The sequence below is a fragment of the Equus przewalskii genome, chromosome 26 (genome assembly GCF_037783145.1).
Source record: "Equus przewalskii isolate Varuska chromosome 26, EquPr2, whole genome shotgun sequence".
NCBI lineage: Eukaryota > Metazoa > Chordata > Mammalia > Perissodactyla > Equidae > Equus > Equus przewalskii.
In genome coordinates, this window is record NC_091856.1 from 38181000 (window position 1) to 38238951 (window position 57952).

The window sequence follows — 57952 nt, forward strand, 5'->3', positions numbered from 1 at the left end:
AGCAGACCACCCGAGAGCTCTGATGACCAACAGTCACGTCAAGAGGTTTTCTTAGGCCACCACGGATGTCGCCTCCAGCCGGGACGTCCTGAGGGAACCCAGACGACAGGTCCGCGCCCCCTGGGTGCTTCTGCAGCCCAAACACCCTGCCCCTGGGGGACGGGCAGGCCGGTGCAGGTGGCAGGGCGAGCTCCAAGGGGCAGGTTGGAGCCGGCGGGGCAAGCTCTAAGGGGCGAGGCTACTCCTGCTCCCAGCCCATCTTCCCGCACCTGTGAGCAAAGGGCCCCGAGGTCCCCTTTCTGGGGGTGGGTCTGGTTGACCCAGAGTGGGGACAGCATCTCCCTCTGAACCTGCGATGGACCCCATGGTGGTTGTGATCCCGGAGTGTGAAATGTTCTTCTGATTCCCCCTCAGTGTCCCGCTCCAGCCACTCCCCAGCATGGAGCCTCCAGGCCAGACGTCCTCTTCTGCCCTGACCCCACCTCCTCCTTCCCTCGCCGGAGGAGGACACTGTGGCGGGAAGGGAGGCACACTTCCAGGCCGGCGTTCCTGGGTTCTCCACATGGACTGTGAGTCTCCTGGAGGGAGACTGAAGTGGGGTTCCAGGATGGGCCCTGGGTCTGTCCATGTCAGCGCTCCACCCACTGGGGAGCCTGCTCCCGAGGGTGCTGTCTGGAAGGCGGGCAGGAGAGCCCTCCGCTCAGTCGGAGGAGAGGATGCTGTGGGCACTAAGGGGGTCTCGCCTTCCACAGCACGCCCCCGTCTCGCAGGCTGAGGAGCCCGGCTGGGAGGACAGGTCCTCAGTGTCCTGAATTTGGTGTCAGAACCGGCTGAAGTTCTCAGAGAGGACTCCAGAGGGTCCAGAGGTGAGCTGAGGACCTGAGAACCGCGCTGTGGGGAGGGGCCAGCTCGCCCCCCCCAAGCCTCTTGCATCTCCAAAGTCCCCTCGACCACAGCAGGAGGGGCCGCGTGTGGGAACGTGTGGGAACGCGACCTGCGCGTGGGCGGGAGTTCCTCCTGTACTGAGGGGTCCCGCGGAGAATGGGGTCGGCTTGGCCTCGGAAGGTGACGCCCTGTCCCCTCAGGAGGCCACGTCCCTCTCTGAGGTCAACCGAGAAGAGGAGCTGCCGCCGCCTTGCTTCTGACTCCGCTCTGGGAAGTGGCCTTTGGACGGGACGGCGCATGGCAGTGGGGGTGAGGGAGAGACCCCCCCCCGGTCACACCCTGTCTCAGCTTCCTAGGGAAATTCATCCTGGACAGCGCACAGGTGAGTGTGACGTCCCACGTCCTCTCCCCTGCCCAGGCCCCTCCCCACATTCTCACCCTCCTGGCCTTCCAGCAAGCTCCATGTTCTGAGAAGCCTGACCCCTAGGAGGTCATAGCCTGGGGGGATCCGGGAGGGGCCGAGCTGTGACCAGGACCCCAAGCTCCCTCCCAGGGCCCCAAGCTGGAAGGTGGCGCACTCTCTGGAACCTTCCGGGACGGCGGGGGCTGCACCTCCCAGAGTGGCATCTTCTCCCTGTAGGTGCTCTGGGTGGGGGAGCGCATCGGCCGCAGCGTGAGCCTCAGCTCTGAGGTGTCGATGTGTCCGCTTCACGGAGCCAGTGAGGGAGGCAGGGCCTCGGGCAGCAGTGGCCCGGCGTGGGGGGCAGAGAGTGTGGTCACCTGGCCAGGATCCAGCTGGGCACTCATGTCGGAGCAGTGGAACCACCGACTGCCCCGGTCAGCCCCCGGGCAGGGCTCCCTCCAGAACGGGGCGGGAAACTCAGGTAACAGTCTGTCTCGTTTGTTTTTGTGGAGATGAAAGTTGCGTCCAGTGAAACGCACACGTCCTAAATGTGCATGTGGATAGGTTTTGGCACATGAGGCACCCGATATCCCATGCCTCAGTCAACATGGGGAACCTATCCTTCATTCTAGAAAGTTCTCTTGTGCCTTCTCCCAGGCAGGCACAGTTCTGATTCCTATCACCAGAGAACTTTGAGAAATTTCCAGAACTGTGAGGACTGAGGTGGCTTGTCTTAATCCTCAGGCCTGCCCAGAAAAACCAATGTCCAGGGCTCCACGGTCAATGGGGGGACCTGGGACTGGGGGCCAGGGACCTGGCTTCTGGTACTGTCTCTGCACCAGAGGGGGATTTTGTGCATCATTTGACCTCTTGCTATCTCAGGTCTCTCGTGGGCAAAGTGGAGTCATGACACCCAAGAGCCTGTGTCAGTGTCCTGGGGTCTCTGTAACGAAGGACCTCAAACGAGGGGCTCAAAACAACCGAAATTCATCCTCTTCCAGTGCTGGAGGCCAGAGGTCCAAAATCCACGTGTTGCAGGGCCGTGCTCCCTTCAGCGGCTCCGGAGGAGGACTCTTCTCTGGCAGCTCCAGGCTCCTCGGCTTGTGGCCACGTCTCTCCAGCCTCTGCTCTGTCCTCACGTGGCTTCTGTGCGTCCTCTTCTTCTAAGGGCATCAGTCTCTGGGTTTAGGGATCATCCTACGTCCAGGGTGATCTCATCTCAAGCTCTACCTTAACCACATCTGCAAAGACCCTTTTTCCCAATAAGGCCACATTCTGAGGTTCCAGATGGACGTGAGTTTTGGGGGTACCCTATTCAACCCACTCCAAGGCCCCAGGCAGGGTGCACAGGGCAGAGTTGCATTCGTGACCGAGTGGACCCAGAGGCAGGTGGGGAGCCGGGCCCCCAGGATCGGCAAGTCCATGAGCTATGAAAGCTGCAGACAGTGTCAGGCGCTCTCCTCGCACCTCTGGGTGCTGCCGTCCTGTGTCCAGAGCGCTCGAGGCAAGTGCAGAAAAGAGAATTCGGGTCTACCTCACTCAGGGACAGATTCAAACCTCCCAATAAAACATTGGCACACCGACTCTAGTTTTGTAGTAAAACATTACACCTCACACCCAGGCGTGGAGGAACAACTCCACCTTGGAAGATGTTGTAGTGTGATTCATCACTTTTTTTTTGGTGAGGAAGATTGGCTCTGAGCCAACATCTGTTGCCAATCTTCCTTTTTTTTTCTCTCCCCAAAGTCCCAGCACATAGTTGTATATCCTAGTTGTAGGTCATTCTAGTTCTTCTGTGTGGGACGCCGCCACAGCATGGCCTGATGAGTGGCGTATAGGTCTGCACCCAGGATCCGAGTGAACCCTGGGCTGCTGAACTGGAGCGCGATAACTTAACCACTCGGCTGTGGGGCCGGCCCACGATTCGTTACTTTATCAGTTGAAGGAAGAAAACTAAAATCATTTCCCAGATGCCAAGAAATTTTTATGAAATTCAGCCACCACACATGATCCAGCAGGCCACGATGCCACTCTTAGTTTGATAAAGGGCGTCCACGAGAGGAAGCCGCCATTCCTCATGTGGAACTCTGGAGGCGTTCTTCCAAAGACAGGAATGGGACAAAGGAGGACGGCTTATTACACACTTGAGGTGCTTCGCAATAAACGCAAGAAGAAAAACAAACGAGAAGGGCACATACTGCAGAAGCAGAGCCCCTGGTCTTCACGTGCCCGCAGGTCTCCGCCTGGGCACGGCGAGAGCATTGCTGGGTGGCGGGCTGTCCACAAAGCCATCACCTTCCTGTGTGCACGTGGTGGTCATGGGAAATGCGATAAACAAGGTCTTGTTCACGATGATGACAGAAATCATGTGAAAATGAGCAAGATCCACACGAATGAACGACGGTCTTTCCTGAAGAACCAACAGAAGCTTTGGAGACCAGGCAGATGTGGCCGTGTTCCTGGGTGGAAAGACTCCGTGGGATAAAAACATATTCTCCACAAACAACTCTGCGCCTTTGACACCCCCACAGCCACGATGCCACAGGGTAGTTACTGAGGCTGTGACAATCGCCCAGAGATGCGGGTGAACAATAAGTCATGAAAAAGTTTGAAAAGAGCCCGTGTGTTGTGGGTGCGTCGGTTTGCTTTGCCTTGCTGGGAAAAGAAAGACACTCAAGACTGGCAACCACACGGGATAAATCTCAAAATAATTTTGCTGAGCAAAAAAGGCACACACAGTAGGACATTTATGTAAAATTCCAGAGAAGACGCAAAATCCACGGCAGTAGAAGGCAGATCAGTGGCTCTCGGGCTGGGACTGGGGTGCAGTGAGGGAGGGAGGGACCGTAGAGGGGCAGGAGAAGGTTTTGGGGGGTGAAGGGGATGGTTTTACGTGTCTGCCATTGTGTATATGTCACAACTTGTCACATCTCGTGCTTTAAGTAGGTGCGGTTTATATTCAGTTATACTCAATTAAAGCATTAAGTACAGTATGAACGTACAGTAATTAAGACAGTGTAGTGTAGTTGCAGGAAGAGATAAAGAGATCAATGAGGCAGAGTCTAGGAATGGAAATTTATTTCACGAGAATGTTCATGTTTCAAATGGGCCGCTCTGGAGATGCTGCTGGGTGATGGGTTTCCGCGTAGAAAATGCGTGATCGCTCCGCCTCCAGCAGAGTCGTGTCTTAGCGGGACGGGAGCACCACAGTGAAACAGTTGCCAAAAGTAAACGCCCAACGATCCAAACAGGTAAAGAATTAGAAGAAAATACCGAAGATTATATTTTTGCCCTTAAAGTTGGAAAAGACTTTCTGAGCAGAACTCAGAAGCTGGAGAAGAAACATTGATAATTTTGGCAAAATAAATAAAGGTGCACATTCTGATCACAAATTAAGGCGGTTATCCCAGGATGGGGAGATTCCATTTCATTTCCTTGTGCTTTTTTGCATCTGACTGATCTCATAACATGAAAATGTGTTATTTCTATAATCAGAAAAAAATAAGTACTTAGAAGAACATTCTAAAAAGTGTAAGAAGGGACTTGCTCTCCTGGGGTGAATTGGCCCTGGCCCAGAGGATGAAGAGAGAAGGCTGTTTGCCCTTTTCTCCGTTGTATACATAAACACACATGCCATGCCAGGTATCTCCCCGTGAGCAAGGACTAGGCATTAGGAAGCAAGGAGGCACAGCAGAGGAAACGAAAGGCAACAGAGCATTTAAAAATATCCTTTAATTTTTCAAACAGGACAAAGTCCCGTCGTCTGGCAACCACGAGAAGCCGTGCTGGCAGATGCATCATTATGACTTTGACTTTCTGATGCTTGCATCATCAAAGGGTGTGCCTACGTCACCACCCACAGAAGGCTCTGGCCCATGAGAGCAGGGCATAGCATCAGGCTCATGACTGTACAGAGACCCAAGGACAGAACGCTTGGAAAACGTCCATCCTCATAGGACGTCCTTGGCTGGCTCACCAAGGTACCGGGACCATCACTGGGGAGATGGGAGAGTCCGATGATAGCAGGAGAAGTGTCACCTGCCTTGGGAGTGATGTCACCAGGGCACACTGCTAGAAAGACCCCTTTCCTATGTCATCCAGGTGGCATTTCTAATGCCCTGGAATTTAACAGATGGTCAGCGTCACAGTGTGGGGACATGAAACTGCCCAACGGAAGCCAGCCCAGTGTGGTGTTGTCTAAAGAAGAACTGTCCAGTAGAAATAGAATGTGAGCCACTTTTATAATGTCCACTTTTCTAGTAGCCACATTACCAAAGGTAAAAAGAAACGGGTGAATTAAATTTTATCATATATTTGTATTTAACTCCAATATTGTTCCAATATGTGATCAATATAAAATTATTCACAAGATATTTTAATTTCTTCCTTTCATCCTGTGTTTGTCTTCAAAACACAGTGTGTTTTGTACACTCACAGCACATCTCAAGTCAGACCTGTCACATTTCATGTGCTCATTGGCCACATGTGGCCAGTGGCTATTGGGTTGGCTGGTGCAGATCCAGAGCATCTTGCTCATTAAATGAATGTGGAGAAATGAAGAAATGAAGGACCAGAGACCTCTATTTATTCCAGGTTCAACACAGAATGCTACAGGCTTGTGAACAGAAATCCCATGTCAAACTTCCAAGATAAGCTCTGGGCATCGGCTGGAGCCAGAAGTTCCGTGTTATAACTGAATGCCTTGAAGTTAGACTTTAATGCCTGTTTACAAGCATCTGCCTCTGAGGGAGCTCATGTGTTCAGACAACCCTAGTCTTGGGACAAATGATCCATCTTACTACTTCTGTGAGGAAAAAGAATAAAAAGCCAACTCTGGGGCAGGTGACCTCCTCCTAGTCCAGGAACACTTCCCCGTCAAGAGCTCAGTTCAGTTCCACAGCCGTCTGCTGGAGAGATTGACTGCATTTCTCTTATGCCGTCAGGGTGGACACTGAAGGGAATCAGGAGTGTCCAAGGCTGCGGGCGCTCAGGCAGAGGAGGGGCAGCGCCCTGAGGAGATTCCAGCCGACAGCGGTTTCCCCACAGCGAGCAGACGTTTGCCCTGAGGCTGAGTGCTCCCAGCAGATCCTTAGGTGGCGTCCCCACGTCTATCAACGAGTCCATTAATCCATCGTTGGAAGGCAGCAAAGGTGTCACTTTTTACCATTTACAATCTACTTTTTTCTTCTTTTTCCTCTAGGAGACGATGAATTTTCAAAGAAAAAAAATGCTGCTAATGATTTCGTGTGTTTTATCACTCATGGTGGTTGAGCGTTATTCCAGGTAAATACAAAATATTGACGAATCATGACCTGTAATGACCGGCAGAGATGCTCTAAACTGATGAGTTTTGTCCAAAGATATTAGTAACACTCTCAAAACTGATCAGACATTACCTCGTCTCTGAACAAAGCAAAGGATACATCCTTTAATTCCTTCATTTTCAAACGTGCAACACTTATTACTGAGAGCTGTCCGGGGGCCAGGCTCTGTTCCAGGGGCTGAGGGAGGGGCAGGAACCCAAAGCGCCGGCCCGCATGGAGTTTTCCATTCCAGATGGCGAAGGCAGACAATAAACATAAAACAGAATGTCAGCAAGGTCGTATTTCACGTAATCAATGTCATGAGGAAAAACCAAAGCTAGGGAAGGCACAGCCCTGGGTCGCGATTTCAGACAAGCTGTCAACTGTCTCGAAGTCCCATCTGTGTCTGATGCGAACAAGACTAAAAGCCACCGGCTACGGCAGCGTGTGTGTAGGGGGAACGCATCTGTTGACCTGCTAAAATTCTCTTATATAGAAAAATTCCAATTCTTCCTTCCTCCGTGCCCACACCGCATGGTCTCCTTTATAAGCCACGCAGTCTTCCCAGATGCTATTTGAGAAGTAGTCCTACTGTGAGAGAGAATGTCTTTAAAAATTAAACCTTTACGAAAGACGTATCTGATCAAAGGCTTGTATTCAAAAGATGCAAAGAACTCTTAAAATTCAACAGTAAGGAAGCAACTTAACTTTAAAAATGGGCAAGAGCTTGGGCTGGCCCAGTGGCACAGCGGTTAAGTGCGCACATTCCGCTTCTCGGTGGCCTGGGGTTTGCCGGTTTGGATCCCGGGTGCGGACATGGCACCGCTTGGCAGCCATGCTGTGGTAGATGTCCCACATATAAAGTAGAGGAAGATGGGCATGGATGTCAGCTCAGGGCCAATCTTCCTCAGCAAAAAGAGGAGGATTGGCAGTAGTTAGGTCAGGGCTAATCTTCCTCAAAAAAAAAAGTAAATAAAGGGCAAGATCTGAATGGACGTTTCACGAGACAAGTTGTACAGATAGCAAGCAGGCATATGGAAAGACGCTTAACATCATATGCTGTTAGATAATTGCAAATTAAAACAATGAGATGCCATCGCACACCTATTAGAAGGACGTTAAGTCCCGAACACTCACAACACTAGATGCTGGCGAGGATGTGGAGACGCAGGAACTCTCTGTGCTGCTGGTGGGAATGCACAATGGTACCGTCACTTCGGAAGACAGCGTGGCAGTTTCTTAAAAAGCTAAATATAGTCTTTCCAATGACCCAGCAATCGGGCTCCTGAGTATTTATCCAAGTGATTTGAAAACTTACGTCCTCAAACAACCCACACGAGGTGTTTGTGGCAGCTTTATTCATAATTGCTAAAAACTGGAAGCAAACAAGATGTCTTTCAGCGGGTGGACAGATAAACCAACTGCGGTCCATCCAGACAGTGGAACCTTACTGGCACCAAAAAGAAATGAGCTATCGAGCCATGAAAAGAGATGGAGGAACCTTAATGCGTGTGACTGAGTGAAAGAAGCCAGTCTGAAAAGGCTGCACACTGTCTGATTCCAACTGTACAAGATTCTGGAAAAGCACAGCCATGGAGATGGTGAAAAAGTCAGTGGTTGCCAGAAGTTTCGGGAGGTGGGGAGTCGGGGAGGAGTGAAGAGGTGAGGCAGGAAGGATCTTTTGCGGGGGTGGAACTATGCTGTATGATCCTGTAATGATGGACACTGCGCTTTTCAAACGCACAGCATTCTGCAGCGCAAAGAGTGGACGTTACATATAAACCAAAAAGTCCTCTAGGAGGCGGAGAGGCTCTGGGAAGGAATGCTGAATGTGACAAAAGGATCTAAGGGTCTCGGAAATGCCTGAAGCCAGCTCCCTGAGATGCGGGGAAGGAGTGGAGCTGAGGGAGCTGCACACGGCGCCTCCCCAGCTGATCAGGTCGTTGCCTGAGGGGGTCCCGGCGGCGGCTCTGGATCCATGTGGAGACAGGTTAGCGCTGGAGACTTCGGCCTGCACTCTTGTTCAGCTTCATACAACACAGAGTCACACGTGGACATGTTTCTAGATCCCCGTCTCGCAAGGGTGGGTGCGCACACGTGCGTTCCCTCGCTCTCTCGGCTGAGAGCCCCCAGCAGCCGCGAGCACGCCCAGCCCCAAACCTTAGTTTCTAATAATATTCTAAAAAACAAACTGTAGAATGGCTGATTCTAGGATTGGGGCGGGAAATATACAAGATGGGCCTGGAGGCTCTAATAGTGCCAGAATATAAGGAAATTCTCAAAAAGAACAAATCCTCTGTGTTGAAGAGAGTATGTCAAAGGAATGCAGGAGCCAAGTGAAAGAGCTCCCAGTGGGTAAAGTCGGAAGAATTTGAGCAAGAAAATAAAGTAGTATTGGATTATAACCCACATTATAAAACAAATCCGTGAGTCCACACTGACTTAAATAAATGATTCAATAAACTAATAAATAAATGCGAGAGGGGCCAGCCCCATGGCTGAGTGGTTAAGTTCACCCACTCTGCTTCAGTGGCCCAGGATTTCGCCAGTTCGGATCCTGGGCGCAGACATGGCACCACTCATGAAGCCACGCTGAGGCATGTCCAACATGCCACAACTGGAAGGACCCACAACTAGAATATACAACTATGTGCTGGTGGGCTTTGGGGAGAAGAAGAAGGAAAAAGAAGATCGGCAACAGATTAGCTCGGGTGCCAATCTTAAAAAAAAATGAGAGAGAAGAGACAAATTTCCCATTCATAAGAATTCTAATTAATTGGTGGAGATGCCCTCCTCGCGGAGGTGGACATAACCCCTGCTCCTTCTGCGCGGCGGCCACAGCATTTCTCATAAAGATGACCATGTGGAAAGGGAGAGAAAGAGCAGCTTTACACTGGAGAATCCTGAAAACACGACCTCAGCCAGGTGGCAGGGTCAGCGTCAGCACAGATATGTCATGATACAGTCCGGAAACTCACAGCCAAGAGGAGCCGAAGCAGACGTGAGGATGGAGCATCATGTGGGTCCTGAATGGGGTCCCGGAGAAGAAAAACACATGAGGCAGAACGAAGGAAGTCTGACAGAAGCACGGACTCATGCCAATAATGGTGTGTCAATGTTGCTTCAGTAACTGCACAACGTACGGCACAAATGCAAATTTTTGATGGTGGGGGGCTGGGTGCCAGGGATTCCATCTTTACAATTTTTTTCTGTAAAATTCCTCTAAAAATAAAGTATTAAAAAAGAAGGAGAAATAAAGAAAAGCAAATGCAAAATCAGAGAAGAAAACATTAATCCTGCTTCTTGGGTATCATGTCTTTTGTGTTGTGTGTCTTCCTGTGCCTTTCACCTTAAGGAAAGGATTCCTGGCCAGTGGTCACGGTGTAAAGATCATCTCTTTGAAGGTGACAATGACAGGTTACCCTCAGCTGTGGCCTCACACCTGTGAATAGTGTCAGTATGATTTGGTTAAAAAGAGAGTGAATGCGTCTGAATTCTAGAATTTTTGTTATTCAGATTGCAATAGGTCTTTGTTCAAATTCAAAACTTTAAATGATTTCTTTTGTTTAAAGAATAAGTTTTACTGATAGGGCTGACAAATTTAGCAAATAAAATCCAATACGAATTTTCAGTAAACAACGAATCACTTTAGCCATGATTCCCCATGTGATATTTTGGGACATACGCTAAAACATTATTCATTGCTTATCTGAAACTCAAATCGAATGGGTGCCTGGATTCTGTCTGGCAAACCTCCCTACAGAAGAGGCATCTCATTGAGCAAGAATCTTTGTTAAATAAAGATTCTACAAACTGGAAAGCAAAGCTGGCAGGAACCGGGGGTGGGTTCCAATGGTGACGGAACCAAGAGGAACAGAAAACCAAAGGCTGACATCCTAGAGGCAACCTCTGTTGGCTTTCTTGCCTGTCAGTTCAGAAATAGTCTACACACCTGCACCTCTACGTGTGGATTAGTGCGTCCGTAGTGCGCGTGCATATGTGTGTGCATTTGGTGTTGATGGAGGAAGAGGCAGGACAGGACATGAGGGGGCAGCGTTGCACAACAGGCTTCACTGGGCAGCGGACCTAGAGACTGGGGCAGGACAGCCACCCAGAAGGGCAGCCCGGTCTGGGTTTCTCCCCGGTGAGCAGACATTGGGCGCAGTTTTGTGGGGTTTGTAGACCAAGCTGTAAACGGGCTTGTGCAGCCCACGTTGAAAGCGATGGGAGGTGTGAGACTGTGGTTTGGGCTGGTGGTCCTGGCCCGCTGTGAAGGAGTAAACGACACGGAGCCGGGGGCGTCCGTCTCTGAGCCTCGCTGGCTCGGCCCTGCCCCTGCTGGCCTGGACCAGGCTGACTCTGCTGCAGGTGCAGCATCTCCTCCGAGAGTGATGGTTTCTTGGCCTCGGGATCCCCTCTCCAGCCAGCCACGTTTTCTACTCGTTGATGGTTTCCTAGGACCCCAGGGATTCACAGACCAACTTTCTAAGGAAGGGCGACTTTTTAGTAAAGTCACTTCCCGTTCTCGTGATGGTCGGCACGGGCGATCCTGGGGAATCTAATACCGAAGTCTCTGAGGCAAAGTTCACCTCTGTCACTGTCAGGACAGGTGTCCTCTCAAAGTAATTTCTCTTTTTCACGAAATATCCCAAGGTTACAGAAGGAAGTTGCTTAATAAGCCCATTAATTGATTAATTAACTTAAAACCACCATAAAACTCTAGATGACTCATGTGTTTAAATGAAAATTGAAGTGGACTCCTGACTCCCACTCCAACCCTTTCCATCAACACTTGACAAAGCCACTCAGGGGTGACGGGTGGGTGAACTTCACCTGCATTTTGTCCGCATCCACATTCTCCAATCTGCTGTTAGTTTTGGTTTTTGAATCCTTCCTCCTGACAACACACTCCTTCTTGCCTTCCTCCCTCTGGCCGTCACGTCCTCACTCTACATCTGTTTCCTGACCACCTGTTTCCTTCCAGACCCAGGTGAGATCTCCTCTCCCAGTGGCTTCCCCTGGCCCCAAATTTGGGTGGAACGTGCCACTTAAGCTCCTATAGGGCCCCGCCACTCCCATCAGCACCTCCCACTGGGACTGTTGCATCTGCCTAGGGCCGCCTTCTCTGCTGAGGGCTCCCCAAGGGCAGGGGCTGGGCTGTGAGTTCCCAGGGGTAGAACCAGCACCCAGCAGCCCCTGCTGTGCCACGGGGGCTCAGGAAACGCGTGTTGAACAGATGGATTACTCAAAATAACTCGGTTTTCCCTTCACGCTCAGGAACCAAGGGGAAGAACTTCAGCTCTCAGACTGGTTTCGTCCCAGGTGAGAACGACAACATCTGCTCACTCACGGAGGATGCAACTCGGAGCCATGGGTTTGTTTTCCAACAACCGAGTTACAGCTGTCCTGGGAGGTGTCCAGTAGTTGGGGTTTTAATTTTTAAGGCTAATACTGACATGTTCTTCTGGGCTTAACCTTCCTGGTTTATTCAGTGAAAGAAAATCTCTGGTGGCAGCTTGAAAATGCCGCTCGGCAGCCGAGTGGGACCTGGTCTGTGCGCGGGTCGTGCGGTCTTCTACTTCCTGGTTATCACCACAGTTCACGTGACCCCTGTCCTACTGGCGTGAGATTGCTCACAGTTCGGGGCTCTTGGAAGTAAGTTTATCTGTAGGATAATTCCCCAAACGGAGTCATTAGGTCAAAGAAGGCAGATGTCTAAAATTTTGATGTAGGTTGCTAAATTTCCCTTTAATAATCAAAGTATCATAAAACCTTTTATTCTTGGCAAACTGTTAATTAAAATATTGCACTTCAATTTGCATTTCTGTAAATACTGTGTTTGAGCATATCACCAAAAATGATAGAGCAATAACTTCCAATTTTTCTCCTCCATAAAACCAATGAGAAAACTTGCAAAAATTGTTATAATCAACTCTTCAGAAGTCTGGAAATTAACCAAATGCTCGCAACAATCTAGGGAGCATTTGCTCAAGAAAAACAGCTGACTCTCAGTAAGAAAAGTGTGCTTTGTGGTGTTGTAGCTTGCCCAGCTCCACAGTGACCTTAAGTCAGATTCTCCCGCCCTCCCCAGGGTTTATTTGGCTGTTTGTTGTTGTGTTTGCTTGTTTAATGACTTTTCTGAACTAATTTTGTAAAGTGTATTCTTTGTTGGTTTTGGCCACTGAAATCTCTGCTCAGTTAGGGAGAACCTGATTTCCAGAGTTGGCACATTATATTATATAAATTATCTATTTTTCAACTAATAATTAACAAACAGGACAGGGTGGTTTGTACAGAAGGAAAAATCAATGAACAGAAACTAGCCCTGCAGAAGCCCAGGGACTGGACTTACTGGGCAAAGACTCCAAATCAGCATGCGGACATCAATAAAGGTCTAGAAATTATAAGAAAAGAACCAGATAGAAATTCTGGAGTTGAAAAGTGCCAGGTCTGAAATAAGAAGCCCACTGGAGGAGCTCGCCGTAGACCTGAGCAGGCGGAAGGAAGGATCAGAAACCGGAGGAGCTCAGCAGGCTCCAGAGGAGATAAACTCAGAGTTCCGCTGCTGCACAGATCACAGTCCAACCATCAAACCCAAAGACAAAGAGGGATCTTGAAAGCGGTGAGAGAATTGATCCAAGAAGATTGACAGGTGATTTTTAATCAGATGTCGTGGAGGCTAGAAGGCAGTGGGATGAAGCGTAAAAAATGCTGAAAGAAAAAAACCATCAACTAAGACTTCTACATCCAGAAAAACTATCCTTAAAAAAAAAGAAGAAATTCAGACATTCAGAGAAAAACAAAAATTGAGAACATTGATCACTAGCGGAAGTGCTGTATGAAAGATACTAAAGGGAGTCCTTCAGGCTGAAATGATAGGGCACCAGACAGTAACTTGAATCCAAGGAAAGAGATATAGAACACCAGCAAAGGTAACTACACAGGTGAATATAAAAGACAGATTAAATATATTTTTGTTTGTAATTCCCTTCTTCTCCTATCTAATTTAAAAGACAGCTGCATAAAGCAATCATTATAAATCTGTGTTGATGGCTACAATATGTATAAAGATGTAATTAGTATGCTAGTAACAGCACAAAGACAGGAAAGGAAATGGAGCTATACGGATGTGAAGTTTGTGTATACTATTGAAATTAAGTTGACCTTAGTTGATCTAGATTGTTACAAATTAACCTATTAATTATAATTCCCAAGACAATCACTTAGAAAATGACTAAAATATATACAGCAAAAGAAAGAAGAAGTGAATTCAAATGTTACTCTAGAAAATATCTATTTACCACCATAGAAGGTATTAGTGGAAGTCTAAAAGAAGGAAAAGGAAAGAAGACGGATAGAAAACAGATAGCAAGACAGCCATTGTGTGGTTACATGTTGTGTATGGATTAAACACTCCAATGAACAGGCAGAGACTGTTAGAATGGGTTAAAAATGATCCAACAATATGCTGGCTACAAACACACTTTAGATTAAAGACACTCGTGAACCTAATTTAGGTTGAACTAAAAGGTGTACAATGCAAACAATAACCAGAAGAGAGCTGGAGTGGCTACTAATACCACACAAAATAGACAAAGATAAAAATTGCTACCATAGGCAAAATAGGACATCTTATGATGATAAACGAGTTAATCCATCAAGAAGCTGTAACAGTGAGAAACATGTATACACCCAACAAGAGAGTCTAAAATACACGAAGCACAAATGTACAGAATTAAAAGGAGAAATAGCTCCACAAAAATAGGGGGAGACTTCAACACCTCAGTTTCAATAACAACAGAGCAACTAGACAGAGAACCAACAGGGAAATGGAAGCTTGAAGAACACTGAAGACTGGACCCAAGAGGCCTCTGTGGGCCATTCCTCCAAGCACGGAAGAGTGCTCACTCTTCTCATGTGCACGGGGAGCGCTCTCCAGGGTGGACCATTCCTCCAAGCACGGAAGAGTGCTCACTCTTCTCATGTGCACGGGGAGCGTTCTCCAGGGTGGACCATTTTATTGTTACGTGATGAAATAAGTCTCAATAAATTCAAAAAGATTTGGATCATACAAAACTTTTCTCTCTCCAAAATGGAATAAAATTAGAAATCAGTAAAAAACTAAATTTGGGGAAGTCAGAGATGTGAAGACATTAAACAAAACACTCTGAGTAACCAATGGGTCAAAGAAGAAACAACAAGGAAAACCATAAAATGCTTCGAGGTGATGGAAAATAAAAACACAATATACCAAAACTTCTTGTATGCAGCGAGAACAGTGCTCACAATGAAACTTATAGCTGTGGGTGCCTACATTAAAAACAAGAAAGAGCTCGACTTCATAACCTAACTTTACACATTAAGGAAATAGAAAGTGAAGAGCAAATTAAACCAAAGCAAGCAGAGGGAAAAAGTGATAAAAATTAAAGAGTAAATGAATGAAACAGAAAAATAGAGAAAACCAATGAAACCAAGATTGGTTTTTTGAAAACAGCAACAAAATTGACAAACCTCTGACTAGATTGACCAAGTGAAAAACGAGAAGACAAATTACTATCAGGAGTGAAGGGTCTCACACCCTTCAGAAACAATCATGATGATAAGGGGATACTGTGAACAGTTGGAGGCCAACAAATTAGGTGACCTAGGTGAAATGGACAAATTCCTAGAAAAACTCAGGAAGAAAGGGAAAATCTGAGTAGATCCATAATGAGTAAAGGGATTGAATTAGTAATAAAAAGTTTTCCATGAAGAAAAGCCCAGGATCAGATAACCTCATTGGCAAATTCAAGCAAATGTTTCAAGAAGAATTAATACGAATCTTTCACAAACTTTCCCCCAAATTAGAAGAGAGCTCATTCTAGCAGACCAGTGTTACCCTGATCCCCAAACCAGACAGAGACGTTGCAGGGAATACCGACCAGGTTCCTGTGACTTGAGACGCAAACATGTCCAACAAAATGCTAGAAAACCAAACCCAGTATGCCGGGGTCCCGCCCCGGCGGAGTCCAGGTTCCTGAGGGATGGACGGCGTCGGCGCGAGGAGGGAGGGGGAAAATAAAGGGGACGTGAGACTTGGGTTGGTGTTAGCAAGTCCGACTTTACTGTGCACAAGTGTCGTTTATATATTTTTCAGGATTAGTACAGAAATAGTTTTACAAATATTCTCAGAGAGATAAGGAAGTAAAAACGAGCACAAGAATATTTATTAGCATTCCATTCTATAGAGCATAAGGTTAATGATCGTCTTCTCTGCAATTAACTAGTGTTTGTTGTCTCTAAACTAAAGGAGATAGGTACCTAGGCATCTGTTGTAATTCACGGTAAAGTTAAATCAAAGAGAGAAGGTCCAGGCCTCCGGACAGGACAGCAGTCTGTCTGGTTACATCCTGGTGGAGCCATCCCTGCCTCCCTCAATCATTTACGCCATTAGTGTAGATGGTTAATGGGAACAAAAGGCGACTCCAGGGAGTCTTATCCCCAGGGCTATCTGCATTCTCAGCGGACAGTTAAACATCTTTACTTTTTCGCGCCCTTTAGGGGGTGGAAGCATTCCTTTGTCTTTTAGATTGTAGAGCTAACGGTCCCTTAAGTACACTGCCGGAGAAAGTATCATATTGTTAGTAAAGTAAAGGGCTGAAAAGCTAAACTAAACTATATATCTTCAAGAATAAAAAAGAGAAATAAGTATACACATAACCTTGATAGAAAGCATGCATATAATTCAGAAAATATCGGGGGTGTTGGCCGGCCATCCTTCACCGAGGGGCATTCTTGCACCCCTCGGCCCTTCTACTCACCAATTATTTATTATTTATTGCTTTTAGGAGAAAACCTCTATAACATTTTAACAGAAAGCAGAAGGTCAAGAATAATATATAGATACTTCTTGATCATCCAATTAACCAGCAAAGTTAGAAGGACGATGCATATGTATATTTAGACAAAGAACTGGAGGGAGAAGGAAACATTAACCAGATGGAGGCCATAAACCTAATTCGACATCTTATCTGGGCAGGACTCCTTTCTGATTGTCTCAAATGGGACTGTGTGCTCATCCATTAATTAACTGAAAAATATCTTGAAAGTTACCTGCAGGTGGTCACATTCTCTTACTATATCTAATTTTCCCAGGAGGTAGTGCCTCCCAAGCAGCCACCCAAAGGAGTGAAAACTGGAGGTTAAGATAGGAAGAGGAATGAAGGGCAATTAGAAGCAGCACAGGTTTCAGAACTATGTGAGGGGCTGGCCGGTTATTCTTCACCAAGGGGCGGCCCTGCACCCCTCGGCGTTAATCGGCTGGACCCTGTCAAACAGCCGATCAAATGATGTAGCCACGGCTCCCAGCACCAGTAATACATAAATAGGATTATGCACCACAAACTAGTGGAATTTATCCCAGGAATGCAAGGTTGATTCAACATATGAAATCAACCAAAGTTGACATCATATTAATAGAATAAAAACTAAACCCACATGATCATCTCTCTACATACAGAAAAATTGTTTGACAAAATCCAACATCCCTTCGTAATATAAACATGCAACAAACTAGTAATGGAACTTCCTCAATCTGATAAGCTAAAAACACAGCAAAAAAGAAAAAGAAAAAGTAGGTAAAATGGACTTCATGAAAATTAAAAAGTTCTGTGAATCAAAGGATGCTATCAAGAAAGTGAAACGACAACCCACAGAATGGGAAAAATATTTGCAAATCATGTGTCTGAGAAGGGTCTAGCATCCAGAATATATAAAGAACTCTTACAATTAAACAACAAAATGAAAAATACTAATAAAAAATGGGCAAAGGATTTGAAGAGACATTTCTCCGAAGAACATATACAAACGGCTAATAAGCTATGAGAAGGTCCTCGACGTCACCAGTGATCACGGAACTGCACATCAAGTTCACACCGACAAACCGCTTCACACCCTGGGATGGAGAAGGATTGTGGGATTACTAGAATCAAAGAGCTGGACCACAAAAAGTGTTGCCAAGGATGTGGAGAAATTTGAACTCTCATAAACTGCTGGTGAGAATGTAAACTGGTGCAGCGGCTGTAGAAAACAATTTGGCATTTCCTCAAAAAGTTAACCGTGGAATTTCAGTATGATGCAGAAATCCCACCTGTATGTTTATACCAAAGAGAATTAACAACATATGCTCACAGAGAAACTGTATATATAAATGTCCACAGAAGCATTATTAATAACAGCTGAAAATGTAGGCAACTGAAATGTCCATCAGTGATGAAGGGATAAACAATGTCCATACAATGGAATGTTATTCGGCCATAAAAAGAATGAAGCACTGGTTCACGCCACAACACAGATAACCCTTGAAAACGTGCTAAGTGAAAGCAGCCAGACACCAAAGACCACACAGGATTTAATTCCATTCGTATGACATTTCCAGGCGAGGCAGATGTACAGGGACAGAAAGTGGATTAGTTGCTGCCAGGGGTTTCAGGGGCGGGGGGAAGGGAGACGGACTGCCAGTGGGCACAGAGCTGTGTCCAAGCAGTTTGTTTTCTCGGGAGCAACTGTAACTAGCATCATGCTCTTAAATTTAGTGTCTGCATGTTCATTGTTAGTGTATCGAAATGAGATTGATTTTTTGTATATGCTGATCTTCTATGTAGACAATCAGTTTATCTACAGATAGGAACAATATTGCTTTTTCCTTTCCAATCTGACGCTTCATCTTCTTTCCTCGCCTTGTTGCGGTGGCTGGGACTCCATCGCTCTGTTGAGTAAGAGTTGGGGAGAGCGGCCGTCCTCGCCTTGTTCCCATCATGGGGAGAAAGGCTTCAGTCTTTCGCGGTTGAGTACGACGTTAGCTCTAGGAGTTTTGTAGATGCCCTTTATCAAGTTCAGGTCATTCCCCCCTGTTCCTATGTTTCTGAGCTTTTCTTTTTTGTCCTGAATGGGTGTTGGACTTCGTATAAGGCTTTTTTTTCTGTGTCAGTTGATTGTCCTTCGCTTGCTACAGTAGGTTCATTGAACGATTTTCAAATGTTGAACCAGCTTTGCATATCTTAATATAAATAAATCCTGTTGTCATTTTGTTGTTATTGGAAGCAAATCTAATGTCTTGCTCTGTTTTCTGCTGGATTGCACTGATGCACTTAAAGCATGAGGGAGAAGGTAAAAAAACGAAAGACTCTTCCAGATCTTTCAGGGAAAGGAGAAGCAGAGGGAGAAGGAGGCAGGCGAGCCCGGGCGTGAGGGAGCAGCGGTGCTGTCCACAGCATTGGCTTCAGACGGCAGTCAGAGGATGTTCTGACTCTGGGCGCTCACGTCTAAGCTGCAGTCAGACGTCAGAGCAGGAACCTCCTGGGCTCAAAAGGTGGGTGGTGTGAGGACGAGAGCAGAAACGGGCTGGATCTCGCCTCCTGACTCACACATGTTGACTCTGTGGCGCTGGGCAGCTCACTTGACCAGTCTGAGCGTCTGTTTCCCATGTGAAGAACAGGGATGCTAGAGGCGCTCTCTGCAGAGGGCACAGCAAGGATGAAATGAGCGGCAATGCGCTGGAACCCCCGCCCAGCACTCAGGGGGCGCCCTGTGAGCCTCGGCCTTGTCGCTTGGGCAGCCTCAGCTGCTGTCACAGCAAAGGCGGCCCCTGCATCACTTGCTTCCTTTTTGTTCACAGAAGACGCCCTGATGTCATAACGACCACGGACTGGCTGGCTCCAGTCATATGGGAAGGCACCTTCAATAGACGGGTCCTAGGAAAGCACTACAGAAATCGGAACCTCACAATGGGCTTGGCTGTCTTTGCCATCGGCAGGTAGGGACCACTAGCCTTTGTCCTTTTTTATCTTGGAAAAGTGCAATGAGCAGCTGTAGACCTTTGGTCTCCAAAGGGCTGCTCACAGTGACTGCAGCCACTGCCTCTGGCTGTCCTGTACAGCAAATGTGACAGGTCATTTCTCCTTCCACAGCTGGGTCACCAACACCCTGGGCTATCGCTTTACTAGTACGCATTTAGTGCTCTTTCTCCCTTTCCAACAGTTGTTCCAAAACTTTAAGGCTTTTCTCAGCCCCGCTCCCCCCGGCCCCCCAGTTCACGATGTCTTTCACTGACCAGTGCAGTTGAAACCATGGACCTAACCTCCCTTCCCTTACCTGTCAGGAGTTCTGTGGCATCAGCGACTCACGCGGCAGATGCCGCGTCTGATGGCGCGTGTTCTCCAGGAACGTTTGGGAAATGAGCATCTTCCTTGGTGCGTGCGTGCGTGTGTTTTTTGCAGGATTGCAGATCAGTACCTGGAGCGGTTCTTAGAGTCAGCGAAGAAGCACTTCATGACTGGCTATCGGGTTGTCTTCTATATCACCGTGGATGACTTAGACAAGATGCCCGACGTGGACCCGGGGCCTCTTCAGACGTTCCAAGTGTTCACTTTGCGAGAAGAGATCTGGTGGCAGGACTTCAACCTTCTGCGCATGAGGAACCTGGGCGAACACATCGTCCAGCACATCCAGGGCGAGGTCGACTTCCTCTTCAGTATGGCCACCAACCAGATCTTCCAGAGTGACGTCGGCGTGGAGACCCTGGGCGCGTCCGTCGCTCAGCTCCACGCCTGGTGGTACTTTAAAAGCACCAAGGATTTCCCTTACGAGAGGAGGCGCAGGTCAGCGGCTTACATCCCGTATGGGAAGGGGGATTTCTATTACGATAGCGCCTTCGTTGGGGGCACACCCCAGCAGGTTTTAAACCTCATCGAAGAATATCTGAAAGGGGTGCTTCAGGACAAGCAAAATGGGCTGAACAGCAGCTACGAAAACCATCTGAACAAATATTTCTTCCTGAATAAGCCCACCAAGCTGTTGTCGCCGGAATACAACTGGGATGTGACGTTCTACCCGCCCCCGCAGGTTCAGTTCGTCAAGGTGGCCCAGCACCCCAAGAGGAGACCGTGGCCCTAACGCGCCCGACGCGCCCACAGGCCGGCCGCAGCAATTCCTTCGGACACAGGGCGTCTGAACCCTTTCCGGTTTCTACAGAGACATAAAAATTCACACTCGTCCAAAAGAATTTTTTCTCTGTGCCGTTTTGAACCCTCCAATTTGGCCAATGCCAGATAAAGAGTAGAAGGATGGTTATTAATGTTTAATACACAGTGGTGTTAATATCTGTATATTGTAGATGACTCGGAGATAATTTTGGAGGCAAGAATTAGAACTTTTTTAAATGGAGAAAGACTCTAGTTCAGAAAAAAACAAAATATATATCTATATACACCAGAGGGCCAAGGATTAAATGGACAGGAAAATCGAAACATTCCTCAGCCCACTCCTGAAGGGTGGAGGGTGGTCCTCGGCGTATGTGCCTGCACCTGACCCCTGGGGCAGCCTCAGTCTGTCCCGTACGTGGTCGGATGTGGGTGAACTAGAGGCATTCTGCCAAATGCTTATCTTTCCTCTATTGTTACAAAGAGGGATGTCAAGTTCATTTTTTTAAAGCTATGGGCATTTGATTTATTTGTTTTAAAAAGATATGTCCTGAGCTCTGCAGTGGAGGCAGTCCGCAGATGCAGTGAGGGGAGAAAATAGTGAAAATCAGAATCACGTCCTCAAGAAGCCTGAGGTGTAGCAGGGAGATGAGGCCGCTCACGGCCTTTCTTTTGCAAGTTCCAAAGTGCTCAGAGCACAAGGAAGACATGGGCAGCCGGGAGCGCCCTCCGCTGAGGTTCAGGAGAGGGGCCATCCCCTGCAGGAGGCTTTCTGTAGCTGTTGAGCCAGAGCTCAGGACCATTGGTTCATGACAGTGAAGGGACCCAGAGTCCGTATTGGGTGGAGGGTCTGAAGCCACAATAAGACTCTCTTCTTTTTTTTTCATGAGGAAGATTGGCCCTGAGCTACCATCTGTTGCCAATCTTTCTCTTTTAGCTTGAGGAAGATTGGCCCTGAGCTGACATCTGTGCCAACCTTCCTCTATTTTGCATGTGGAATGCTGCCACAGCACAGCTTGTTGAGTGGCATGCAGGTCTGTGCCTGAGATCTGAACCTGTGGACCGTGGGCGGCTGAAGCAGAGCACGCGAACCTAACCACTATGCAACCTGGCCAGCCCCAATAAGGCTCTCTTCTTAACCTTCTTCTGTGGGAGTAAAAGCAGGGTTACTAAGTGTTATGGCCTGAATTGTGTGTCCTACCCCACTCCCTGATGCATATGTTGGAGTCCTGACCCCTAGGACCCCAGAATGTGTCTGTATTTGGAGACAGGGCCTTTAAAGAGCTGATTAAGATAAAATGAGGTCAGTAGAGTGGGCCCTGATCCAATAGGCCTGGTGATCTTATGGGGGAGGAGATCAGGACACAGACGTGCACAGAGGGACGACCACGGAGGACACAGGGAGGAGACGGTGTTCACACGCCCAGGACAGGGGCCTCAGGAGGAACAAGCACCTTGACCTCACCCCTTGACCCTGGATGTCCAGCCCCCAGAGCTGCGGGAAGTAAACTTCTGCGGTTTCCACCGCCCGCCTGCCATACTCCGTCTTGGCAGCCCCGGCAACCAAGGCAGGACGCAGCCCCAAGTCACGGCCGTTCACACGCTAACACAGTGAGGAGTGTTGACAAGCACTTCACGGGACAGAACGGACAGAGCAGCTCAATCAAAACAATCTATGCTTGTTTCCAAACAGATAAGACAGGCACGGCACTAGCCACAGGCCCTGCGTCTGCAGCTGCTGGTCTCAGTTATCTCGGGTCAGCCCCGGGGAGTGGGAGCGAGCAGCGCTCAGGCGCTGAGCTCAGACGGACAGGCACGACTTTTCCTGCCAATCGTGGACACGCCTGGGAGACGGACTGAGAGGGTCCTAAGATTCTGCTTTAAAAAAGCCGTGGGATCAACGTGAAAGCACTGTAAACTCCTGGCTTTCTGCAGGAGGAAAACAGGTCAACTCATTCACGTCTGGAGGTCACAGGTCCAAGAACAAGCCTATTTAAAAGGCCTGTGGGGGCCGGCCCTGGCGACCTCGTGGTTGAGTTCGGCGTGCTCCACTTTGGCGGCCCGGGTTTGGATCCTGGGCATGGACCTAGCGCTACTCATCCGTCAGCAGCCATGCTGTGGCAGCGGCTCACATACAAAATAGATGAGGATTGGCACAGATGTTAGCTCAGGGCCAATCCTCCTCAAAAATAAATAAACAAAATAAAAGGGCTGTGAAACTGGGTGACCCCAGAATGGCCCATCCCATTTCCACTCTCCTCACAAGAGCATGCTCCCCACTTGGTGGGCGCTAATGGACGTTTAAAATTTTTTTCATTTTGTCAATTTGATAAGCAAAAATGGTATCTCTTTTCCTTGTATTACTTATGAAATGGAATCTTCTTTTGACCTATATTGGCCCATGACTGGTGTGTGTGCGGATGACCGGTCTGCATCTCTTGCTCGTGGTTCTGACACAGTGTCCTTCTGTCCTCAGATGAGCTGTGATGTAAATAGACCCACGGATGTGATGTGCGCCCTTGGTCACCATTGTTGAAAGCATTAATTTCAGGTTGTCCTTTGTATTTTCATTTTGTTGGTGATGTTTTTGATGGACCGAAGTCCAAGGTTTTCACAATTACCGTCTTCTCCCTCGATATCTACATCTGTGGTGTTGACATCCCCATGTTATAGATATTATAGAACTTTCAAGCTTTCTTTTTACTCAGAATTAATCAGGAATGAATTCTAAGATAATGTGCAGAGTTAGAGATCTAACCTTATTTTTTTCCTCCAAATATCTTGGCCATTTCCTCCAATACGATTTATGGAATAAACAATACTTTGTAAGATGGATTATCTGTGTAATCTATGAAGTTGTTATACTTCCTGTGTTCATTTCTTGACTTTATATCCGGTTTCACTGACCTTTCTTTCTGTCCCTGAGCCAATGCCACACAATTTTAACCCCTGTACTTTCATATCAGTTATGGTGAAATGGTAGACCGATTTGCGTTACTCTTCTCTCTAAAAGATTTCAAAGTTTTTATTCTTTCCTGTGGATTTTAGACTCCAGTTTGCACTTGGGAGAAAACATCCCGTTGGAATATTGATTGCTTGTTTGAAATGTATAGGTTAATTTGAAGATTATTAGGTATCGACAGTGTGATGATTCTGCAGGGATCTCACATGTTTATTATTCAAGCCAGTTTTCAGGGTCGCAGAGTAAGGAGATGTGCTTAAGTCTCTCCATGCGAATTCCGCAGCTGCTCGCTGACTGCAGGAGTGTGTGCTTTGTGGTCATAATTGTCCGCTATGTTTTTCTGATTGGGTTTGCTGGCTCCCAGGAAAGCTTTTGCGCTCTAAGCACCTGCTCACCCCCAGCTTGTGCGTGCGCTGCAGGTGGAAGCCACGCAGGTGGCCAATCGGTTCGCTCCATCATGCTGGCCTCGCATGGCTGGCCATGGCAGCAGTGGAAGTCGCCTCGCTGAGGTGTGGGCTCCCGGGGGCCTTGCCCTTGCTGAGGACGATTCTGGGCAGGACCTGGTCACACCTGTCTCTGGCATTTCCAGACGATAAGTATCAAGGCCCCAACCCAGTTTCCTAAGAGCCTGTCCTGCTGGTGGGTGGCCGCCTGGGCAGCTGTTGGTAACTTCCACCCAGGCCCCAGCCCCACCTCGGCTCTGAGCAGAGGGCGGTGACCCGTCACAGCTCACCTGCTGGGCAGGTACACGGGCCTGTGCTCGCCTGGCTCTTCTGGAGGCATGGGCTGGCGCTACGGCCACTCAGGGCCCCTCTGACCTGGGCAGGGACGTGCTGTGCTGGCTCACGGAGCCCAGAGCACCTCTCTGGAGCCGCCCCAGAGCAGGATGCAGGTGAAGGCAGGTCAGAGGAGTGCCAGCCCGGCCCCTCACAGCCGTCCCTGAAGGACACAGAGGGTGACTCCATCTGCTGGACTGTAACGCTGTGCTGACTGCTGCTGGTAGCTTGGGGGACCACCCGTCCCCTCCTCGCCATCCAGGGTGTGCTCAAGCCCGTGGGCCAGGCTAGGAGAGGCTGGGAATGGGGCACAGAGAGGCAGGGTCCGGGCCCAGGCTGGAGGGGCTTCTTCGGGTGGCAGAGGAGATCAGAATGCCCCTGGGCAAGCTGTGGGGAAGGCTGGGAGAGGGCGGCGAGGGCAGCAGGGCGGGAAGGGAGGCAGCAGGAAGACGCAGGGGCTGGGCCCACCTAGGCTTCAGGTGGGGGGCACTGGGCTGTGGAGGGAAGAGAACAGGGAGGGGATCTGAAGACAATCAAGCAATCGGTCAGTCAGTCACACAGCATGCAACCGTCATCTCTCCCTGGGGTCACGTTGCCCTCTGCCATCCAGCACCCCGATGACAGCTCACATCCTGCCATGGCCCTCGTGCCCTCATGATGACCCTCAAGACCCACAAGACCCTGCCTACCCCTCGGCTCTCCCAGCCCGCTTGGCTCCCTCCTCTGAAGCACTTGTCTCTAGCAAATTGACTGAACTACAATGTCCCATGTAAGGTGCACGCGGGCTGGAGAATGTCTTGGTCCACATGCATTCCAATCCCGGAGCTGGGCCTGGCCCATGTGCTTGTTGACTGACTGAATGATGCACGGGGGAGGGGAACAGGGGAGAGGCCAGTGCCTCCCAGCTCCTCCTCCTGACTGTGACCTTGGCGTTGTTTCTGAACCTCTCTGAGCCTCAGTGTCCACCTCCATGACATAGAGACGACCACTGTGCCCACGTCACCACATTACAGAGGCTTCAAGAGACCTGGCGGGGCGGCACCCAGCATAGGCCTGACCATATCAGGCCCCTGTGGAGGCTGGCTACGGTTTCAATTGCTCTGGTCTTGTGGTTGTTATTGTTTGCGGGGGCTCCAGGCTGGAAAGCGAGGCTCCAGACCCCGGCCTGGCCCGCCTGGGCGCCAGGAGAAATGCCAAGGGCAGCGCTTACCATCGAGGTTGAGGACAGGGGCTTTTTGCAGCTGGAATTCTGCGACATACTCGAGGTATTTCCCCAGCCATGCGGGGTCCCCGACCATTCTTCTGGCTGAAATCAGAGGGGCTGGTGGCGAGGGGCTGAGAGCTCCGAGGCTCTGACTTTCCTCCCAGCTCCTTGCCAGCCCCGAGGCCCTCTGCCCGGTTGCTGCAGTGGCCGCAGCTCCCGTCCCCTGGCGGCATCGTCTCCTCTGAAAGCGGGTCAGCTCTTGGCAGAGCAGGCACAGCGCTCCTCCAAGGGGGGGATCAGGCCCTATCCCCACGGGTGAGGACCCCCAGAGAGCCCTCACTTCACACGCAGCTGCCTGCTGCCCAAGTGACCAGGCCCCCCCAACCCGATGACCTCAGCTGCCTGGGCCCCTGGTGTGTGGCCCGCACCCTGGGGCTCTGGCTCTGTCGGTCCCCATCTCCGGGATACGCCTGGCCCCTCCCTCACCTCTGTCCAGCCTTCAGGACTGTGTGGCCCACCAAGGCCACCCTGGTCCCTGGGACACTTCCACTTTCTGAAGCCCTAAGCCGCATTGGCCCTCCCCCCATGAAGCGGATGAGGGAGGGGCTTTTCCATCTGTCCACCCAGAGTCCAGGCTCCCAGGACAGGCCCAGCATGTGGCAGGCAGGAGATGGGTCAAGCGTGTGATGCCCCACCTGAGGGGAGGGGGAAGGAAGTACTGCACCCTCAGAGCAGAGGTCACTGACCCCCAGCCTTGGACAGACGTGGGGTGTGGCCAGCACTGGGGACAGCCCCTACCTACCCAGCAGCGCCCACAGGCTGGTGGTCTCGTCGTCGTCCTCGAAGCGGACGTAAAGAATGAGGTTGCTGTAGTCGGTGCTGACGAAGCGGACGTGCATGCTGCCGCCTCCCTCAACTGTGGGAGACCACAGGCTGGTGACAGGTGACGCCCCTCTCCCCCAGCCCTCGGGCCTCGAGTGTCCCAATCCCCCGACCCTCATACCCCCGCGCTGGGCCCAGGCGAGAGGGCTGGGCTACTCACAGGAGCCTTGGTACTGGCCTTGGAGCCCAGTTGGATGGATGGTGACGTTTACGCCTTTGCACACCCCCTCTCCTCTGGGAAAAGGGAAAGGAGCTGACACGTGCACTTCTGTCCCCTGCCTCCTGGCCCCCATGAGGTGCTGGCTCAGGCCCCAGGGGGACATTGGAGGCGTCCCCAGCTGAGGTCCTCGGTGTCCACTCAAGGCTCTTGGATCCCTGGGCTCGACAGGGCCACCCAGCTCAGGGGCGGAGGGCAGACCCATGGGGATCCGGGATGTGGCCAGAGGGGCTGGAGGGCAGGAGCGAGGAACCGGGCTGCCTTGTTTCTGGGATGGAGCCAAACTTCCCGGAAGGGGTTGGGGCCCGTGCTTGGCTCGGAGTTTCAGGGCTTGGGTGGGGGCCAGGTCATCTGGGCGCTCTACACAAACCAAGCCTTTTGGTCCCTTGCCCTGGGGTCCTCAGTTTCTCATGGGGGTGGGGATGGCGCTGTGTGCTGACAGACCCTGGGACCACACAGGCCACTGCAGTGGTGTCTGTGGCCGGACATCAGAAAGGCCGTGGCTGGAACCCTCTTCCATGTCCAGCACAGACTGTCCTGAGTGTCACTGAGCTCAGCACAGCTTGTCACACTGCAGATTTTCCTAACCAACCACCAGGGCTGGAAGCACAGCCCCACCCAGGCCTCTCCAGCTTCCAAGGCAGGGAGGGCACGCCCCAAGGCCCCAGCTGTGTGCCTCTCCTGCTGGCCCCTCGCTGTCAAGCTCTGGGGCCTCCGGAGTTAGCCTTCAGCCCTGTCAGGCAGGGTCTCGAGCCCCAGCTCAGGGCCGTGTGTCCCTCTGGCTCTAACCACTGGTCACTGTCCCTTGGGAGGCCTCTGAATACGAGGACCCTGTGAGGAGCTGCAGGGCCACGCTTACGTCCAGAATAAGATGAGCTCCAGGTCCCCGTCCCGGCTGCGGATGGAATGGAGAGCGAGCCTCAAGGGGTCGTCTGGGGACACCAGGTGTGCGTGGCTGGAGGCCAGCTGGACGGTCAGCCAGCGTCCCTCCACCTGCAGGAGTGCAGGGCAGGGTGGGTGAGGGTCCCGGCTGTGTGGCACCCGGAGCCTCCAGTCTTGGCTCTCAGGCCCCAGTGCCAGTGTTGAGTGCTGCTGGGGGAGGTCACAGGCCACCAGGGTGTCCCGGCGAGTGCCCGTGGGCCCCGGGCCGGGGGACAAGTGGACCACTTCCTTCTTGTAAATATTCTTCCCTCTCTCCGACTGCCGTCATCTACCCCTCCTTCCTTCTGCACCTCCTGTGTCTCGTCCAAGCGTGGCCCTTAGTGGGTTCTCTGTGCCCTGCCAGTCCAGGGAGGGTGAGGGGCACCCTGGAATAGCCCCCGAGTCCTGGAGCTGCTCTTGCTGCCCCCGCCCAGCACCATCCACGCTCCCCAGTGATGGGTGATGGGCAGGTGGGGTGGGACAGGGCAGGAGTGACCTGGCCCCTCCTTGCCCCCGGGACTGTCCCCTTCCTATCGTAGTGGTGGCAACCCTGCCAGTGCTCAGCCAGGTGCCCAAGGACCCCTCTTCCAGCCTGGGCCCCACCGTCAGGGTCTGGGCGCTTTGCCTCGACTGCTGTGAACTGTACTGCTGCTGCTCCCGGGAAGCTAACCCCCTCCCCCGGCAGCCCAGGGCCAGGGCGGGCTGTGCAGGAGCCCGAGCACCAGCTGACCCTCCAGGGAGGCTGCACCTAAGCCTGAAACTCCCTCGCCCCTCACCCAGCCTCTCTCCCTTCATGTCCTGCCCCCTGCTCCTGCCTGCCTGGCCCCGGAGCACCGCCCCTGCGACACTTGCCCCATGCCCTCGTCCCGTGGCTGAGTCCGGTAACGGACCCACGCGGCTACCTTCTGGGCATCGAAGGCTGGCTGCACTGGCACTTCTTCTAGAGTCTCCTGGGCACTGGCCAGGCCCAGGACGAGGGTCAGCAGCAGCAGTGGCCTTTTCTCCAGGGCCGTGACTGCAGGGGCCCAGAGGGAGGAGAGGCGGGGTAGCTGGTGCCCCTTTGTCATGTGTGTCCTCCGGTGGCCACTCATGCGAACGGCTGCCCCGGCCAGCCCAGCTGTCCCACCAGGACTCCCTGAAAGTTCTGGAGTCTTTCCCGCAGATTCCACGCAGCCTCCTTGCCGCCCTGCCCTGTGTCTGAAGGAGTGAGGGCGTCGGTGGCCCGGGGCTGATGCTGTCAGGGCAGCTCCACCACTTTGCACACACTGCGCCTGTCCTGCAGCCGTGGGAGGTGGCAGGAGGAGGGACACAAAGGCCACAGTCTGCTCATCCCACAGGGCTCAGCTCCCTCCTCCCTGGCGTCCGTCCATCCATCTGCGGAGCCAGAAAGGCAAGGACCACCACTCCCGTCCCTGTCCCTTCTGCTGTCTTCGGGGTGTGGAGGAAGTGAAGGCTGGGACGCCCTCAGCACGGGCTCGGCACACAGTGGGAAACCAGCCCCGGGGGGTTGTTTGTGAGCATCTCTCACACCCAGCCCCCCAACTCCGTGGGCACCTGGACCAGGTTGCAGTGTCTGTCTCTGTCCCCCCGCCCTCTGCCTGAGGGCCAACAAGTGCATGATCCTCTGCCCAGGGCGCAGACAGAGCCTGGAGCAGACACAGAGCCTGTTTACAGCATGGTGGGGGCGGGGGGAGGGCAGGACAGTCACGAGGGGGCAGGGAGGGCAGGACAGTCACGGGGGAGCAGGGAGGGCAGGACAGTCACGGGGGAGCAGGGAGGGCAGGACAGTCACAGGGGGCCTGGAGGGCAGGACAGCACGGGGGGGGCAGGGAGGTCAGGACAGTCACGGGGGGGCAGGGAGGGCAGGACAGTCACGGGGGGGCAGGGAGGTCAGGACAGTCACGGGGGGGCAGGGAGGTCAGGACAGTCACGGGGGGGCAGGGAGGTCAGGACAGTCACGGGGGGGCAGGGAGGTCAGGACAGTCACGGGGGGGCTGGAGGGCAGGACAGTCACAGGGGGGCAGGGAGGGCAGGACAGCCACAGGGGGCTGGGAGGTCAGGACAGTCACGGGGGGGCTGGAGGGCAGGACAGTCACGGGGGGGCAGGGAGGGCAGGACAGTCACGGGGGGTCTGGAGGTCAGGACAGCCACAGTTGGGCAGGGAGGTCAGGATGCATTCAGAGGCGGGCACATGGGGACAGGACACTGACCCTGGGTGGCACTTCTGAGGATCTGGGGAAGCAGCCCAGCAGTGACCGTCCCTCCTGTGCGGGGAGCGCTTGGCTCTGGGGCAGGGGTCCTAGGCTGTTCCCTGTGTCTGGCCCCTCCTCCTGGGGTCCTGCCCCTCCCCTGCACTCTCCTCGTCTCCTGGTACCCCAGGCCCGCACACCCACGGGACGGGCAGGCGGCCCAGCTTTTGGCCCTGGAGCCTCATGGGGCCGGTGCTCTGAGTCCCCACAAGGCGACGGTCCTGAGGGTCACAGCCCCTGGACCCTGCTCCTTGGCTGCCCTCCTGGGTGTGGACCCTCCTGTCCGTCTCGTTCACGGCGTGGAATTCTTTCATGCATTTTCCATTTCACCTGGAAGGAAGGCAGCCTCCTAATGAGGTGGGCCCACGGGAACCAGGCCCCATCTGGGTCACACAGTGGGGAGAACCAGTCGGCCTGGGTTCGCCCAGTGCAGCTGCGGGACCCTGTCCTGCCCAGCTCTAGAGGAGCAGCAGGCGCCTGGAGGTCCTGCACCCCCGGGCTGTGCGGGGAGCCCCATGAGCAGCAGGAAAGCAAGGGGAGGGGGTTGGGACGTTGGCCCCGGGCTCCTTGAGGACACGGCTGGGCTGAGCCAGAGACAGGTGGAGATCCGGGCAGGGATGTGCGCATGTGCGAACCAGCAGGTATGGGCCCATTGCTGTGTCTGTGTGTGCACGTGTGTGTGTGCACCTGTGTGTGTCATCATAAGTTCCTTGCCCATAGCTTTGGCCACACTTCCGAGGGGTGCATGACCCTCTGGACCGGACCATCTCTTCTGGCCAGGTCACCCTGGAGACCTGGCACCCTGAGGTCGCCCCCATCAGCCCAGGGCTTGGGACCCCCTGAGTCTGGAGCTCTCCTTGCTCTCTCCCTCAGCTCCTGACCTGGGCACCCCAGGAACAGAGAATTTAAGAGGAAATTCAAGATTCTTGGGTTGTGCGGATATGCCCAGAATCACACGGGAGAGCCACAAACTCTTGCTCCCAGAAATCATCCTTGACAGGTTCCACTGAAGTGCGCGCAGGGGCCTGGCTGGAGCTGCGGGGACGGCGGCTCTGGGGCAGCATCCATGAGGCCTGCAGGAGGCAGGTCAGAGGCTGAGCTGGACTGCACTGGCTGGGAGACGCATGGAGTGGGAATGACAGGACGTGGCCACTGAGCATCTGATCTCACGAAGGGGCTGGAGACAGATGGACCGTCAGATCCCAGCCTCCAGAGGCCAGGGAGCTTCCAGAGCAGCAAGACGTCTGTAGGGAAGTGATCATGTTCCTCTGAAGGAGAAATGGGAGAAATGCCCAGAAACCCCAATCACGAGGGGTGCTGGGGGAGTTGCAGACGACAGCCCATCCTAGATACTGCGTGGGCCTCCACCAGGCAACGAGTGAGGTCCACAGAGCCTTCTGGAACTTACAGCCCATCTCGGGGCTCACACAGCCACACGAGTGACAGCATCACACAGCGCCCAAGTCTTGGAGGGAGTGGCAGCTAAACCATGAGCTGGGGGGGTGGGGCTGGGCAAAGGGAGGAGGGAACATATTCACAGAGGGTGGAACAGAGTGTGCAAGAGCCCTGAGGAGAGGCAGGGGATGGCTCAACTGAGTGAGCACCCCTGAAGCTGATGCTAGAGGCGTGGGAATGTGGGGGGCTCGGTGAAGGTGATGACACTCCATCAGGAGCTCCTGGATCCAGTGTAGCCTGTGGATTTCATCTGAAAGTGATGGGAGCCCTTGGGAGGGGACATGAGTGGCAAGGTCCCTTGGCTGCGAGGCTGCCAGGAACACTCATGTCCCCCATGGGGCCACTCTCATCAAGGCCAGGCTGGCGGGAGGAGACCAAGGCCACATGGGCGGTCAGCCTCCAAGCAGCGGGGCAGCCAGGGGCCCAGGCCAGCTGCTCACCCGGAGGCGGGAGGGCCGTGGTCAGAGGGTGCTGGGTACTGAGTGCTGGGTGCTACCCGAATACTGCAGAGTCCTCCTGGAGGAGTCTCCTGAGAGCCGAGCGTGCAGTTCTGGGAACTGCCCAGGTGGTGGGCACAGCTGTGCTCCAGGAACTCATTCCTTGACAGAAAGCACACCCAAGCCCTAAATCCTTTTTAAAAAAAAGTCGAAAAACACACAGGAGCTGAAAATGAGAAGAATTCTGCTGAAACGGCCAGTGCACCGCCAAAGGACGGCCTCCCTGAAGGCCACACGGAGGGCTCTGGGCAAGCCAGCAGGACTCTGCCTGAGGGTGCCCTTGCCTACAGCCACCACCCCTCTGAGCCTGGCACTATCAGCCCTGCTCACGTGCCAGGTTCCCGGCTGTTGGCATCATGAGGCCCACTGTGTTGGAGGGTGAGGTGCCACCTGGCCTTGCCGTCCTGGGATCCACTGTCTCCCATGGGCATAGGGAGACCAGCTTCCAGCAGCATCGCCCACTGTCAGCAGGGCCACGGAGAGGACACTAGAGCCTGTCACCTCGGGAGTGTCCCCTTGGGCAGCCAGGGTGGGTTCTGGGGTCGCAGGTGACAGCCCGCACGGCACCTCTGGGTCTTCCTCAGCCCTGGGAGGGGTCCAGCATCTGAGTTCTTGGGGGTGGGTCCTGATGAGAGGATGGGGGAAGGGCAGGACTGTGTGCCTGGGCCTGGGCTGTGTGATCCTGAGCTGGGCTCCGCCTGCATCGCTCGCAGGCGATGGTCACTGTGCTCGTTTGGTCTCGGCAGACCCTGGACCCGCCCTCGCAGACTAAGGAGCAAGCACGACCAGGCTGTGGGGTCCCCGAAGGACACTAATGAGACGCACCTGTGGAAGTCCAGCGGGCCCTTCAGGCGGGGTCCTGAGTCCTGCCCACGTCCGCCCTCTCTGGGGTTAAGATGCAGACGGTGGAAGCAGGACGCTGAACCTCTCAGGTGAAATGTCCCCACCGTTTCTGTACAGTTTGGGCCCCTCCATCCCTGGTGTCCTGTGATAGGAGGACCCGGGTGCCACCAAGCAGCCATCCTGGGGATGTCATTGCCCATCACTGTGCAGGAGCAGCTGGGATGTTTTCCTTCTGTAGGGACAAATATTTGCATTTGAGTAAAATCCTTCAGGTTGAAAGCGAGAAAGACCCCCAAGACCTGCTTGTTTGCTCAGCAGCCACCCCCAGCTTTCCCTTCACCTTCAAAAGCGATAATTCTGTTTGCTTCGGTCTCAGCAGCTCCAGCTTCCTGCGGACGTCCGGCTGCTCCCATGTCGTTGCTGACTTCTTCCTCTCTGATGGGGATGCCCGGAGAGCGGGCTTCCCTGTACAGCCTGACCGGACTGCGGAAACCGCTGGGGCCCATCTGTCGCCAGGGTGCTGGTGACCTGTGAGCGAGGTCCAGCCCCGCCACCACCGAGGCCTGGGAGAGAGGCAGGCCTGGCTCAGGGTATTGAGTCGCAGCATTGAAGGCACAAAATACACCTCAAGTTTTGTTTTTTAAAGATTGGCACCTGAGCTAACAACTGTTGCCAATCTTTTTTTTCTTCTTCTTCTCCCGCAAGCCCCCCAGTACATAATTGTATATTCTAGTTGTGGGTCCTTCTAGTTGTGGCATGTGGGACACCGCCTCAGCATGGCCTGATGAGCGGTGCCATGTCCGAGCCCAGGATCCGAACCTGCGGGACCCTGGTCCACCGAAGCCGAGTGTGCAAACTTAACCACTCAGCTATGGGGCCGGCCCCAGACCTCGAGGTTTTAAAGATAGGATCAGCCGCGAAAAGTACTACAGCAGGGCTGTCGGGAGAGGACAGGTCGCGGGGGGTGGGCATCTGCCGTGGAACGGGCCTCGTGTGGTCATGGCTCCCCAGGCCGGGAAGCTCGCTGCACGGATTCTGTGGGAGCGGCTTTGATAACCAGGCAGGAAGCGGACAGAAACAGAGTCTCCAAGGTGCAGTGGCAGCTGGCTGAGCAATGCTGGCGTGATCTGGAGAAATAAGGCTCTTTCCTACGAGGGGCCCACAGGGAGGTAGGCGAGGAGAGGCTGCTGTTGGCCGGGAGGCTTGCCCGGGCGTGGAGGAACCCACCGGCAGGGTGGCCGAGCTTGGGAGGAGCGCGGGGTGTGAGCGAGCCTGGAGAGCACACCTCGCCTTGCATACAGGTTAGGAAGGGCTTGGCATGGTTTGGGGACGCTCGGTCCCCACGGATGCACGGCAGGTAGGTGTATTCATTTGTGGGAGTCTATTTCTGGCTCTCTGTCCCCCTGATCCATGAGTTTGTGCGTCTGCAAAGACCAGAAGGGCTTGACTACCGTAGCTGCAAATAAGATCTGAAATCTGATAGACTGATTCCTCCCATCTTATTTTTTTCAAAATTTTTTGAGCTATTTTGCTTCTTTTGCCTTTCCCTATAAATCCTAGAGTAATCTTGTCTATGTCCACAAAAAATCTTGCTGAGGGGGCGGGCCCCGTGGCCGAGTGGTTAAGTTCACACTCCGCTTCAGTGGTCCTGGGTTTTACTGGTTGGTGTCCTGGGCGCGGATGTGGCACCGCTCATCAGGCCACACTGAGGTGGCGTCCCACATGCCACAGCCAGAGGGACCTACAGCTGGAATATGCAACTGTGCACTGGGGGACTGTGGGGAGAATAAAAAAAAAAGATTGGCAAAGGATGTTAGCTCAGATGCCAGTCTTTTAAAAAAACCAAACAAAATCTTGCTGGAATTTGACAGGAATTGGATTTGAGGAGAACTGACGTCTTCACCGTGTTACGGACGCTGTCAGTCTCTCCATTTGTTTCAATCTTCCTTGATTTCTTCTATCAGCATTGTATAGTTTTCAGCATTCAGATCCTGTACGTTTCGTTAGATTTACACCTAAGTATTCCACTTTTTGTTTTTAGAATGATTATAAATGGTATTGCATTTTTAATTTCAGTGTCCACATGTCCATTGCTAGTATATAAAAATGCAACTGATTTTTACACGTCTATCTTTTATCCTGCCACCTTGGTGAACTCACTTATTAGTTCTAGGGATTTTTTTGTAGATTCCTTGAGATTTTCTACATAGACAATCTTGCCATCTGAAAATAGAGATGCTTTTGTTTCTTCCTGTTTTTTCTTTTTTTTTGGTGAGCAAGTTTGGCCCTGAGCTAACATCTGTTGCCAATCTTCCCCTGTTTTGTATGTGGGATGCCTCCACAGCATGGCTTGATGAGCGACGTGTAGGTCCTGCCTGGGTTCCAAACCTGCGAACCCCTGGGCCACTGAAGTGGAGCATGCAAACTTAACCATTAGGCCACCGGCTGGCCCTCTTTCGTCCCTTCAGAGCTGTATGCCTTTTGTTATCTTTTCTTGCCTTGCTGTCCTGGCTGGAACACCCTGCACCATGGTGAGTGAGAGTGGAAGCAGGTCCTTGCCGTCTTCTTGATCCTTCATCATTGATGAAAACGTTCATCACCCCCCACTGAGTACAGTGTTAATTCTAGGGTTTTGTCGACGCCCTTATCAAATTGAGGGAGCTCCCTGCACTCTTATTTTCTGAGGGTTTTTTTTTTTATCATGAACAGGTGTTGAATTTTGTCAAATGCTTTTCCCACATTGATATGATGATATGATTTTCTTTGTCATCCTGATAATCCAGTGAGCTGCACTCTTTAATTTTCAAGTGTTGAACCAGCCTTGCGTACCTGGCACAAACCCTACTTGGCTATGGTGTAGAATTCTTTTTATATAGTGCTGAAATCTATTTGATAATATTTTGTTAAGGATTGTTGCATCTATGTTGACGAGGAACATTAGTTTGCAGTTTTCCTTTTTTTTAAAAAGAAAAGTCTTTTTATTGTTTTGATATCAGAGCAATATTAGCTTCATAAAATGAGTTAGGACGTGTTCCCTCCTCTCTTTTCTGCAGGAGCTTGCGCCACGTTCATGCTAATTCTTCTTTAACCATGTGTTGTGATTCTCCTGAGAAATCACTTGGGCCCAGAAATGTCTCTTTGGGGAATTTTCAAGTTAGGAATTCCATTTTCTTGGTAGCTGTAGGGCTATCACACTGCCTCGTTCACGTTGGACGGGTCGAGGTAGTTTGTGCGTGTTGAGAAATTGGTCCACTTCACCTACGTTGTCAAATTCGAGTCTGTTGAGTTGTGCACGATTTTCTCTCACTGTCTTTTTGACGTCTGCAGGGTCTGCAATGACCCGCTGTCTCTCCTGACGTCAGTCATTTGTGTGTAGTCTCTTTGCCTTGCTAGTTGTGCTGGATGCCCCCTTCCCAGTGCTCACGCCATCACTTCTTCTGCTGTCCTCTGAGTGGACTGTGATGTTGGACAGGAGTGCTGGGAGGGTCGGCCTGGCCTGTTCTCCATCTCTGGGGAAAGCGTGCAGTCTCTTCCCATTACGTATGACGTTAGCTGTTGTTTTTTTAAAATCTATTATCAGCTTAAGGATGTCCCTTCTACTTCTTCCTGGCTCCCGTCTGCTTGAGTGACAACTTCTGGCTGAGCAGGGAGGCGATGCGTGTGTCTGTGAGGACAGAGCATTGACTGGGCGTTCCAAGGCCCTTGGAACGTCCGTGTTTTCCCTCTGACATGGTGACCAGCAACCTCACAGGGGCGGCTGTTTCATCACTGGATCCTCAGTGACCATGAGTGCAGACACCCCTGCTAAGTTGCAAAAGAAATTTTGCATAAACAAGAAATAAGTCTTTGATGTTTTCAGCCTCTGGGGTTTCAGAGTTGCTCATGACGCAACGTAAGCCAGTTTACGTCGGTCGAGTGACGCTCCTGATACGGAAGGAGTTTGCCTCACGAGCGGGATGTGATGTTGTTGAAATATACTTCTTAAAAACTCAATTAAAGATGCTTATATGGGTGTGTCTCCCTTAATCTGTTAAGGTGGTAAATTTTTAATATATTCCCTAATATGCAGACATCCTTAATTTTCTGGGTTACATCCTGATGTGTTGAATACGCTGTTAGATTCAACCCACTAATACATTACGTAGATAGCTGTGTCTGTATTCAAAATGTGACGGCATCCTCTTCCCTCTTCCCGCATCACCCTCGTCCGGCTTTGTTACCATTTACATGTTGCTTTGTTATCTCTGTGCTGACAACCCTGGAGCAGACTGTGTGAGCCAGAGACCATCTGGCAGGGGTGCCAGGTCCCCATGTGTAGACTGAGAAGGTCTGGAACTCTTCCTCATTATCTGCAGTTACTGTTCTTTTAAAGCTTTCTTTTTCTGCCAATATTGGTAATTGATATTTTTCTAGAAATGTTTCCATTCCATCTATATTTTAGAACTGTCATATTATACGTATATCATTAGGTATATATAACATGTATATAACTATGCACATATACACACGAAAACGTATGTATGTATTGTTATAAACAAATTGTTCTTATTATTTAAAATCCCTGTGTCTGTTGCTATATACTTTTTTTCCTTTTGTGATGCTCAAAAGTGTGTGAAAAACAAGTTTCCTTCCCACCTGTGGCCTCTTTTGCCCAGCTCCTCTATCCAGGGGCAATCTCTTTACTCTGCGTTAGCCCAGAAAAGGCCGATGCACTTATAGGTATGCGAAGTTTCGTATCAAGTCTGCCTGGTCGCAATCGTCCTTAGGTTCCTGAAAGATGGGCCCGAGGGTCACGCGGGCTGCATTTTCAAAAGAGCGCCAAATTCGATGTGCAAGTAACTTATTTAAGTGTTAGTACCAATATTTATTAGGTTAAGCGACAGGTAATTTTTCATTTCTTGTCCTCTGTGAGGTTTTGGTGTTAACCAGGGAGCTGCCTCTGTAGCACTCCTGTCTCCTTCCGGAAAGTTTAAGAGCCTCTCGTAATGTGCGCTGATCCCTAAAGGTCACGAGGCCTGTGACACAGAAGCCCTGAATCCCAGCCCTGCTCTTCCTCCCCCTGAGCCGCCCCATAGGCTCCATCCCACACGCGTCGGCCAGGAAAGACTCAGGCAGAGAGAGCGCTCAGGTTTATTTCTTTACTGCTGAAGGAGGCATGGCTCAGAGCAGGAGATGGAGGCTGGGACCCGAGGTGCCTCGTCCCAGGAGGAGCGACGTCCAGCAGCCGCCTTGGTCTCTGTCCCTCCTGATTCCTCTGACAGGGAGGAGGGGCTGACGGCGTCTCTGCAGAGGGGCCGAGGCTCCCGGGCCCTGAAGTGAACAGGGGCTCCCCTGTGATTCCCAGGGAACCTGCTGGACCCTCGCCAGCCCCGCCCTGACTCGGGGGGCAGGACAACCCCTCCTTGGAAGAGGGAGCCCCCATCTCACCCTCTTCAGGCTGAGTGGCCGTCACTCCATGCCATCCTTCCTAGCCCTCCACCTTCACCCACCCCCTCTCCCCCCCAGAAGTAGTGGTGGGGACATAAGTGTGCGAGTGTGGCCAGGACACAGGTGACAACATCCCGGAGATGCCATTGCGAGAGAGCGGGCATGTGGCCAGCCTGTTTCCACAAGGGCCAGGAGGGACCCCAGTTCCAGCCATTCCCAAAGGGTGGTCCCCAGGCTGATTCAGGGGGTTCTGGGGCCCCACTGAGACCCCCATGTGCCCAGGACGTGGGGCCCGGTTGGTACGTTACCCCAGGAGGCGGACGGGCTGGAGCTCGCCTAGATGCGGCACCGCTCTGTGGGGAGAGGGAGAGCCGTGGGGAAGAGACGCGAGTCAGACAGGCGGCCCCGGGCCCAGGGGGCTCTGGCGGGGGCTGGGGGACCCCACCTCAGGGACTCTGCAGCCCCCAACTGCCTGTCACCCGCCTCCTGGGAGGCCTAGGGGGCCACCATGAGAGAAGATGTTCTCTGTGTTCGTGGCTTTCCGGTTGAGGAGGCGCAAGCCGAGGGAAAGCCTTGTCGTGGGCCGTGGAGGTGATCACCTGCCATCCGGGTCAGGTCCGGGACAATCTGGACACGCCCAGGCAGAGGCTGGAGGGCTCTGCGGAATTTCTCCATGATCTCCTCATCGACCATCTGGGTCCTGGCTGTGGGGGTGGGGGGGTCAGTCCCTGGGCTGTGGGGGCTTTGATGAGAACTCAGGGGGCTGGGGGCTCCCTGCTGGAGAGCATGGGAAGGACAAGCCAACGTCCTGAGGTCGGCAGAGCTTGATCCAGCCCAACCTCCCAGGGTGGTCTCCAGGGTTCAGCCTACTGGACTTCCAGGGTCCCTGCCTCCCCACTCGGCCCAGGCCCCCTCCTCCTCCCCGGGCAGCGCTGGAGGGTTGCATGGTCACAGGAAGAAAAGTGCCCCTGCCCCCAGGCTGTGTGGTCTCCTTCACCCAGGCTGGCTGATTTATGGGCCAGGGAGACCTCCCCAGCCCAACGCCATGGTCAACTCGGACCCTGGGACACTCAGCGGCACCGCTTCTGTGACAGTGACAATGCCACCATACATTTGCTTTCGGGACTTTATAGTTTAAGGCCATTTTTGTGTCTGACTTCCTGTTTGGTGAAATAATTGAAACTCTCCGTGAACAAAGCCTGTTGGATTCATAGCAACCCATTGGCCTCATGGAGATTGTCAAACCAACCACAGGAGCCTGCGTGTCTGCTCTGCATCACCAGCCACCCACAGTCCAGCAAGACACCACCTTTCCCAGCATCCCACCACCCTCATCCGCCAGGGCACAGGCCCCCTCGCCCGGCCCCTGCCTCCTTCCCGCGAGGACCCAGCAGCCACATCTCAGCACAGAAGCCTGGGGCTTGGCGCGTACCCAGGTACTGGCAGACCAGGCTCTGCCCGGGTGTGGCCGCGTTCTTCATGCAGAGGAACAGGTAGTTCTTGTAGTCGGTGTCAAGCGCAAAGACCGTGTCCTCATCCAGGTCTGGAGGAGGGACCAGGACGGGAGCGGAAATGAGAGGCGGGTTCTCCCCTCTGGCAGGAGGCGGGTGCTGGGCAGCAGCCTGCACGACCCTCGGGCTCCTCTTGCCGAGGACTCGGCGGGAGCTGCTCCTGCACCCGGCACAGCCCGGGCTTTCCCCGCAGTGGTCCCGGACAGAGGGCTGGAAGCCCTTGCGTTGTCCGTGGATCTCGCCAGGGCTGTTCCACCGCCTCCTGGACTCGGGCTCACTCATCACTCGACCCATGACCCCCACCCGAGTCTCGGGACCCAGAGTGGTTGAGAAATGAGGTCTCCACACTGATCTCGGGTGAGACCGGGTGCCACCAAGTGAGGGAGGAGAAGAGGATGGTCCTCAGACAGGGTCACATTTGAGGGGCGGAGTGGCCCTGGAGCCGTGGGAACCGGAGGAGCGAGACAGGGCTGCCTGACGGAGGCCAGCGGGCACTGGCAGCACGGCAGAGTCTCCTGGGCGGCTGCAGAGGCAGTGACAGCATCTCGACTCCACTGCGACGGATCACGCCAGGCTCAGGGTGGATGCCCTGGCGTCCGTGTCAGTGGTTGTCCTGTGCAGCCTTGGGTCACAGTCGGCCTGGAGGGCTGGCCAAGGGCGGGGAAAGCAGGACACGGCCCAGGCTGTCTGGAGGGGGACATCCCCCCCAACACCCACGGTGCTTTCTTCTCTTGGATTGAGGGAGGAACGAGAGGATGAGTGAATGAATCCTGGGCCCAGGAGGTGGAGGGTATGACAGGATGGGTCAAGGGGGCTGCCCTGACCCTTGGGGATTAGGCAGTGGCTCTCAGCTCCCCGCAGGTGGCCTGGGAGGCAGTGCAGAGGGCAAGCGGGCAGGACCACACAGATGCTTCCTGAGGTCAGCCCAAGGGACCCGAGGACCCAGCCTGGAGAGAGAGAACTCGGTTGCCTTCGGGAGTTGGACCAGCCCAGCAGGGAACTGCTTGCCATCGCTGGCTCTGCGGCACCAGAGGGAGGGGCGAGGACGGCAGTGGAAGCTGGTTCTTGATGGTGTTGCCACCGTCACCGCCCATGCCTCAGTATCCTCGGGCCAGAGCCCCACCCCACTGCACCTGTGCTCAGAGCCCCGGGAGCCTCCTGCACTTACAGTTGATCTTGAACTCCGCTGGGCTCTCAGTCTTTTCTGCAAAGATCTTCTTCTCAGCACACCCTTTGTTCTCCCTGGAAGGCAGTGGATTCTGTGAGCCCCCGGCATGGACACCATTCTGATAAAGTCAGACTGTAGGCTGGAGCAGAAGTCTGGCTGCAGGAGGGGCTCCCACGGGAGATGGCCGGCCCCCTGGGCCTAGGCTGCACCCACTGTCACCTCTAACAGCTGGCAGGTGACCAGGTTGGATGGGGCCGTGAGAAGTCAGATGGAGCCAGAGAGAAACCAGCTGGGAGTGCCCTCACCCACGGCAGGGACAATGACCCACATTTGGCAGACAATCCTGGGGTTTGAGTCCTCATCTCCTCCACCACAGCCACCCGGCTCTCTCCTGCACCCCCCACCCTACTCTGGGGGCAGGCAGGGCTCATGGCAGGAACAGACCAGGCCCTGAGGACCTGTAGCATGCAGCTGACCAGCCGGTTTCCACTCGGTCTCCTCCCCACACCGTGCAACTGCTCTGTGTGGTCAGCCTGTTGGTCCAGAGCCCTGGCAGGGGCCCCAGGGACACCGGGAACCTCCGAGCCCCAAGCCCCATCCCTGGGGCACCATGCCCACTCACAGCATAGCCAGGTCCCATCAGGAGCCCCACCTGCCCACCCACCCCTCCTGGAGCCAGACCCTCACTGGCCTGCAGCCCGGGGGCACACCCACCCTTCACGCAGGATGATCTCCAGGTTGTCCTCGGGGGTGGGCCTCAGCTTCTCGATGTACACTCTCAGAGGGGCACTCTCGGAGTCCAGGAGGGAGATGTCGCTGGCCGCCATGGCCACGGAGTGCCACTTCCCCGCCACCTGAGGGGGTTCCTCAAGCTGCACTCCAGGGGCAGGAAGAGGACCCCAGCCCCACAGTGGACTCTCCGTCCCACCCCATCCCAGCCAGGCCAAGTCCTGCCCCTTCCCGATTTCCTCAGGATGGCCTGGGAAGGAATTGGGTTGCGGTTCTCAGAGCACACGTTGACCCCCTCCCTGGGCAGCCCTGGGACCCCTCCCCTGCTGGCCTCAGGAATGTTCTACCTAAACTCACTCTGAGCCCAGAGAAGGACCCAGAGGAGCCCACGACCGGGAGTGAGTGGGGAGTGGTTGCATCTTGGGGAGACATGGCTGGAGATGGAAAAATGTTGGGTGGCAGAGGGACCCTGATATGGGCTAAATAATGCCCCCCAAATTCTTATGTTGAAGTCCTGACCCCCAGGACCTTAGAACATGACCGCCTTTGGAGATGGGGTCTTTATCGAGGTGATTAAGGCAAAATGAGGTCGTTAGGGGCCCTGATCCCGTCCAACCGGTGAGCTTATGAGAAGAGGAGATCGGGACACAGACACGCACAGGATGACCACGTGAGGACACAGGGAGAAGACGCCGCCCACACGCCCAGGAGGGGACCTCGGGAGGAACCACCCTGGCGACGCCTGGATCTCAGACTCCAGCCCCCGGGAGGTGAGACAGTCTCTGACGTTCAAGCCACTCAGGCTGGCATACCTCTTAGGGCGGCCCCAGCAGACCAGCCAGGCCCCGACCTCACAGCCTCCTCTATCTCTTGTCCTCCTGAGGCCAGCTTCCCCACCCACCCCACAGCTCAGCCCACCCCAGCCACCCTCGAACCTCCTGGAGGTCCAGGTCCTGCATCGTCTGGGGGATGTTGGTGGCCTGGATGCCACACATGAGGGCCAAGCCCAGGGCAAGCAGGAGGCACTTCATGGCTGCGCTGTGGGTGCACTCTGAGCTCTGGAGAGTGTGGAGGCCGAGGCACAGGCTTGGCGCCCTATATAGGAGGGAGGCTGGAGAGGGGCCGCCCGCCAGCACTGTCCAGGCCCCCGCCATGCGGTTCCCGGAATCCCCGTGACTCATCTTCAGCCCTCGGCGGCTTCCTTGACTGGGACAATAGGAGGCCTTCTCCCCTCCGAGTGCAAACAGGAAGGTCCCTTGTGCCCCTGGGGCCTGGACAGGTCCTGGTAGGCCCCAGAAGAGAAGGGTCTGGGGTGCGGGTCCCAGCTGGCTGCCAGCGTCGGGGCACTTCCTGGATCAGGCTCTTAGACAACGACAGGTCAGAGCCAGCACTGAGGACAGCTGCATCCTGGAGGGTGGGGCTGTGGGTCAGCCCAGGGCTGGAGGGCCCCATGCCAGCCCAGGATCCGTGGACGTTGTGCCAGTGGTTGGCCGTCTGTCCCACATGGGGCACAGATCATTGGCACCACCCCACCCTCTCCTGCCCGCTGCCCTTCCTGGGGGCTCGCCCCAGCTTCAGTGCTGCCCGCCCCACCTGGCTGGGCAAGGCCTCCTTGAAAGGCTGTGGTCCCTTCCTGGTATTCCTTCTGTTTCTGTTTATACTCCTGCCTCTGGCATCGGCTCCTCCGAAACCTGAGGCCATGGCCTGGGGCTGATGGGGTCTCCTCTGTGGCCCCACCCCCTGTAGGACGAGGCAAGGGTGAAGTAGGACAGAGCGCCAAGGGTGGGCCCGGCTGTGGTGAGCACTGTGGAGTGTTTGTTGCTTGGTAAGACTAATAAGAACAACAACAGGACAACGTGATGGTCCTGGCCATCACAGGGTTGCCCAGAGGACGGATGGTCCGGGTGGGAAAGGGAGTCGGCCTTCAAGGGGTGCATGACAGGGGCAGCGCGGGCATGCTCCACGTGGGCAAGTGTGATGGAGACGTCCACAGTGTCGGAGTCTGTGCTCTGCCGGACGTTGAACTGTAAATCCCTCGACGCACCCCTGTGCCGCTGCGTCACAGCAAGCTGCCATCAACAACTGGGGGTCTGCAGGCGTGCTGGCGCCAGCAGGAGGGGATGGAGCCAGTCGCAGAAGAGCACATCTCGCTCATTCCACAATGACCAACAGCCCCCGTGGAGGGTGCACGTGCCCTGGGCCCATGCGAGGGTGTGTAGTGGCTCCCGCTTGACATCCCAAAGGTTTAATGGGCTCATCTCTGGGGAGGCGTGGGCACTGGGGTGGGAGACAGGAGCAAGGAGAGGGGAGGCTGCCTCCGAGGTGTCCAGGCCCCACTCCCAATGGAGGGGGGCCTTGGAGGGGCGGCCCCTGTCCCCCCATCCCCTGGTGTGTAGGGCCTTTCCACATGTCATCGTCAGCACCTCGGACAAAAGGTAAGGAGTCTCGTGGACGAGCTCTCGTCTGCCATCTGGCCTCTTGTTCTTTCCCAGAGAGGCCATTTGTTACTGTGCCACAAAGGAACCCACCTGCCGGGGAGACTGCAGACCCAGGCTGCCCCCGGCACCCTTTTTCAGGGGTGGGGATGGAGAAAGAAGGGGCAGCTCAGATGGCCCTAGTCCTCGTCCAGTCAGCCCACTCGGGCTGGTCCTCCTGCGGCAGCCGCGTGGCGACCGAGGCCCACAGACTCTGCTTCTTGGTGGGGCAGGTACCTGTCAGCGTGGACACTGCTCCACCTCAGGGTGGCTCTGCATCCCAGGACGCTGGGGCCTGGACCACAGATCCTGCATCTGTCGAAACTCTGCAGAAGGTTGAGGCAACGTGGGGCGGGGCAGGAAGGGAATGATGCCATTTGCTGCTCACCATTGGATCTGACACGACCGAGTGAAAAGGACTCCCAGCATCTGTGTTTCTCGAGCGTGTGCTGTCCAGTGGCCCTCCCAGCTCCCTTTTCTGCTTCATCTGCTTTTATTCCTGTGACAGTCCTCTAAGTTCGGTGTTCCCAGTTTTCAATTTCTAACATGAGCGAAAGGCAGCATGCTGGGTGGAATGGTGTCATCAAAAAGCTCATGTCCACCCAGAGCCAGAATGTGGTTTTATTTAGAAACAGGGTCTTTAAGGATGTAATTAGTTCAGATGAGGCAGACTGGAATGCGGGTGGCGCCTAGGCTAATATCTGATGTCCTCGTAAGAGAAAACAGGGGCACAGAGGGGACACGGCGGGAAGGCTGTGTGACGACAGAGGCAGGGACTGGAGCAATGCTTCTACAGGACAAGCAACACCAAGAATTGCCGGCGCCTGATCATCTGGGAAATGCAAATCAAAACTACACTAAGATATCACCTTACACCAGTTAGAATGACAAAAATATCTAAAACTAATAGCAACAAATGTTGGAGAGGTTGCGGAGAAAAAGGAACCCTCATACACTGCTGGTGGGAATGCAAACTGGTGCAGCCACTATGGAAAACAGTATGGAGATTCCTCAAAAAACTAAAAATAGAACTACCATACGATCCAGCCATCCCACTACTGGGTATTTATCCAAAGAGCTTGAAGTCAGCAATCCCAAAAGTCCTGTGCACCCCAATGTTTATTGCAGCACTGTTTACAATAGCCAAGACGTGGAAGCAACCTAAGTGCCCATCAATAGACGAATGGATAAAGAAGATGTGGTACATATATACAATGGAATACTACTCAGCTGCAAAACAGAACCAAATCATTCCATTTGCAATAACATGGATGGACCTTGAGAGAATTGTTGAGTGAAATAAGCCAGCGAGAGAAGGATAATCTGTGTATGACTCCACTCATATGAGGAATTTAAAATTATGGACTAAGAACAGTTTAGTGGATACCAGGGGAAAGGTGGGGTGGGGGGTGGGCACAAAGGGTGAAGTGGTGCACCTACAACATGACTGACAAACATTAATGTACAATTGAAATCTCACAAGATTGTAACCTATCAATAACTCAATTAAAAAAAAAAAAAAAGAATTGCCGGAGCCTGCAGAGCTGGAAGAGGCGAGGACCCTCCCCAGAACCTGTGGAGGGAGTGCAGCCCTGGGACACCCTGCCTGGGGTCTTCCAGCCTCAGAGCTAGGAGAGGACGCACCTCGACAGCAAAAGCCCACCCTCCGCTGCCACGGGCGGTCCAGGACGCTAGCCCGGGCAGCTTAGCCAGGCGTCCACGGCAGCCCAGGTGTTCAACGCCAGAGGCCGTCCTCTCCAGCCCTGCTTGGTGTTCTGGAAGGGCCGCAGGGCAGAGGCAGTCAGCCTGTGGACGTGCTGGTTTCTGACAAGCTTGGGAAATGCCAGACCCACCAACTGCAGGCTATCTGTCCTGCTGGCCTTCTCAGACTTTCCGTGCGTTCCTGTGAATGGTGACCACAAAGCACGCTTTCAGGGCACATCTATTCATAATTTCCAGGGACGATGTTTCCCAGAATACCATTAAAGGACAAAAAAGCAACCCTTGGCCTCAGGCAGTTGGCGCCGGGCAGCGGGAGGAAGGACTCGCTGCCCCAGTGAGTGGGACCTGGGAGGAGACCTGGGCCCTGACAAACACTTGGCCCCTCCTCACCTGCCAGGACCCCCACGCTTTAGGATGAGGTCAGGGGTCAGGCCTGTAATTGCAGAAGCAGGAAATTACTTTTCTAGAATGAAATCCTGGGGCCGAGTGTGGTCAACGGGCTTTTGCACAGGTGAGAATGCAATGCCACTTCAATGCCCCACCCTGTACCCCCAGGACCCCCACGCTGCAGCCGAGCCTCAAACACTCCGGGGAGGAGCATGAGTTTACGAGCGCTAGTCTGAGTCTCGCTGGTCACAACCGTGGTGGCCAGAGCCACATGCCCCTAAGCGTGCAATCATGTGTTACCCGTCATCTGAAAGGCACTCCTTCTCCAGTGGACACTCCAGCCTGCACAGACCCTTGACAAACTTCTCCCTGACGCCACCATGGTGCCCCAGCAGCCCGACCCCCACCCCCACCCTCCCTGCATGCCTCCGTAGTGCTGGCCACAGAGGAGGTGCTCGCAATGTGTTTGCACTTACTGTCATTACTAACATCATTTTCATAGGCAATAAAATATAATATGACAAATACCCCTACATGTGCCAACAAACAGAGGAACTTTTAAAGGCCAAGTCACAGTTGCTGTGGAGGACAGGACGGATCCTCAAAAAAGTACACAGAATAACCGTATGATCCAGCAACCCCACTCCTGGACAGAGACCCCAAAGAACTGAAAGCAGGTCTTGAAGAAATATCTGTGCACTCATGTTCACGTCAGCATTATTCACAGCAGCCAAAAGGTGGAAGCAACCCAGGCGCCCACTGATGGAGGAATGGATAAACAAGCGTGCTCCATGCATACGACGGGTATTACTCAGCCTTAAAGAGGAAGGAGATCCTGACACACACGACGTGGATGAACTTGGAGGACATGATGCTCAGTGAAATGAGGCCAACACAAAAGGAGAAATCCTGTAGTGGTGAGGGTCCTGGAGGAGTCAACCCACAGAGACAGGAAGTGGGATGGTGGGATGGGGAGGGGACGGGGTGAATGTTTCATGGGGAGAGAGCTTCAGTCTGGGAGGATGAGAAAGTCCTGGAGACGAATGGTGGGGACGGCTGCACGACAATGAGAACGTGCTTAATGCCACTGAATCATATGCTTGAAAATGGTTAAGATGGTAAATGTTACGTGTACTTTACCACAATTTTTAAAAAGTCCAATCGCCACTGCAAACCACCCACTCCAGCGGACTCTCCATCCTTTGGCACGCACGGCTGCCCTCCTGACCACTTCTGCCAGGAGTCTGCTTCTCCAGAGGTGGATTCTTGAGTTCCTGAGGGTCTCACCCCTTGTTTCCCTGCTGAGCCCACCAGAGCCTCCCTGCTCATCTGTGCGCAGCCCAGCCTGCTCCTTTATCTAGAAAGTTCTTTCAACAGATACCTTCATGGCTCGTACCTCCCTCCGTCTGAGTCTCAACTACTCCACATAGAACGTCACCCTCCTTTTCCCTGGCCCGTCACTCACTTTCTTTCTAAGCCTCTCCTGACCTGGCATATGACCCAACCACAGCATATGTCACGCAGAACGAGGGTTACTCCTGTTCCTGCCAGATCTGGTGCTATTGGGCGTGGAGGACTGTGGAGACAAAGGCGTTGATGAGTGAGGACCAATGATAAATGCACGTTGCTTTGTGTTCTGTTCAGCCATGGGCCCATCACAGGACATGGAGAAGCTCCTTTGTTGCGCAACTCAATGCTCTGTCTTCGTGAATGTTGGTTATGAAGCGAACCAAGGGCGCAGCACGCCAGCCTGGCCTGTGGCCAGTGGGCCTCTGCCGCCAACAGTGAAGACCCAGGAGCTCAAAGAGGCACAGGTCGCCGTGCCGGATTCCATGTGAGATTTCCTTCTCAGTTTGGAAACATGGTCTGAAACAGGTTGAGGCACCAGAGCCATCTGCAGGCTCTGGAAGCACCTGTCACCCAGCCTTTGGTGGCCCAGGGGGCTGCCGCCCTGGAGCATGCCCTGCTTGGAGGCCCTCAGGACACATCACGCCCAGGACCCAGGGGACCCACGGAGCCATTGGTGGGATGGGAGAAACGCCTCTAGAAGCCCAAGGAGGAAGCTGTGGGGGCCGGGCGTGGGATGACACAGCTACCCCCAGAGGAAGGGAGTGGCCCCCCAGCAGGAGAAGGGGGCCTGGGTGTCTCGAAATCCGTGAAGGGTGTTCTAAGAGCCCTAGGGGGGTGCCAGGGTTTGCCAGCCCCAGATGGTTGTCAAGTCCTCAGACTCAACAATGTGGACCCCCCGTGGTCCTGGGCGAACCTCAGTGAGCGTAATCAAAGACAAGGAGAGACGCCACGCAAAACAAGGGGATGGAAAAAGACACGACGGGAGAGACAGCAGAGATGAAAAAGATGAGACCACAGTGAAAACTTCATCCTAATAAATCTGTAAACGTGGAACAAATAAGCAAATTGCTAGAAGAAAAGTGAGGACTAGAAAATGTGGATAAGTTTATAGTTACTGAGAGTCCTCCATCAGTGGTGGAAACCACCCCCACCCAGAAGGCACAGCCCAGACGGTCTGACGGGTGAGGTCTGCTGTGCTCTGAGGGACCCGGACGTATTGGAACATACTTTGATTCCGAAGTTATGCCAACACTTCCACAGATCAGAAGTGGGGGCATATTCCCCACTCCGCCCTATGAGGTCATTTTCACCTCTGTACTGCATCAAGACGGGACAGTACAAGGACTCTTACCCCAGAAATGGACAAAAAACGTCCTGAACAAAACAGCAGAAATCAAATCAGCAGTGGATACAGATGCCCCATCATGAGTAACCGTTTCTTCCAGTGACGCAGGGATCATCTGACATAAAACGTGCTGATGCAATTTACAGCCTCCATAGGTTAAAGAAGAAAAGCTATTTGGTTACATCAATCTGCGCAGAACACACGTGGTTAAAGTGTAATAGCAATTCCTGGTTCAAAACCAAACCAAACCAAACCAAACCTCTTAGCACAACAGAAATGGAAGGGACTTTCCCCACCCTAATAAAGCAAATAAACCAAAGGTTCCCTGTAAAATCATTCTTTAAAAGGCTGTCATCCTTATCTCTTCTCCATCGCTGGTTTTAAGCAATGTGGTTACATCGTGCCCTCTTGTTGTTTCATTCATGTTCCTGTGTTGCTATCAGCTGGGCTACTTCAAGCTGTGCATTTACAGTTTTCGTCAAATTTTGAAGATTTGGGACCATTATTTCTCCAGATAATTTTTCTGTCCCCCTCATTCCTCAGGTATCCAGTGACACATGTGTTTGTCCACCAGAAGTTCTCTCCCAGCTCCCTGTTGCTCTGTCTTCATTCAATCTTTTTCCCTTTCTGTGTTTCACTTTGGCACATTTTATGCCTTTGTCTTCAAGCTCACTAACACTTTCTTCCTCATCTTCCAGTCTGCTGTCAATCCCACCCAGCATTGTTCTTTTTCATCTCAGACATTGTAGTTTCCATCTCTAAAATCTGGATTGGGGTCTTTTGCATATTTTCCACGCCTCCACCTCACTCGTAGTATATATGGAATATAGTTGTAATAAGGGTTTGGAGATTCTAACCTCCCTGTCAGTTTTGGGCTGGTTTCCGTTGGTTGGTCTTTGTCTACCTTGTGGGTTGTGTTTTCTGGGTTCTTTGCGTGTCTGCTAATTGTGCATTGTGAATTTGCCTCGTTGGGTTCTGGATAACAGTGTATCCCTATCAATACTTTCGGCCTGGTTCTGGGGCGCTGTTACATCAATTGGAAACAATTTGTTTTCTTTTTTCTGTTCTTGCTCTTAAAGATTTGTGCCTGAAAGTAGCAGACCATGTTGAAGATCAATAGGGGAAACCCACAGCACTGAGGGTGTGGTCTTGCCTGGGTAAGGAAAGATCAGCCAGAAATTTAACAGGCAGACACAGGAAACGAGAAAGCTGAAAGACGGAAAGTGCGATCTTGTGATTCATAATAAGGGATATGCATTTGGGCTTCTTCTCCATTCCTGGCTCACAGCTTCTAAAACCCTTGGAACTTCCTAAGTGATGAGAGTGATGAAGGCGTCTTGATGTCCTAACACGCCCCTTTCAAGCACACCTGAGTTCACGCTAATAAGGTGACATGGAAACACTTAAGGACAGGGGCTGGCTGCCATCGGGGGAACCAACCACGAATAGAGGGCTGGGAACTTTCAGTCCCACCCTCTGACCTCTGGGGAGGGGAGACTCAGTCCCCAGTGGCCAGTGATGTAATCAATCGTGCCTGTGTAATGAAGCCTCCAAGAGCCCAAAGGGAAGGGTTTGGACGGCTTCCGAGTGGGTGAACGCGTGCAGATTTGGGGAGAAGGGTGCGCCTGGAGAGGGCATGGAAGCTCCAGACCCATTCCCACATACCCTGCCTTACACGTCTCTGCCATCTGCCTGTTCCTTAGTTATATCCTTTATAATAAACTGGTGATCTAGTAAGTAAAATGTTCCTCTGAGTTCTGTGAGCCACTCCAGCAAGTTAATTGAACCCATGGAGGGGGGTCGTTGGAACTCCATCTGTAGCAGGTCGGTCAGAAGCAAAGGTGACAACCTGGACTTGCGATTGGCATCTGAAGTGGGGTGGCGAGCAGTCTCTAGGCCTGAGCCCTTAACCTGTGGGATCGGGGATACGGGCTATCTTGGTGACTGTTCCTTGGGTACTCAGAAAAAATGCATCTTCCGATGTCACGGTGTGGAGTGCTCTGTGCGAGCAGGTAAATCCTGTGGCTGATGGCTGTGCAGGTCTCCTCGCTGACCTTACGTCTAGTGTTCTGTCGCATCTCTCAGTCGCTCAAAGGGGATGTTCAAGTCCCAAATCTAATGGTGGATCTGCCCTCTCTCCTTTCAGTCCCGTCAGTCTTTGCTCCGTGTGTTTTGAAGCTCTCCTGTTTGGAGCGCACGCATTTCAGGTTGTTACGTGTTCCTGGTGGGCAGACCCATTCGTCACATGTAATGCCTCTTTTTGCACTCGTTTTCTTTGCTCTGAGGTCTACTTCATTGGATATCAAAATAACCACTCCTGCTTTCTTGTTATTGATGTTTGCATGGTGTCCCTTTTCCATCCTTTTCCTTTCGACCTACCTATGTCTCTGAATTTGTTGTCTCCACTGTGCTATTGGGCCCATCCACAGAACTTTTAACTTCTGCTGTAGTGTTTTTCCGTTCTATAATTTCGATTTGGATTTTAGCTAACTTTTACTTCCTTGCTGAGATTCACTGTTTTCACTTGTTACAAGTGTGTTTGTAATTGCTTCTGGGATCGTTTTTATGAAGACTGCTTTAAAATCCCTGTCAGATAGTTCCAGCGTTTGACTCATCTTGGTGTTGGTGTCAGTTTGTCTTTTCTCATTAAAGTCGTGGTTTTCCTTCTTTTGGGTGTGACAAGTGAGTTTGGGCTGTTTCCTGGGCATTTTCCCTGTTATGTCGGGAGACTGGGTGCCCTGGGAACCTCTGGTTGTAGCAGGCAGTCTCCCTGTTTAGGGTCAGCAGGTCCTCACCGACCTCTGTGGCTAGTTCCAACGACAGTCTAATGTTCAGAGCCTGCGTGGTGCCATTTTGACCTGCCTGGTGTGTCTGCTGCTGGGGCTCACCCTGTTCCTGCTGGCACTGCCTGAGGGGCAGGGGGTATTTCTGCAGGCCGGTCAGCCAAGTTTCCTTGTGAGATTTCCTAAGGAAAGTGCCTCTTGGCTGATTACTGTTGGAGGGGCCCCCATTGAACTCTCTCTGCCCTGGGCTTTGGGCTCACCTGACGTCGTCCCTTCCGCTCGATTCAGGCTCGGAATGAGCCACCCTGGCTCCTTCTACTGCTGGGCGGGGGTCAGGAAATCCCAGGCTTGTGTCACCTTATTCTCTTGAATGGGGGGTGTGGGGCAACCTGCCACTGTGCTGTTCCTCTGGTCTCAGGTCCCAAACCAGTTTGCCTTCCCCTACCACCTTGCAGAGTCCTCTCTGCTGCAGGGTGTGTTATTTTCAGGGTTGCTAACTGTGCTTAGGAGGGAGAGATGCGCCTACATCAGCTTGTCTGGACTGAAGTCCAACAGCCCATGGCCTTTTTAGGAAACTTGCTGACGATTAAACTCAGAGAGAGTGGTCTTCATGTGCTTTCAACTAACAACGGTGGTGGTGGGAGGTCCCCAGTAGGAAGGGCAGCTGTCCCCACAGCTCCCCGGGGTGGCCCTGGAGTCTGGGAAACTTGAGGTCAGTGATGGTGATGGTGCTGGGAGCGGGGCTGGTGGAGGAGGCGTGCCGGCAGCTGGAGGTGGCTGAGCACTTCCCACGTGCAGACACTGCTCAGAGGGCAGGACAGCTGTTTTTCTCCTTCCAGCCCCACCGACATCTCCCTGAGGCCATTCCTTCCACCATCGCCATTTTACAGATAAGAAACAGACGTGGAGAGATGAAGGAGCTTGCTCTGTGACACCCTGCAAGCAGGTGACAGCAGGGCGCTGGGCAGGCTGATCTACAGCCTGTGCTCTTGACCACAGCACTGACCACCTCGCCAGCACACGGCTGGGATGACCGCAAACGAGTGTGGAACACCAACTCTGCGCTTACAGAAATGAGCTCACTTCCTTCCCACCCCGCTGTGGCCCAACCCTGTCCTGCTCTCCACTTGTCATTTTCATCCCTGAAGCTGGGACCTGGGTGTGCTCCCTTGGGAGGGTGTTTGGTGTCAGATTATCAGATTAGAGCCGGGATGTGGAGCTGAACCAGCCCGGGTCCATGTCCACCTCTGCCTCTGACCGGGCCATGTGGACCTGGGGGTCTGCAATGCTCAGGGGCTCTCCCTCTGTGTGCATGGGGCTGGGCGAGGACAGACCAGAAGCAGCATGTTCCACACTCATGCAGGGGCTCAGGAAGGTGAGATGCCAGGAACACGTGCCTGTTCCCATCTCTCTCTTGGGGAAGCGGGTCAGCTGGGCAGCAGCTCCCTGACACAGGCCCTGAGCTCTGACAGGCAGGGGCAGGTCTGCCCTGCTCTTTGATGCTGGTCTCTGTCCATCCACAGAGCACAGAGCAGGCTGCGTCCCCTCCCTGTCCTGGAGCTCCGACATCCCCACCTCCAAGGAGGGCAGGGGGGCAGGAGGTGCCAAGAAGATTCCTGAGACAATTCTTTTCCAAGAAATGTAAAGGAAAAATTATGATTTTCAAGTGTACTGCCCTACCAGCAAATAGGGTTTCCATTGCCCTGCGATGATAGGGATGAACCAACAGTGATGGACAAACAGATTGTGTCCAACACCCCCTCACACGGGGCATGAGGACTCCCACTGGAGCCGGCGCTGAGCTCAGGGTGGGTCTGGAGCTCAGACACCACCTATCCCAGCCCTGCTCTTCCTCCCCCTGAGCCACCCCATAGGCTCCATCCCACACACGTCGGCCAGGAAAGACTCAGGCAGAGAGAGCACTCAGGTTTATTTCTTTACTGCTGAACGAGGCATGGCTCAGAGCAGGAGATGGAGGCCGGGATCCGAGGTGCCTGGGCCCAGGAGGAGCGACGTCCTGCAGCCGCCTTGGTCTCTGTCCCTCCTGGCGTCTCTGCAGAGGAACCGAAGCTCCGGGGCCCTGAAGTGGACAGGGGCTCCCCTGTGATTCCTGGGGAACCTGCTGGACCCTCGCCAGCCCCGCCCTGACTCGGGGGGCAGGACAACCCCTCCTTGGAAGAGGGAGCCCCATCTCACCCTCTCCGGCTGAGCGGCCATCACCCCATGCCATCCTTCCTAGCCCTCCACCTTCACCCACCCTCCCTCCCCCCAAGAAGGAGTGGTGGGGACGTCAGCGTGCGAGTGTGGCCAGGACACAGGAGAGGACATCCCGGAGATGCCATTCCGAGAGAGCGGGCACGTGGCCAGCCTGCTTCCACAAGGACCAGGAGGGACCCCAGTTCCAGCCATTCCCAAAGGGTGGTCCCCAGGCTGACTCAGGGGGTTCTGGGGCCCCACTGAGACCCCACCATGTGCCCAGAACGTGGGGCCTGGTTGGTACGTTACCCGATGAGGCGGACGGGCCGGAGCTCGCCTAGAAACCGCATCGCTCTGCAGGGGGAGGGAGAGCCGCGGGGAAGAGACTCGAGTCAGACAGGCAGCCCCGGGCCCAGGGGGGTCTGGTGGGGGCGGGGGGACCCCACCTCAGGGGCTCTGCACCCTCCACCTGCCCACCACCCGCCTCCTGGGAGGCCACCATGGGAGAAAGATGCCGCCCTGGTTCCCACAGAACCAGCAATGGGGACTCAGAGCAGAGACAGCTTCTGCTTCTCAAACCGAGGCAGGGCCCCCGCGGGCCAGAGCTCACCCTGCCCCCCGCTCGGGTCCTGGACGATCTGGACGCGCCCTGGCAGAGGCTGGAGGGCTCTGCTGAATTTCTCCATGACCTCCTCGTCGACCTTCTGGGTCCTGGCTGTGGGGGTCGGGGGGTCAGTCCCTGGGCTGTGGGGGCTTTGACAAGACCTCAGGGGGCCGGGTGCCCCGGCCGGGGAGCATGGGAAGGACAAGCCAACGTCCTGAGGTCGGTAGAGCTTGGTCCAGCCCAGCCTCCCAGGGTGGTCTCCAGGGCTCAGCCCACGTGCCCTCCAGGGTCTCTCCCTCCCTCCTCGGCCCAGGCCCCCTCCTCCTCCCAGAGCAGCACTGGGGGGTGTCGCCCAGTTATGGTAGGAAAATGGCCCCTGCTCCCAGGCTGTGGGGTCTCCTCCACCCAGGTTGGCCGATTTATGCATCAGGGAGCCCTCAGCAGCCCAACACCATGCTCTACTCAGACCCTGGGATCCCCTGAGAACAATGGTGGCATCAACCACATATTTACTTCTGTGAGAATCTCACCCTTTAGAGTTGCTTTCATTTCTGAACTTTTCTGGTCATTGAAAATCTCCTTCCGTCAGGTTATTGGATCAATACAGCCTGTTCCCCCCAGGGTGAGTGTGGCCCCTCCACTTAAGACAGACCCCTCATCCTCTGCCTCGCCCCTACTCAGCCTGTCCCGGACGTCAGCACCAGCCCCTGCCCCTCATCCCAAAGTCACCCACATCAGAGCACCGCTTGTGTCGGACACCACACCCAACGACCTTCGCTAATGGGACCCACAGAGGCAGGTGGGCAGCCCTTTCCCTTCCTCCAGCCGGGGGTCAGTCGTCATGAGTGCTCGTTGTTCAAAGACGACCAAGGGCCACAACTCAGTGAGGAGCGGCCCCCGCCGGATGCCCCCCTGGCTGACGCAGCCACGTACCCAGGTACTGGCACACCATGCCGTGCTCAGCGCTGGGCAGGGGGGGCCCCACACAGAAGAACATGTAGTGGGCGTAGTCTGTGTCCAGCACGGAAATCTTTCTCTCCCCTTGATCTGGAAAAGAGGCCGAAACAGAGGCCTGGATTCTCATCTGAGTGCCCCTCTGACCTCCACCGGGACAGCATCCTCCCCAACAGTGCAGGACACACCCCCGACCTCAGGGCAGCTCCTTCCCCTGTGGTTCATTTCCACGGTTCCACCAAAAGCCCATGACTGGCGGCCCCACAGCAAGTGTTATGGACCCCAGAGGGGCCCCTGTGCAGCACCGCCCTGAAGGCAGCCCCTCCTGCCCCTGGCTCCAGCTGTAAACAGCCCCTCGATGTGTTGGCACTCCAACGAAGCTGCTCAGACCTACTGCACGCTTGGCCAAACTCCAGCCCCCATGTCCTGGAGTGGCGTTAATTCATTCAGACATTCATCCATACTCAGGCACTAAATCCAGGCGACCCCTCCCAAGGGCAGGTGCCCAGGTCCCAGGAGCATCACAAGAACGTCCAGGATCGGGGCCCCTCTTGAGTCGAGAGTTACACGTGGACATCAGAGAGTGGAAGAAAGAAATGGGGAATTACTGCGAGGTGGGGTAGGCACGTCTCCCTTCTTCAGAGGCAGAAACCAGGGCACTGGTGGAGACCCACAGCCCTGACCAACTTTGGTGCAGGACGACGGCAGGGCAGACAAGTAGCCCCCCAGGCACTGCCCCAGCTCTTCAGAGACTCCCGCAACCTTCTCAGGTCGACCGGCGGAACAGCAGCTGAGCCCGCTCCCAGGTGAGGAACGGGAGGCGCAGGGACAGGGGCTAAGGGGCTGCCCTGGGTTGCTGGGACCAGACGTGACAGGGTCAGTTCTGGGGACAAGATTGTACCCACCACACTCACCGCCTCTCAGAGGAAGAGGAAGTGACAGAAGGAGAGGCAGGAAGCCCTGTGGACTTGGGAGAGGGGGCAGGTGGGCCCCTGGTGGGGAGGGTGGAGTCGGGGGTGGGTGCAGGGGCCTGTCCCAGATGAGGCTGACTGCAGGACGGGAGGCTGCCAGGGCCAGGGGGCAGTGCCAGGGTGCAGGAGAGAGGTGGGTGAGGCCCAGAACGTTCCAGAAGCAGCTTCCAGGTTTGGCAGGCAAATCCATAGTGTGTTTGCCTACAGGTCTGGTTTATTTGGATGTTTTTAAGGAGCCACAGCCTGCCAGCCCCTGAGCAGGGACGTTGCCACATGCCTGCTGTTGGAACCGGCACTAACCCACACCTGCGTGGAAGGCACCCACGTTGCAGTGCACAAGAGGTTGCCCGCTCTCTTCCTATGTCAAGCAGGGAGAACAGGAGCCGGGCAGCAGGGTGAGCCCTGGAGGGAGTGGGGTCCCTAGGCCTCGTCACCCCGAGAGTGCCTGCACAACTGCAGGGGTGAGGCAAGCGGGGCCTGGTGCTGGCGATGAGGCCGCAGACGCAAGCCCTGCTCTTCCTGCTGCAGGACGTTGAGTGACTCAGAGCAGCCTCGGAGGGCCCAGCGTCAGGAGGGGTACAGCCTCGCCCAGGGCCACCTGAGGGTGGGTGCCAGGTGGCCCTGTGGGCACAGGGTAGGGACACTTACAGTTGACCGTGAACACAGCTGGGTCCTCAGTCTTCTGGGCCACAATGTTCCTCTCAACACATGCGTGGTTTGCCCTGAAAAGCCCCGCAGTGGTGAGGGTCATTCACGAACCCGGTGCAGGGACAGGAGCTGGGCTCCAGGAAGTGTCCACAGTATGTAAGAACACCGGCCCAGATAGCCTTGGGCTGGCTGGTAGCAAGGCCGTGAGGTCTCGGCCTAAAGGTGAGCGGCCCTCGTGGCCCCAAGCCAGCGACTCAGGAAGGCTGACAAGGGGGTCAAGGGACACAGCTAGGAAATCCGGCAGGCAGGTGTGGGGGCCTGTGGCCGAGGGCTCATGGCAGCTCAAAACAGACCCTGTCTACGTGGGGCTTGATCACAGCATTTCCAAGGACGTCATCACAGCTCAACCTCAGAATTCTCTGACCCTTGGTCACCCACTCTGGGGGCAGACAGGATTCACGGCAGGAACGGACCAGGCCCTGAGGAGCTGAAGCCTGCAGCTGACCAGCCGGCCTCCACGCCGGCCTCTCCCCACACTGACCGGGGTCACTCTATGTGGTCAGCCTGTTAGTCCAGAGCCCTGGCGGGGGCCTCTAGGGGACTAGGAACCTCCAAGCCCCAATCCCCACCCCTGGGGCACCGTGCCCACTCACAGCATGGCCAGGTCCCATCAGGAGCCCCACCTGCCCACCCACCCCTCCTGGAGCCAGGCCCTCACTGGCCCGCACCCCGGGGGCACACCCACCCTTCGCGCAGGATGATCTCCAGGTTGCCCTCGGGGGTGGGCCTCAGCTCCTCGACGTACACTCTCAGAGGGGCACTCTCGGAGTCCAGGAGGGAGATGTCGCTGGCCACCATGGCCACGGAGTGCCACCTCCCTGCCACCTGAGGGGGGGGCCTCGAGCTGCACTCCGGGGGCAGGAAGAGGCCCCCAGACCCACAGTGGACTCTCCGTCCCACCCCATGCCAGCCAGGCCGAGTCTAACGGGATGGACGTCAGCGCTGGCTGACCCTCTGCCGGCTGCCAGACGCTAGGCTGCCAAGCTTCCCACCCTCAAAATAACCCTGCTGTGTCAACCCCGATGGACTTAGAGTCCAAATTCTGAGTCGCCAGAGACCATCTGAATC

General features: G+C 53.8%; 4 protein-coding genes across 9 annotated transcripts in view; 1 reads left to right on the forward strand and 3 right to left on the reverse strand.

The window, feature by feature from the left end:
• The first annotated feature begins 5115 nt into the window (after nucleotides 1-5115).
• Nucleotides 5116-20708, forward strand: GLT6D1 (glycosyltransferase 6 domain containing 1). 4 transcript variants are annotated; one of them, XM_070594919.1, is made up of 7 exons: nucleotides 5116-5268; nucleotides 6489-6571; nucleotides 11869-11965; nucleotides 12084-12246; nucleotides 18764-18940; nucleotides 19247-19384; nucleotides 19848-20708. In XM_070594919.1, exons 3-7 carry the CDS (start codon nucleotides 11947-11949, stop codon nucleotides 20521-20523), a joined length of 1173 nt encoding a protein of 390 aa, XP_070451020.1. In that variant the 5' UTR covers nucleotides 5116-5268; nucleotides 6489-6571; nucleotides 11869-11946; the 3' UTR covers nucleotides 20524-20708. The 4 variants fall into 4 exon arrangements, with proteins under 4 accessions (XP_070451020.1, XP_070451017.1, XP_070451018.1 ...); XM_070594916.1 differs by lacking the exon at nucleotides 12084-12246 and having other exon boundaries at nucleotides 11869-11913; XM_070594917.1 differs by lacking the exons at nucleotides 12084-12246; nucleotides 18764-18940 and having other exon boundaries at nucleotides 11869-11913.
• On the reverse strand, nucleotides 15680-28833 carry LOC103540797 (lipocalin 1-like). 3 transcript variants are annotated; one of them, XM_070594920.1, is made up of 6 exons: nucleotides 28414-28769; nucleotides 27450-27583; nucleotides 26534-26607; nucleotides 26294-26407; nucleotides 25498-25593; nucleotides 15680-17524 (listed from the first exon to the last, which is right to left on the reverse strand). In XM_070594920.1, the coding sequence occupies exons 1-6, from the start codon at nucleotides 28600-28602 to the stop codon at nucleotides 17469-17471; spliced, it is 663 nt and encodes a 220-aa protein (XP_070451021.1). In that variant the 5' UTR covers nucleotides 28603-28769; the 3' UTR covers nucleotides 15680-17468. The 3 variants fall into 3 exon arrangements, with proteins under 3 accessions (XP_070451021.1, XP_008505688.2, XP_070451023.1); XM_008507466.2 differs by lacking the exon at nucleotides 15680-17524 and adding an exon at nucleotides 23555-24781; XM_070594922.1 differs by lacking the exon at nucleotides 15680-17524 and having other exon boundaries at nucleotides 25271-25593; nucleotides 28414-28833.
• Nucleotides 28834-37669: 8836 nt separating this feature from the next.
• On the reverse strand, nucleotides 37670-42719 carry LOC139079646 (beta-lactoglobulin-1). The gene is made up of 7 exons (XM_070595759.1): nucleotides 42326-42719; nucleotides 41376-41515; nucleotides 40662-40735; nucleotides 39415-39525; nucleotides 38582-38686; nucleotides 38291-38335; nucleotides 37670-37865 (listed from the first exon to the last, which is right to left on the reverse strand). The coding sequence occupies exons 1-6, from the start codon at nucleotides 42569-42571 to the stop codon at nucleotides 38319-38321; spliced, it is 693 nt and encodes a 230-aa protein (XP_070451860.1). The 5' UTR covers nucleotides 42572-42719; the 3' UTR covers nucleotides 37670-37865; nucleotides 38291-38318.
• A 10663-nt stretch (nucleotides 42720-53382) lies between these two features.
• LOC103540794 (beta-lactoglobulin-2) overlaps nucleotides 53383-57952 on the reverse strand; it is a 4811-nt gene continuing 241 nt past the window's right edge. Inside the window, exons 2-7 of the mRNA XM_008507462.2 lie at nucleotides 57570-57709; nucleotides 56825-56898; nucleotides 55185-55298; nucleotides 54258-54362; nucleotides 53957-54001; nucleotides 53383-53531 (exon numbers count right to left, since the gene is read on the reverse strand). Of these exons, the coding sequence (XP_008505684.2) occupies nucleotides 53985-54001; nucleotides 54258-54362; nucleotides 55185-55298; nucleotides 56825-56898; nucleotides 57570-57709 (450 nt within the window). The 3' untranslated portion in view covers nucleotides 53383-53531; nucleotides 53957-53984. The remainder of the gene's footprint in view (nucleotides 53532-53956; nucleotides 54002-54257; nucleotides 54363-55184; nucleotides 55299-56824; nucleotides 56899-57569; nucleotides 57710-57952) is intronic.

Bases quoted from the DNA above. Each gene is read 5' to 3' on its own strand.
- GLT6D1 (XM_070594919.1), top strand. The intron at 12,247-18,763 runs GTAAGTTTATCT...AGACTCTTCCAG, and splicing joins ACAGTTCGGGGCTCTTGGAA to ATCTTTCAGGGAAAGGAGAA. The intron at 19,385-19,847 runs GTAGGGACCACT...TGTTTTTTGCAG, and splicing joins GCTGTCTTTGCCATCGGCAG to GATTGCAGATCAGTACCTGG.
- LOC103540797 (XM_070594922.1), bottom strand. From the start codon at position 28,602: ATGAGTGGCCACCGGAGGACACACATGACAAAGGGGCACCAGCTACCC. The intron at 27,584-28,413 runs GTAGCCGCGTGG...GCACTCCTGCAG, and splicing joins CAGCCTTCGATGCCCAGAAG to GTGGAGGGACGCTGGCTGAC. The intron at 26,608-27,449 runs GTAAGCGTGGCC...CCCTTTTCCCAG, and splicing joins GAGCTCATCTTATTCTGGAC to AGGAGAGGGGGTGTGCAAAG.
- LOC139079646 (XM_070595759.1), bottom strand. From the start codon at position 42,571: ATGAGTCACGGGGATTCCGGGAACCGCATGGCGGGGGCCTGGACAGTG. The intron at 40,736-41,375 runs GTGGGTGTGCCC...ACTGCCTTCCAG, and splicing joins GAGATCATCCTGCGTGAAGG to GGAGAACAAAGGGTGTGCTG. The intron at 39,526-40,661 runs GTAAGTGCAGGA...TCCCTCCTCCAG, and splicing joins AGCGGAGTTCAAGATCAACT to ACCTGGATGAGGACACGGTC.